Source organism: Saccopteryx bilineata, chromosome X, assembly GCF_036850765.1.
Source record: "Saccopteryx bilineata isolate mSacBil1 chromosome X, mSacBil1_pri_phased_curated, whole genome shotgun sequence".
Taxonomy (NCBI): domain Eukaryota; kingdom Metazoa; phylum Chordata; class Mammalia; order Chiroptera; family Emballonuridae; genus Saccopteryx; species Saccopteryx bilineata.
This window is the reverse complement of record NC_089502.1, coordinates 24,146,927-24,219,015: the sequence shown is the minus strand read 5'-3', so window position 1 is coordinate 24,219,015 and position 72,089 is coordinate 24,146,927. Positions and strand designations below refer to the sequence as shown.

At 40.8% G+C, this 72,089-nt stretch overlaps 1 protein-coding gene across 5 annotated transcripts; it reads left to right on the top strand.

Annotated features, from left to right (window-relative positions):
• The first annotated feature begins 20,508 nt into the window (after positions 1–20,508).
• Positions 20,509–65,616, top strand: XIAP (X-linked inhibitor of apoptosis). Of its 5 annotated transcripts, XM_066248653.1 has the most exons (9): positions 20,509–20,650; positions 20,881–21,001; positions 32,919–32,948; positions 44,314–45,222; positions 46,878–46,977; positions 48,343–48,421; positions 49,432–49,474; positions 54,750–54,950; positions 61,793–65,616. In XM_066248653.1, the coding sequence occupies exons 4-9, from the start codon at positions 44,346–44,348 to the stop codon at positions 61,984–61,986; spliced, it is 1,494 nt and encodes a 497-aa protein (XP_066104750.1). In that variant the 5' UTR covers positions 20,509–20,650; positions 20,881–21,001; positions 32,919–32,948; positions 44,314–44,345; the 3' UTR covers positions 61,987–65,616. The 5 variants fall into 5 exon arrangements, with proteins under 5 accessions (XP_066104750.1, XP_066104749.1, XP_066104751.1 ...); XM_066248652.1 differs by lacking the exon at positions 32,919–32,948; XM_066248655.1 differs by lacking the exons at positions 20,509–20,650; positions 20,881–21,001 and adding an exon at positions 21,265–21,434.
• Positions 65,617–72,089: the final 6,473 nt, after the last annotated feature.

The window sequence follows — 72,089 nt, the reverse complement described above, 5'->3', positions numbered from 1 at the left end:
TTTTAGAGAAAGAGGAAGGGAGAGAGAGAGAGAGCAAGAGAGAATTCATGTATTCATTGGTCGATAACTGCATGTGCCCTAACTAGGAATTGAACCCACAACCTTGGAGCATTGGAACAATACTCCAACCAACTAGTACACCCAGACAGGGCAAGGAAGTTTCACTTCTAATTTTTTCAGGTAACTTCATACTGCTTTTCATACTGACTACACCAATCTGCATTCCCAACAACAGTGCATAAGGGTTCCCTTTTCTCCACATCCTAACCAGTGATATCTCATTGTGGTTTTAATTTGCATTTTTTTTCCTTTTTTTAAGAGAGAGAGAAAGGTAAGGAGATAGGTGGGGAGGAGAGAGATGAGAAGCATCAACTAGTAGCTGCTTCACTTTAGTTGTTGATTGATTGTTTCATGTATTGATTAGCATTTCTCTAATGATTAGTGATGTTGAATATTTTTTCATCTATTGGCCATCTGTATGCATTCCTTGGAGAAGTGTCTATTCAGGTCCTTTGCTCATTTTTTAATTGGATTTGTTTGTTTGTTTTGTTTAAGATTTTATTTATTGATTTTAGAGAGAGGAAAGAAAGAGAGAAAGGTAGGAGAGGATAGGGCAGCATCAACTCATAGTAGTTATTTCTCGTATGGGCCTTGACCGGGCAAGCCCAGGCTTTCAAACTGGCAATATCAGCATTCCAAGTCAATGCTTTATTTACTACACCACCACAGGTGAGGTGGATTGGTTGTTTTTTGGTTTGAGTGTTTGTTTGTTGTTTTTTGTGTTGAGTTTTATAAGTTCTTTTTTCTTTCTTCTTTCCCAAGTGAGAAGAGGTGAGATAGAAACTTCCACATGTACTCTGCTGGGGATCCACTTGGCAACCCTTGTCTGGGGCCAATGCTCACAACTGAGCTATTTTCAGCAACTGAGGTGAAGGCTCAGTGCCAAGGCCAATGCACTCAAACCGACTAAGCCATGGCTGTAGGACAGAAAGAGAGAGAAAAAGAGTGGAGGAGGGGTGGAGAAGCAGATGGTCACGTCTCCTGTGTGCTCTGACCGGGAACTGAACCTGAGACATCCACACACCAAGCCAATGTTCTACCACTGAGTCAGCCAGCCTGGGCCTATACCGTATTTCTCCATGTACAGTGTGTCCGTAAAGTCATGGTGCACTTTTGACCAGTCACAGGAAAGCAACAAAAGACTATAGAAATGTGAAATCTGGGCCCTGGCCGGTTGGCTCAGTGGTAGAGCGTCGGCCTGGCGTGCAGGAGTCCTGGGTTTGATTCCCAGCCAGGGCACACAAGAGAAGCACCCATCTGCTTCTCCACCCCTCCCCTTCTCCTTCCTCTCTGTCTCTCTTCCCCTCCCGCAGTCAAGGCTCCATTGGAGCAAAGTTGGCTGAGGATGACTCTGTGGCCTCTGCCTCAGGCACTAGAATGGCTCTGGTTGCAACAGAGCAATGCCCCAGATGGGCAGAGCATCACCCCCTGGTGGGCATGCTGGGTGGATTCCGGTCAGGCGCATGCAGGAGTCTGACTGCCTCCCCGTTTCCAACTTCAGAAAAATACAAAAAATACAAAAAAAAAAAAAAAAAGAAATGTGAAATCTGCACCAAATAAAAGGAAAACCCTCCCAGTTTCTGTAGGATGATGTGGCAGCATGTGCGCATGCACAGATGATGATGTAACACCATGTATACAGTGGAGCAGCCCACGGCCATGCCAGTCGAGATGTGGACAGTACAGAGGAAAGTTCAATGTGTTCTGTGGCTCACTAAATTCGAATCCGTGACCAAAGTGCAACGTGAATATTGGCATATTTATAACGAAGTGCCACCACATAGAAATAACATTACTCGGTGGGATAAGCAGTTGAAGGAAACCGGCAGTTTGGTGGAAACCCCGTTCTGGTAGGCCATCAGTCAGTGACGAGTCTGTAGAGGCTATACGGGATAGCTACCTAAGGAACCCTAAAATATCTGTGCATGAGCCCACATCAAACTGCACTGAATCGGTATGAAACTGGGAGAGTTTTCCTTTTATTTGGTGCAGATTTCACATTTCTATCATCTTTTGTTGCTTTCCTATAACCGGTCAAAAGTGCACCATGACTTTACGGACACACTGTATAAGACCCTCTTTCAAAAAATTTAGGTTCTGCCTGACCTGTGGTGGCGCAGTGGATAAAGCGTCGACCTGGAAATGCTGAGGTCGCCGGTTCGAAACCCTGGGCTTGCCTGGTCAAGGCACATATGGGAGTTGATGCTTCCAGCTCCTCCCCCCTTCTCTCTCTGTCTCTCTCTCCTCTGTCTCTCTCCTCTCTAAAAAATGAATAAAGTAAATAAAAAAAAATTAAAAAAAAATTGGATTGTCTTTAAAAAAAAAAAAAATTTAGGTTCTAAAAACTGGGTGCATCTTATACAGTGGTTGTAGATTTCTTTTACTTGCATTTCCCGCTTTTTCATGCTTGTTGTCTTTGCGCTCATTATTTCGCACTTGTTACTGGTATATTATGGTAGGTTACGTTTTGCCACGTTCTGCCCAGAAATGGCTCAGAAAAGATTTTCGTACGGTGCTGAATTCAAGTTATAAGTGATCCAGTTTGCAAAAGTGAATGGAAATTGTGCTGCTGAACGTAATCCGAGACTGGCTACGGGAAGAAGAAACCCTACTGAAAATGCCACCGCAGAAGAAGGCCATGAGGTGCAAGTCAGTAAAATGGCCTGATTTAGAGAGGGAACTGAAGATATGGATTGAAGATCAAAGGGCAATTGGAATTCCTGTGTCCACAAAAATGGTTTAGCATGAGGCAAGAAGAATTGCTGATGAAAAAGAAGTTACTGATTTCAAAGGAGGACACAATTGGTGCTTCAGGTTCATGAAATGAAATGGACTAAGCATGCGTACACACACCAGACTTGCCCAAAAGATGCCTGAAAGCTATGAGCAGAATGTCCTTGAAGTTCATTGTTTTGTCATTCGATGTCGGAAGACAGATCAGTTTGAGTTGGGACACATTGCAAATATGTACGAAGTCCCCCTTCCATTTGATGTCCCAAGTAACAGAACTGTTGATACGAAGGAGGTGAAATCTGTAACTGTGAAGATAAGTGGACATGAAAAAAACCATTACACAGTTGTTCTAGCTTGTTGTGCCCATGGAACCAAGCTGCCTCTTATGCTGATTTTCAAGTGCAGAACAATGCTAAAAGAAAACATTCTTTGAGGAGTGATTGTCCATGTTCTTGACAAGGGTTGGATGGATCAGGATGAGATAAAGATCTGGTTTGAGAAAGTTTGGAGAAGGAGACCAGGTGGGCTCTTATGCAAACTGGCCCTATTGGTGCTTGATCAGTTCAGGGCACACATAACAAAAAACACAAAGAAGATTGCTGCAGAGCAAAAAACAAACTTGCCGTCATACCTGGAGGCTTGACATCCAGCTCCAACCACATTATGTCAGCATTAACAAACCCTTTGAAGCTGCCATGAGAGACAAATGGAACCAATGGATGAAGTCTTCTGGGGACAGTTTGACACCAGCAGGAAGAGTGAAGAAACCAATTATAGGAGAAGTTTGTACCTGGGTGAAAAGATTCTGGGATAATATCAAGATTGAAATCATTGTCAAGTCATTTAAGAAGTGTGGCATTTCAGCTCTGGCCGGTTGGTTCAGGAGTAGAGCGTGGGCCCGGCTTGTGGAAGTCCCGGGTTTGATTCCCGGCCAGAGCACACATAAGAAGCACCTATCTGCTTCTCCATTCCTCCCCCTCTCCTTCCTCTCTGTCTCTCTCTTCCCCTCCTGCAGCCAAGATTCCACTGGAGCAAGTTGGCCTGGGTGCTGAGGATGACACCGCGGCTTCCACCTCAGGCACTAGAATGGCTCTAGTTGCAACGGAGAATGACCCAGATGGGCAGAGCATCACCCCCTAGTGGGTATGCCAGGTGGATCCCAGTCGGGTGCATGCAGGAGTCTGTCTCTCTGCCTCTGCTCTTCTCACTTCAGAAAAATACAAAGAAAAAAAGATGGCATTTTAAATGCTATAGATGGAACTGAGGATGAGGTAATATATGAAGACAGTGATTTGTCATCAGACACAGATGAGGACAAGCTAATGGATAAGAGTTTTGACAGTGATGAGGAGTTGTATGAATTTTATGATGAATAAAAATTGAATTCAAATATTTTATGTAATAAAGTTTTTTTCAAATTTCGGACCCCAAAATTAAGGAGTGTCTTATACATGGGGAAGTATGGTAAGTTCTGTATAAATTTTGGATATTAAGCCCTTAACTGAGGTATCATGAGCAAATATGTTCTTCCTTTCAGTGGGTTGTCTTTTTATTTTCTTGATGGTTTTTCCTTTGCCATGCAAAAACTTTAGTTTTATGTAGACTCATTTATTTATTTTTTATTTTGTTTCCCTTGTCCAAGGAGATATGTCAGAAAAAATATTGCTATGAGAAATGTCCAAGACTTTACTCCCTATGATTTCTTCTAGGATTTTTATGTTTTTAAGTCCTACATTTAAGTATTTAATTCACTTTGAGTTTATTTTTGTGGATGGTGTAAGAAGATGGTCTAGTTTCATCTTTTTTTTTTTGATATTTATTTATCCAATTTTCCCAACACAATTTATTCAATAGACTGTCTTTACCCCATTGTATGTTCTTGTTTACTTTGTGAAATATTAATTGACCATAAAGACATGGATTTATTACTCAGCTCTCTATTCTGCTTCTTTAATCTATGTCTGTTTTTATGCCAGTACCATGCTGTTTTTTTTGGGTTTTTTTTTTTTAATTTTTATTTATTTATTTATTTACTTATTTACTTATTTATTTTATAGAGACAGAGAGAGAATCAGAGAGAGGGATAGACAGGGACAGACAGACAGGAACGGAGAGATGAGAAGCATCAATCATTAGTTTTTCGTTGTACATTGTGACACCTTAGTTGTTCATTGATTGCTTTCTCATATGCGCCTTTACCACGGGCCTTCAGCAGACCGAGTAACTCCTTGCTGGAGTCAGCGACCTTGGGTCCAAGCTGGTGAGCTTTTGCTCAAACCAGATGAACCCACGCTCAAGCTGGCAACCTCGGGGTCTCGAACCTGGGGTCTCGAACCTGGGTCCTCGGCATCCCAGTCCGACACTCTATCCACTGCGCCACCGCCTGGTCAGGCAGTACCATGCTGTTTTGATTACAATGGCCTTATAGTATATTTTCTTCTCCAAATTTGTTCTTCTTTCATAAGATTGCTGTGGCTAATCAGGGTCTTTTGTGCTTCCATATAAATTTTTGGAATATTTGTTCCAGTTCTGTGAAATACACTATTGCTTTCTTGGTAGGAATTGTGTTGAAACTATAAATTGCTTTGGGTAGCATGGACATTGTAATGATGTTCATTTTTCCTGTATGCAAACACAATATGTGTCTCCACTTATTTATATCTTCTTTGATTTTTTTTTCTTCAGTGTCTTATAAATTTTCCAGTACAGCTCTTTTACATCCTTGTTTAAATTTATTCCTAGGTATTTTTAATGTTTATTTTATTGATTATAGTGATAAGAAGGGAGAGAGAAGAAGAGACAGAAACATCAATCTGTTCCTATATATACCCTGACCTGGTATCAAACTGGCACCCTCTGTGCCTCAGGTCAATGCCCTAACCAACAGAGCTATCCAGCCAGGGCTCCCAGGTACCTTTTATGCAATTGTGAATGGTATTGTTTTCTTCGTTTCCCTTTCTGATAGTTCATTATTGGTGTATGAAAATGCAACTGATTTCTGGATAATTAGTCTATATCCTGCTACTTTACTGAATTCATTTATCAGTTTTAGTAGCTTTTGGGTGAAGTCTATAAGATTCTCTATATACAGTATCATGTCATCTGTACATAATAACAGCTTTACTTCTTTCTTTCTAATTTAGATTCTCTTTATTTATCTTCTTGTCTGTTTGCTGTGGCTAGGACTTCCAGTACTCTGTTGAAAAGGTGTGGTGAAAGGGGCACCCTGTCTTGTTCCTTATCTTACATGAAACACTTTTAATTTTACACATTGAGTACGACATTGGCTGTGAGTTTGTCATATACGGCCTTTAGTACACTGAGTTATGTTCACTCTATTCTCACTTTGCTGAGAGTTTTTATCATAAATGTGTGCCACATTTTACCAAATGCTTTTTCTTCATCTATTAATATGATTATGTGACTTTTATCCTTCATTTATTGTGTGTGGTGAATCACACTTATTGATTTATGGATATTGTACCAACCTACATCCCTGGAATAAATTCTACTTGATCATGTTTGATGTAATTAACGTATTGCTGGATATGCTTTGATAATATTGTATTGAAGATTTTAGCATTTATGTCTTAGCATTTATGTTCATCAAGGATATTGGCTTATAATTTTCTTTATTTTAATTTTTCTTTATTGATTTTTAGAAAGAGACAGAGAGAAACATCAATCTGTTCCTGTATGTTCCCTGACTAGGGATGGAACCCACAACTTTTTGCAAATCAGGATGATGTTCTAATAAACTGAGCTATCTGGCCAAGGCTGACTTAAAACTTTATTTCTTCATAGTGTCTTTATCTGTTTTGGGGGCTTTTCTTCAATAAGAGAAAGATTATTTAGAAAGTTACAGAGCTAGTAGAAGTGAACCAGTTTGGTGTATAGGCTCAGGAAACAAGTTACAGAGTCAGAAGAAGGGAAGGAGAAAGGCAAAAGAAATGTGCCTGGGGGGAAAAGAACAAAGAAAAGGCTCAGGCATGCTCCCAAAAAGGAGAGCTCCCTTCATCTGGTTTTGAAATTAGGATAATGCTGGCCTCCTAATATGCACTTATGAGTCTTTCCTCCTGTTGAATTTTTTTGAAAAAGTTTGAGAAGGATAGGTGTTAGTTCTTTAAATGTATGATAAAATTGACCTATGAAGCTATCTGATCCAGGACTTTTGTTTGTTGGTTTTTTGGAGGGTTTTTTTTTTGGTTTTTTTTTTCTGAAGCTGGAAATGGGGAAAGAGAGTCAGACAGACTCCCGCATGCGCCGGGCCGGGATCCACCGGCACGCCCACTAGGGGCGACGCTCTGCCCACCAGGGGGCGATGCTCTGCCCCTCCAAGGGGTCTCTTTGCCGCGACCAGAGCCACTCTAGCGCCTGGGGCAGAGGCCAAGGAGCCATCCCCAGCGCCTGGGCCATCTTTGCTCCAATGGAGCCTTGGCTGCAGGAGGGGAAGAGAGAGACAGAGAGGAAGGAGGGGGGGTGGAGAAGCAAATGGGCGCTTCTCCTATGTGCCCTGGCCGGGAATCGAACCCGGGTCCCCCGCATACCAGGCCGACACTCTACCGCTGTTGTTGGGGGTTTTTGATAATTGCTTCAATTTCTTTTTTCTTTTTTTCCATTTTCCTCTCCTTTCCTTTTCTTTTTTAAGGTGAGAAGAGGGAAGATAGTGAGACAGATTCCCTCATGTGCCCCAACCAAGATCTACTAGGCAACCCAGTAATTAGGCTGATGCTTGAGTACTGAGCTATTTTTAGTGCCTGAAGCTGGCACGCTTGGACTGAGCTATCCTCAGGGCCTGGGGCCAGGCTTGAACAAATAAAGTCACTGGCTATAAGAGGGGAAGAAGGAAAGAATGGGAGAGGGAAGAGGAGAGAAGCAGATGGTCGCTTCTCCTGTGTGCCCTGAACTGCTGGTCAGGACCTCAAGCCTGGGACATCCATATGACAAGCTGACATTCTATCCACTGAGCCACTGGCCAGGGCCTCAAATTCATTAGATGTAATTGGTCTATTTGGACTTTTTTATTCTTCCTGATTGTTTATTTCTAGAATTTTATTGATTTCAACCAGGTTGTCCAATTTGTTGGCATATAGTGGTTCATAATATTTTCTTATAATCTTTTGTATTTCTCTGGTGTCATTCATTACTCTCCTCTTTCATTTCTGATTTTTTTTATTTGGGTCCGCTCTCTTTTTTTCTTTTTCTTTTTTACAGAGACAGAGAGAGAGTCAGAGAGAGGGATAGACAGGGACAGACAGACAGGAACAGAGAGATGAGAAGCATCAATCATTAGTTTTTCATTGCATGTTGCAACACCTTAATTGTTCATTGATTGCTTTCTCATATGTGCCTTGACCGCGGGCCTTCAGCAGACCGAGTAACCCCTTGCTCGAGCCAGTGACCTTGGGCTCAAGCTGGTGAGCTTTTGCTCAAACCAGATGAGCCCTCGCTCAACCTGGCGACCTTGGGGTCTCGAACCTGGGTCTTCCTCATCCCAGTCCAACGCTCTATCCACTGCGCAACTGCCTGGTCAGGCTCTTTTTTTTCTTGATGAGTCTTTAGTTTGTCAAACTTCTTTATCTTTTCAAAGAATCAGCTCTTGGTTTTATTGATATTTTGTATTATTTTTTAGACTATTTTGTTTATTTATGCTCTCATCTTTATTACTTCCTTTCTTCTACTCACTTTGGACCTCGTTTGTTGTTCTTTTTTGAGTTCCTTTTAGTGCAAAGTTAGATTGTTTGAGATCTTTCTTGTTTCTTGAGGTAGGCCTTTTGCTGTGTCCCATAGATTTGGGGTTGTTGTGTTCTCGTTTTCATTTGTTTTAAAGTATCTTTTGATTTGTTCCTTGATCTCATTGTTGACCTATTGATTGTTTAGTAACATGTTACTTGCCCTTCATATCTTCGTGTATTTTTCTGTTTTCTTTTTTTCTTGATTGATTTCTACTTTCATACCATTATGGTCATAAGATGATTTATATGATTTCAATATTCTTAAACTTTTTGAGGCATAAAAAAAGAAGGAAATCTTACCTTTTGTGACAGCATGCATGGACCTGAGATTATTATTATGCTGAGTGAAATAAGCCAATTAGAGAAAGAAAAATACCGTATGATCTCACTTTTATGTGGAATACAAGTAAAAACAAAGGCATGGATACATGGCACAGACTGACAGCTATCAGAGGGGAGGGGTGTTGTGGGACTGGATGAAAGAAAGTGAAGAGATTAACCAAATATAGACACATAGACACAGACAACAGTGTGGTGGTAGCCAGAGAAGAAGAGGAGGTGGGCAGTAGATGGAGATGGACAAGAGGAAGAAAGTGGGGATGAAAGGAGACTTTCCTTGGTATATTAGGCTCATGATGCAGTATGAAGATGATGTTTTATGGAGTTGTACATTTGAAATATATATGGTTTGTGAACCAATGTCACCTTAATAAATTCAGTAAAAAAAATAGAATAAGCCCTGAGCAGATGGCTTGGTTGGCTAGAGGATCATCCCAAAGTGCAGAGTTTGATCCCCGGTCAGGGCACATACAGGAACAGATTGATGTTTCTTTCTCTTTCCCTCTCTCTCTCCTTTTCTCTTCCTAAAATTAATAAATAAAAATTAAAAATAAAATAGAATAGAAAATAAAAATAATAGTGGAAAGAAGAGCTTCTGCTTATCATTTTGCAAATATGTTTGTGTAATTCCTTTCCTTTAACTAAAAAAGGAAGAAAGCCTGACCTGTGGTGGCACAGTGATAAGGTGTTGACCTGGAATGCTGAGGTCACCAGTTCAAAACCCTGGGCTGGCCCAGTCAAGGCATATATGACAAGCAACAAGCAAGTAATAAACAATTAAATTGAAGCAACTATGAGTTGAAACTTCTTGCTTCCCCTCCTTGCCTCTGTCCTCCCTCTGTAAAAATCAATTTTAAAAAAGAAAATAAAAACAATCTACTTATAAAAAGATAAGACCCTTTAACATTTCTTTTTTTCCCTAAAGAGACAGAGAGAGAGAGAGGAACAGGCAGGAAGGGACAGAGATGAGAACCATCAATTTTTCATTGAGGCACCTTAGTTGTTCGTTGATTGCTCTCTCATATTTGCCTTGACTGAGGGGCGACAGCAGAGGAAGTGACCCCTTGTTTAAGCCAGTGACCTTGGACTCAAACCAGTGACCATGGGGTCATGTCTGCGATCCCATGCTGAAGCCAGCTGCCTTGACCCCACACTCAAGCTGGTGAGCCTGTGCTCATTCCGCTGACCTCGGGTTTCAAACCTGGGTTCTATGCATCCCAGTCCGACACTCTATCCACTGTGCTACCACCTGGTCAGTTCCTTTAACATTTCTTATAATGCTGGTTTGGTGATAGTGAACTCCTTTAGTTGTTTTTTTTTTTTTTTTTTTTTTCAGTCTAAGAAGTTCCTTATTTCTCCTTTAGTTTTAAATGATTCCCTTGCTGGATAGAGTAGACTTAGTTGTAGATTCTTGCTTTTCATCACTTAGTATATATTATGCCAATCCCTTCTGGACTAAATATTTCTGCTGAGAAATTAGCTGAAAATCTTATGGGAGCTCCCTTGTAGTTAGCTGTCTTTCTCTTGCTGCTTCAAAGATTCTCTCTTTGCCCATAACATGTGGTACATTAATTATGATGTATTTTGGTGCGGGCCTCTTTGGGTTCATCTTATTTGGAACTCTGTGCACTTCCTAGACTTGTCTTTCTCCTTCACCAGGTTAGAAAAGTTTTCTGTCATTATTTCTTTTTCCTTTTATTGTGACAGAGACAAAGAGAGAAGAAGGCAGGGAGAAAGAAAGAGAGAAAGGGAGAGAGAGAGAGAGAGAGAGAGAGAGAGAGAGAGAGAGAGAAAGAAACATCTATTTGTTGTTCCATTTATTTATGCATTCATTAGCTGCATCTTGTATGTACCCTGACAGGGATCAAATCTGCTACATGGCCAGGGCACCATCATCATTTCTTCAAATAGGTTCTCAATCCCTTGCTCTCTCTCTCTTCTTCTGGCACTCCTGTGATACAGATGTTGTTATGTTTGTGCTGTCCCAAAGGTCCCTTAAACTATCATCATTTTTTTTTTACAGAGACAAAGTCAGAGAGAGGGATAGATAGGGACAGACCGACAGGAACGGAGAGAGATGAGAAGCATCAATCATCAGTTTTTCATTGCAATACCTTAATTGTTCATTGGTTGCTTTCTCATATGTGCCTTGACTGTGGGCCTTCAGCAGACCGAGTGACCCTTTGCTCAAGCCAGCGACCTTGGGCTTCAAGCCAGCAACTTTTGGGCTCAAGCCAGCAAACATGGGGTCATGTCTATGATCCCACACTCAAGCCAGTGAGCCCACACTCAAGCTGGTGACCTCAGGCTTTCGAACCTGGGTCCTCTGCATCCCAGTCCGACACTTTATCCATTGAGTCACCACCTGGTCAGGCTCATTATTTCTTTTCTTTTCTTTTTTTAATTGATTTTCTTTATTTATTTTCTTATTCATTTTAGAGAGGAGAGCGAGAAAGAGAGAGAGAGAGAGAGAGAAAGATGGGGGAGAGGAGTGGGAAGCATCAATCATAGTTGCTTCATGCATATGACTTGACTGGGAAGGCCTGGAGTTTCAAACCAGTGACCTCAGCATTCCAGGTCAAGGCTTTATTCACTGCACTACCATAGGTCAGGCTCTTTTTTAATTGATTTGAGAGACAGAGAGAGAGAGAAGGAAGAAGAAGAAGAAGAAGAAGAATAAGAAGAAGAAGAAGAAGAAGAAGAGAAAAAGAAAGAAAGAAAGAAAGAAAGAAAGAAAGAAAGAAAGAAAGAAAGAAGAGAAACATCTATTGGTATCTTCATTTATTTATGCATTCATTAGCTAGGTGTTGTATGTGCCATGACTAGGGATCAAATTTGCAACCTTAGCATATTGGGACAACACTCTAACCAACTGAGTCACCTGTCCGGGGCCTACTCTTCACTTCTGACTTGTACTTTTGCATGGTTTCTATGCCCTTTTTTATGGTGGTGAAGTTCTCACTAAGTTCCCTGTAGTTCTCAACATTTTCTTTGATCATCCTTATAACCATTTTCTTTTTTTTTTTATTGATTTTTAGAGAGAGGGGAGAGAGAGAGAAGGGGGAGGAGCAGGAAGCATCAACTCCCATATGTGCCTTGACCAGGCAAGCCCAGGGTTTCGAACCGGCAACCTCAGTGTTCCAGGTCGACGCTTTATCCCACTGCGCCACCACAGGTCAGGCCCTATAACCATTTTCTTAAAACTCAATATCTAGTAAACTCTTTGCCTCCATTTCATTTACTGTAGTGTTTTGTTTGTTTGTCTTTTAGATTTCTCCTATTCTTTCCTTTGGGTTGTGTTTCTTTGTCTCCCAATTTTGGCTATCTCTTTGTGTTTGTTTCTATATGTTAGGTAGGATAGCAATGACTTCCAGTCTTGGTAGTGTGGTCTTATGTAGCAGATGTTCTGTTCACCCTGTGGCACAGTTTCCTTGATCACATGAGCTGGGTGCCTCAGGAATATCCCTTGTGTGGATTTATGTGGGTTCTCTTGTTTTAGTTGAGTCTTGATTGCTCTTGCCCTGTTCATGCTTGGGCCAGTTCAGGCTGGCTGATTGTGAGCATCAACCCCAACCATGGTGTGTGAGCTGCTATGCAAGTGCTGACCACATGAAGCAGAATTCACCTCAGTAGGCTCTGATGTTTGCTGAGATATTTCCTTTAAATATGCCACTTGTGAAGCTAATTGGATCTTACTCCAATGTTGTTTGAAGTGGCCACTGGTGTGTTAGTCCTGGGTCCTCTTGGGAGGGACTCTGGTATAGGTCAGTATCAGACAGTGCCTGTGACTAGCCCTCGGCAATCTGTTTGGAGCTACAAAGTAGTCCACAGTTTGTGGCTGCCTTTGCTGGACCTAGGTGTGCATGGGAAAGACCAAGCTATGTACCAAGGCTGGCTTCCACCAGCACCGAGCCCAGGGGCAGGTCAGCAAAAGACCTAAGGCACTCCAAGATATACCTCTGCCTGCCTCCACCTGCTGGCTGCCTGTTAAGCTCAGTGAAAGAGCCTCTGATGGTACTTGAGTTGCATGAGGTAAGGTCTCAGTGAATCACCAGGTAGGGGCAGGTGACATTCACCAAATTGATACAGGTTTAAACTCAATGCCAGTGCTGGGTGTTAGGCTACTCAGCAAAAGCTCTAGTATACACTAAGTCAAGCTGTCCCTTGCCAGGTGCCTGCAGATCTTTGTGTTAGGGTAGGGTCTCAGGAAGTCATAGGGTAAGGATAGTAGTTTGTCAGGACCAAAGAGACCAACATGTATTCATGTGAAGGAAAGGTTCTGCACTGGCCATGTGAGGGAAAAATGGTCCCCTCTCTAGAGTCATACAGCTTGATCTGGTCCATATTCTGTATGGAACCCAGGCTCAGCAGAGTGAGCCACAGGGAGTGGGAAGGATGGGGTTAGTTGGTCCTTCCTGAGAGGAATGTTCCATTCAGACTATGGGGAAGGTGGGAGGAGTGGCTCCATCCAAGAGCCATACAACTCAATCTATCTCAGATTCTCCCCAGACCTCATAGGAGCCTGTGCTTTGCAGGGTAAGGCCACGAGAAGTCAGAAGCATGGGGTGGCTGGGAGACAGCTCAGTGCAGCTAGTGTATCACCATGAGGGGAGGCAGCAGTCAGGTTCATGGGAAAGTGGGGAGAATGGTTCCCAATCCAAAGCCACACAACTCAATCACTGACACCCCTCTGAGTCTGCTGAGACCCAGGCAGCTGACTCCTCAGCAGGATATGAGCCCTGCAGGGTGGAGCAACAGGAAGTTTAGAGGGTGAGACTATTGCATTCCCCCGGGCTGATGCCACCCAGAATGGACTGCTCCACCCAAAAAAGATGGCATCTGTGGTGTGCAAGAGGGACTCAGCACAGGTATCCTGGTGGCTGTCCCTTCAGCTCTCTACCCAGAGCCACAAACTCCAGTATCTATTCATACAACTCTAATCTGTTTCTCCATGCCTTTGCCAGAACCCAGGGTGAATGGCTGTGAATGAGAATTTGTGTGTTAGCCTTTCAAGAGGACTCCTGTGTTTCTAGCAGTCTTGTTTCTCCCTGGTGGACAGAATCCCCATTGATTTTCACAGCCAGATGTTATGTAGGTTCCTCTTCCAGTTCTGGTGCTTTGGGATGGGTTGCCCTGTATGAGGTTAAGATCCCTCACTCTTTAGAGGGAACCTTTGCAGCTGTGATGTCCCTCCAGAATCTCACCTGCTGCCTGGGCTGAGAAGCCAACCCTTTTAACATTTCTACCCTTCCTTCCAGTCTTGATGTGGCTCTTTCTGAAAATCCTTAGTTGTAAGACTTCTGTTTAGCTAATCTTCAGTAAGTTATTCAGGATGGTTGTTCTATCTTTTAATTGCACTTCTAGTTTGGTCCTGGGAGGAGGTGCCATCTTTGATTCTCCTGTAGTCTCCATTTCTGACTGGTTGTTATCTATGGTTTCTATGTCCTTTTTTAATGCTGTTGAAGTTCTCACTAAGTTCCTTGAGCATCCTTAAAACCCCATTGTTTTGAACTTCCACCTACTCCACCACCATCTTGAATCCTCCCATCTCCAGTTTTCTTATCCCTGGGGTTGCATGATGATTAAATGTGATAATATATGAAATGCATACTGTTCAGAAAAATTAGGGGATATTGAAAAATGAAGATAAAGTGATTAAAAGAAGCATTTGATTTTTTTTATTATACAAGAACATCAGAAAAGTAAATGACAGGTCAAAGAAAGATGTTTGATTATGCAAATGAGATGCAAAACTAACTTTTATTTCATTGGTGAAAATGCACTACACAAAAGGCTGAAAGTACTGCAGTATCTGCATGTTCCCAGATCTCCTAATTTTTGTGAGCAGTATATTTGATACAGTATGAACATAAAAACAACAAATGTTAGTGCTACACTTCAGCCATAACGCAGTAACTTCCATTCCCTAAAGGCGTGCTGTTTTCTTTCACTTCCATGAGTTAGCACATGATGACAGGTCTACTTAGAATGCCTTGCTCCCATTGCTCCACCTAGCTAACTCTTGGTTGTCCTGCAAGACTGAAGACTTGCTCTAATCCACCCTTCTCTCACTCTGGAACCCTCCTCTGGGCTCTCATAGCACCCAGTGATTGCCTCCACAAAGTGAGAAGCCATTGTAGGGTTAGATCTGGCTTGAGTACTTACTATATGCTAGTCACCATTCTAGATTCTGAGTCAAGACAAGAATAAAAAGAACACTTAGTGCATAGGGATACTGAGAGGATTATGAGAGATCAAGTACGCCAAGCACTTAAGACAGTGTCTGGCATAGGGTAAACAGTCAGTAAATGCTTACTACTATCTGTCTATATTCAGGAAACTCCCTCACACCCATTGACATCTGTGCTTTTTGGTTCAGTCTTTATCTCTAAACACAAATCCCACTGACATCTTTGGCAATGATCCCTTCAACATGTTAGCCTCTCTCCTGGACCTCAACTCCAGTACCTTTCATTTCCACTCTACTCCAGACACACCATGGCAACACCCTGACCTTAACATGGTTGTTGAAGTGTCGGAGTTTTGCAGACTAAATAGATTGAGTACAACCATAGGAATAGATGAGCTACAGAAAGCCCAAGTGAAATTTTCCATTAGCTTGAGACAAGAGTAAGATCTTCTGTCTCCATCCCAACCAAGCAACAAGTCTCTTTTGTAAGACTGGGTCCTTGGAAGATAAAAGCAGAGATGCAAAACCAAGGTCTAGCTGAAGATTCTAGTTTTGCCAGCACAAAATAAGGGCAGGCATGTTTATGACTGCTTAAAGAGAGGAAATTATAGCTGCAGTCTTTCTGGCAACAAGGAGGGAATGAGGGGTTAGCAATCAAGACACCTAAGTAAAAGTCAGGAGACTGAGGGGCGTGTGCTGCAAATACACACTGTTCAACATGAATGATCTTCACAAAGGCTGAGCTCTGATGATGAGTCAAGAGTAGTCCTGTGCAGGTGTGCACCCCTTCCTGCCAGAAGGTACATAAAACTGATGGCTCCAAGAGCAAGACCTGGAAGTCAGGGCATACCTCACCTTCCCTTACTCAAATCAACTCTGCTGTTTATCTATTTTATTTTTTTAGGCTTTCATTTAAACTTGCTTTTGCAAAAAGTATTCTAGTGTTAAACCTTTGCTGTCCCCCCCCCCAGCAGATAACTACACATTTTACTTTCCAAAGAATCTCATTGCCATTAAGGTGTGGTGACCACCCTCAAATTTTCAACTTAGCTATATTGCATGCCCTTTGACCTCTGAGGATGTGTCCTTTTTCTTGTTCAAGGCTAATGCCACTACTCAGGCTTGATCTCGTTTCTTTCTCATTTCCTCTGAGTCATTATGCCATCAATTTTCCTTTCTCCTGTTCAGTCGACCCACATGAAATTGGTGCTTGGGACATTTGGCAATGATGGAACATTGGCAATTTCATATGGTTCAAGCTAATATAATTCTGTTTTTTCCCTCTCTAGATATTCCTTCTCCTCAACCAAAAACAGTTACCAAAACAAAAAACAAAACAAAAACAAAACCCATTGTACTGGTAAGAGTTACCTCTCCATAGAATATGTTCTTCTCACTTTATACCTCTATGTGGTATTACATATAAAACCTAGATACCATATCTCAGATATACCTGTGTTTACTGTCCACATCTTCAAAATGACAATATCCCCAACAAGTAGTTACTGAGGGTCAGGTATGTCTATGTAATTTTTTGTTTATGCAATTTTTATTCACTCATTCAGTAAACACCTTTAGAGCATCTACTCTCTGCCAAACACTGTTTTAAGCACTTGGAATAGATCACTGAACAAAACAAAGACCTCTGTCCTCTTGGAGATTATATTTTAGCAGGGGTGAGAAGAAGGAGATATACAATAGGTAAACATAATAAATAAGAGCAGCATGCAGTATGTTAGAAATGACAAATACCAATGAAAAATGAAAAAATACAGCAGGGAAAGATGACTGTGAGTAATAGGAGAAGAAGTTGTAATTTCAAATATTGTGATCATGGTGGGCTTTATTGAGAAAGTGACAATTAAGCAAAGATTTGAAGGAGGTGAAGGAGATCTCTTGGGAAGTGTTCTGGGTAAAGAGCAAGTGCAAAGGTCCTGGGGCAGGGAAGCTAAAGGAACAAGAAGGGAGAATAGTAGGAGATGAGGATATAAAAGTAAGAAGGATGCCTATTACTGTAGTTCCTCATGTATAAGGCACTCCCATGTATAAGACACACCTTAATTTGGGGGCCTGAAATTTGAAAAGAAATGTATTACATAAAGTTATTAAACTCAAGTTTTATTCATCATAAAATTCATGCAACTCCTCATCACTGTCAAAACTCCCATCCATTAACTTATCCACATCTGTGTCTGATGAGGAATCACTGTCTTCAACAATGAGCACAAAAACAAGCGTGAAAAAGCGGTAAATACAAGTAAAAAAATCTACAACTACTATATAAAATGTTTTAGACCTCAAATTTTAATTTTTAGACCCCAAATTTTTCAGGAAAGTGTCTTATCCATGGGGAAATATGGCATAAGATCTCTGTATGGGTTATCTGCTGCTAGGTAACAAATTGCCCTAAAATTTAAAATAACAATACATAGGAATTAAAGAGTGTCTTGGCTGGTTTGTTCTGGCTTTGAATCTCAAGAGGTTGTAGTTATCTGAAGTCTGGGCCTGAGGAATTCTCTTCCAAGGTAGCTCATTCACATGGTTGGCAAGTTGGTGTTGGTGGTGGGCGGGGGAAATGGAGATGTGAGGAAGGGGAGGACACAGTTTTTCCCTGTGTGGGCCTCTTCACATGGTGTTTGAGTATCCTCATGACATGACATCTGGCTTCCCCCAGAGCAACCAGTCTAAGAGAGAGCAAGGCAAAAACACAATGCCTTTTATGAGCTAGCATTTTAAGTCACACACCATCACTTCCACTGTGTTCTATTGTTTACACAGGTCAGCTCTGGTTTATTATAGAAGAGAACTGCCCAAGAGTATGAAAAGCAAGAGATAAAGATCACTGGAGATCATCTTGCTGGCTGGCTACAACAGCTTACAACAGCTCTCATAGGCTGCTATAAATATGTGGGAATTGAGGAGTGAAATGGGGAGTCACTGAAGGGATCTGAACAGGTAATTACCTTTGACAATGATCTGAGTTATTAGGATAACTCTGGCTCCTGTGTAAATAGACAATAGAGGGGCAAGGATGTAAGCTGGGAAACTGGTGAAGAAGCTTTTACATTCCAAGAGAGAGTAAACAAGGGGCGTAGTGGTATTGATGCGAATTGGTGATATTCTGGCTATATTTTGAAAACTGAAATGACATGATTTGCTCATAGATTGTATGTGGAATAGGAAAAAGTGCAATTAAAGATGATTCCAAGGGTTTTGAGGGGATTACAAAAATGGGTTAGATTTGGATCTTGCCACAAATGAACTGAAATGTAGGTAGGATAAGGCATGTACACAGTTGCTACACTGGAAGGTAGAAAGCACTGTGTTCCATAACAAACGTGCAAATGCAAGTGCCAAGGAACATCAAAAAGTTCTGGAGACGGATGGGGCATGTATACAGTGCCATTGAACTCTACACTTAAAAATGGTTAAAATGGCCTGACCAGGCAGTGGCACAGTGGATAGAGCATTGGACTGGGATGCGGAGGACCCAGGATAGAGACCCTGAGGTCGCCAGCTTGAGCGCGGACTCATCTGGTTTGAGCAAAGCTCACCAGCTTGAACCCAAGGTTGCTGGCTCGAGCAAGGGGTTACTCGGTCTGCTGTAGCCCTCCCCTCCCCCCCCCGTTCAAGGTACATATGAGAAAACAATCAATGAACAACTAAAGTGCTACAACAACAAAAAATAAGGTTAAAATGGCAAATCTTATGTTATATACATTTAACTACAATTTTAAAAAGATGCTAACAAAATGAAAAACAAAAATTCAACTGCCAAGAGAGTTCAGAAGAGGAAGTTATGGCCTTCCGCTATGGATTCAGAGAAGGCTTTGTTTAGGGGCAGACTTTTCACATTGCAGAAGTAACAATTTGTGAGCAAGTTAATAGAAGAGGTAAGAAAACCGGTGATGGGCATTTGCACAGTGAGTAGTTCCATTTTGTTAGAAGATAGGTAGGATGCCTTAAGGAGAGCATGAACATGAAGCTAAGTAATTTTACCATTATCCCAGAAGCCATACTGGATGGTTTAACACAGACGGTCTTGCGCAAGTCATATTGCTGGGGACCAGTCTAGGGATAGAGAAGCCAGTTAGGAAACAGAGTAATGATCAGAACACCAGTAATCAGATAGATCTAGGTTTGAATCACTGTTTCATCTTCCATACTAGCAGGATGACTTTGGGCAAGCTACCTAACCTCTGCATTCCTAAGTATCTTAATCTGCAAAATGGGAATAATGATAGTAACATCTTTTATAAGGTTGTTGTGAGAAATAAATAAGATAAAACCTTCTTTGCAATTACTATTATTACAATAAGTCAGACGTGAGATTTTCCTGAGCTGTGACAGTGGGAGAGCATCAGAGGAGATATTATCTTAGCAAATGCCTAAGAACCAAAAAGAAGTCTTTTTTTTTTTTTTACTTTTTTTTTTCTTTACAGAGACAGCGAGAGGGATAGACAGGGACAGAGAGATGAGAAGCTGCGCGTTGCAACAACTTAGTTGTTCATTGATTGCTTTCTCATATGTGCCTTGACCGCGGGCCTTCAGCACACTGAGTAACCTCTTGCTTGAGCCAACGACCTTGAGCTCTAGCTGGTGAGCTTTTGTTCAGACCAGATGAGCCCCGCACTCAAGCTGGCGACCTCAGGGTCTCGAACCTGGGTCTTCAGCATCCCAGTCCGACGCTCTATCCACTGCGCCACCTCCTGGTCAGGCCAAAAAGAAGTCTTTACTCCCTTCAAGTTCCCTTTTCATGAAGGGCAGGATCATTTGAGGACGCAGGTGATAATTTTGATCTTCCCCTTGAAATGAAACCTTCTTATTCAAAACCTCTCATCTCACTATACTAGCCTGTAAAGAAGCCCGTTTCTGAAACAAAATTCATCTTTGGTCTACAATCACACAGCATATTTGAAATAAACCTAGGAAATAGCCAGTATTTTGTGTACACAGATTTCCTGTGTTTTCCTTCATTCTGATTTCTGTACTCCCTATTTATTTTTTCCTTCATCTCCCAATCCCCTTCCTGCCCCCACTAATTGTCTTCCGTTCTCTTTCCTTTCATCCTTCTCCTTGGATTCAGACCATATTGCAATCTCAGGTCCCTCATTTATTAGCTGTGTGCTACTGGGGTAGTTATCCTCTTCTGGGCCTCAATTTCATCTGTAAAATAGGTTTAGTAAGGCTGTGCCTACTATGTAGGGTTGTCAAAATTATAGCAAAGAACACGTTGTTGCTACCAGTATACCTGGTCTATAGTATGAATTCAACATGTTCGGTCTCTTCTCGTTTTATCCTTTAACCTCTACTTCTCTACTCCTCAACCCCAGAATCCAGCAGGTAAAATCCGTGGGAAAAAAAGCTCCTCGAGGCTAAAAGGAGGAAATGCTTGAGCTGGGGGGCGGGGACTGTGCAGCGCACACAGCGCATGCGCGCCCACTCCTTCAGGTTCTGGTTTCCAACTTGGGGGGTGGGGGGGGGAAGGGCTTCGCGTGTCCTGGTTGCCCCCTTCCCTCATGGGCAAGTGGGGGCACCTCGGCGGTGCCCCGGCTGGGCCCAGCGCTCCGGGAGGGACACCTGGGCCCTAGGGGTAAGTTCAAAAATGGCGGAGGGCGAAGAAGGAGGGGCTTTTCAGGGCGGGAGGCTGGCCTCCGGCGGGGGTGGCGGGGAGGAGGCCGCGGGGGGCCCTGCGCGGGGCCGCGGCGGGGAGACGGGCGGACTTTGTCCGATGCCTCTTTGAGGCCCTCGGGGTTCCTCTGGGGGCCGGACGGCCTGGTGGGTGCGAGGGAGGGAGACAGAGAGACTTCCGTTTCCTTTCAGGCCCGCCGCCGCGAGCGGAGCTGGCGTTTCCAGATTGGGGCCTTGCCGCCCCTCCCCCCGGACCCTCCCCTCGGGACCGCACGGGGCGCCGCGGGTGATCCGGGCAGGCTCTCCTGGCGCGGTGGGTACTGCCCGCACGGGCTTCCTCCTCCTCCTCCTCCTCCTCCTCCCCTTTTCTTCTCTCCGCTCCCCTCCCCCCGCCGGGCCCGCGCGGAGCGGGAAGGCGGGAAGGCCGCCCCTGTCTGGCGGCGGCGGCCTGCCCGGGGCTCCTGGGCCAGGTTTCCAGACCCGGCAGTAAAGCGTGGGCGGGTGGGTGCCAGCCTGAACCTCATGACCTTTAAGGTAAATAGAGTCAAAGAACTTTTTTTTTTTGGTGATGAAAGGGACCCCCCCCCAACTCCCAGCTGATGACTGGCAAGTATGGAGCTGGGTGGAGTGTGTGGGGCGAGGGCGTGTGAAGCAGAGAGAATGGGAGCCAAAAGCTTCCGGAAGAGGAAATTAGCTAGTAATTCTTTCCAACCTTTGCTGCCCTAGTCACCTCCCCAGCATATTCTGTAAGTAAAACAAAATTTAGTCTAATTTTCAGTTTCATTACTTTAACTCTGAAATATTTAATTTTTTTTTTCGGGCAGAAGGACTAATTGTTACTGAAACTAAGCCAGGGCCCCTCCCCCCCAAAAAAAGAGGAAGCCGTCAATCAAAGCTTTGTAAAAACCTATATGATTTTAATAATCTGCTACTTTGCTTTCCAATATAGTTATATTACTAGTTCTGTCACAACTATACCCTGATTGTTAACAACACGTCGACATTTACTTTGGTAAGACGAGGTCGCTATAGTATCCTCTTACTACTTTAACATTTGTTGCAACCAGTTCAAGAGAACACTGTTGCAGACGGCCATCTTAGAATTATTACATTTTAGAGTTTGAAGGGATCTTGACCCAACCGTTTACAAAAGCAGTAACTAAGCCACAGGAAGATTTCATGGCTCGCCTGAGTCTACTCAACTACTTAAATTAGAACCCAGGTTGTCTGGCTTCCTGCTAACCGTTCTTTCTGCGCAACTGCACGTAGCCTCCAAGCAAGAAGATGTATTCAATTCAGTGCACATTTCTGAAGCACACACCACTTTTGTGACATACAACTCTGCTTCTGCTTAGTGTTTTAACATGCTCATGAAGCCAGTGCTTAAGACATTTTCTCATACAAGAAGTGGTAAAAAATTAGGTTTAAAAGATTTATACATGCACACAGGCACATATGTATACTTGAATATGCTCAGGTAACTTCTTGAAAAATACACAAAAATGTTAGTTATAGAGGAGGGGGAGGCTTTTTACTTTGTACTTCGCTTGTGGTCTAATATACAGTTTGAATTTCTACAATAATATTGATTTTATAATTTAAAAACAAGTTTTAAAGTTTACACACATATATGTATATAAATATAAATAAGTATATATCAATGGTATATATAGATATTTATATACATACATGTATTTATGTATCAGTGGTTCGGGTTTTTTGTTTCTTATGTGTCAGTGGTTGTATTGTAAAACCCAGTGTGGTTCGTGTCAGCCCAGCTGGCAAAGCATGCTCACGTTTCTTCCTTGGTTCTCCTATTGTTCCTAATGCGAGATGCTAAAAATTATATATGTTATACTAAGTGTTTGATTATCAAATAATGTAACAAATTAACATTCAGTATATCAAATTTGATAACAATGAAAAAAATATGGGTGTAGAATCCGTGGATAAGAATCATTTAAAAATTAAGACTGGAAAGTTCCCTGGTGATTAGTAGTTCAGCTCTTTTGTTTTTATGAATAGGTTAGTAAAGACTCAAGAAAATTTGAATTGCCCAAGGTTATATATCTGATTATTAGCAGATTGTGGACTATGATCTAAGTGCCAGTCCAGTGCCCCTTGTAATGTGCCTGCAATTTTATTGCTTTTTAGTGCATTTGATGACTCCAACTAGGCAAAGTAATGGTGACTAAAGGTTAGTCAGACCCTTTTCAGTAGATAAGAATTACTGAAATTAACGCACCATTAATTTGTGTAGTGCTTGAAATATTTTAGTTAACAGAAATATTCCCCTTACATTTGTTGTAAACATTAATTTGTTTAGTGAGTCCTTTGTTGATATTATAAATGCTTAGAGACCCCCAAATATGAAATGATACATTTCACTATTTTTGTTTGGTCTCATATTCAAGTTTGGCAGCTAGTGCTAACAGGAAAAAACTGCTTTCATGTAAAGAAAACATTTGTTGAGCACCTACTCTATGCCAGTCATTGTACTTACTGTATGCAGGGTTCCTTGTTATTTTGAGGTTGGAAGATTATTCATAAGCTGTCAATTTTCAAACTTAATCTGTGGTCTAATCTAGTAATAGTATTAAGAATGTTATCTGTAACGCTGTTTAAGGTCATTGTGTGAGTAGACGAGGAGACAAAAACAGTGGTAAAATAAAGAGTTGCTAGTGAATTGAACAAATGCACGTTTTGTATCCTAGAGGCCATGTGGTAGGTGGAAAGAAACCTGACTTGGGTGCCTGGGTTCTTGGATTTGTTTCCATCTATCTGTGCAATTGTGAGCAAATCGCTGAACCTTAGTACTCAGTAATTCTTTTTTCATATGTTTATTCCAACTAATTACAACTATAAGAAGTATTTGGAATATTATCTATTATAAAAGAAATATGTTTATTATAGAAAATTTATGAGATTCAGGATAATATATAGAGAATAATTAAGTATAACATTCTTTTATATTTACATGCTCTTTTTTATTTAGGATTATATTGTATATAGATTGTTTTTTTTTTTTTATTACTTTGTTTTTTGTTTTTTTTTTCCATTTTTCTGAAGCTGGAAACAGGGAGAGACAGTCAGACTCCCGCATGCGCCCGACCGGGATCCACCCGGCATGCCCACCAGGGGCGACGCTCTGCCCACCAGGGGGCGATGCTCTGCCCATCCTGGGCGTCGCCATATTGCGACCAGAGCCACTCTAGCGCCTGAGGCAGAGGCCACAGAGCCATCCCCAGCGCCCGGGCCATCTTTGCTCCAATGGAGCCTTGGCTGCGGGAGGGGAAGAGAGAGACAGAGAGGAAAGCGCGGCGGAGGGGTGGAGAAGCAAATGGGCGCTTCTCCTGTGTGCCCTGGCCGGGAATCGAACCCGGGTCCTCCGCACGCTAGTATAGATTGTTTTAATTCTTTTTCTCTCAACATTCTATTGAATATTTTCTCTGTCATGAAGTCTTTCAAAACATAATTTTTATTCAATCAGCGTATTCTATGCCCCATTTCCTTCATCTGTAGAGTTACAGGTTTGAACTAGTTGATTCAAAGATTCAAAACCCATTATGAGAGTTTTTTAAAAAAACTGATTATGTCAGATTTTATCAAGGAGAAAAACCCATTAACAATCCCAAAACTATTTGAAATAAATATCTCAAATAAAGAACAAGGTGGAGATGCAGTTCTTAATAATTTATGGTTTGCATTTTCATATATTTTAAAATTTCTCATGCTAAATAATTTGTTGGAAGTGTACATAATAAACGTATCATTACGGTGTTAAATGCTGACCTATTGGCCCTGGCCGGTTGGATCAGCGGTAGAGCGTAGGCCTGGCGTGTGGGGGACCCGGGTTCGATTCCTGGCCAGGGCACATAGGAGAAGCGCCCATTTGCTTCTCCACCCCCACCCCCTCCTTCCTCTCTGTCTCTCTCTTCCCCTCCCGCAGCCAAGGCTCCATTGGAGCAAAGATGGCCCGGGTGCTGGGGATGGCTCCTTGGCCTCTGCCCCAGGCGTTAGAGTGGCTCTGGTCGCGGCAAAGCGACCCTCCAGAGGGGCAGAGCATCGGCCCCTGGTGGGCAGAGCGTCACCCCTGGTGGGCTTGCCGGGTGGATCCTGGTCGGGCGCATGCGGGAGTCTGTCTGACTGTCTCTCCCCGTTTCCAGCTTCAGAAAAATACAAAAAAAACACAAAAACTAAAAAAAAAAAAAAATGCTGACCTATTTAGTTTCATTTCGTAGGCTGGGTGTATAATAGGTTGTAGAGGGAGAAGCTGGGCTTCTGAGTTTGATACTCTGGGATTATCATAGTATAAAGGAGAAAAGATCTGTGGAAACTTGGAAATGTTCAATAACTTGCCCAAAGTCCAAATAGCTATAAAGTTGCAAAGGTGGGGTTTGAATCCAGATTTCTCTGATTGCATTGCTCATGCTTTCCTTCCATTGCATGCTGTATTTCAACGATGAAGATCTCATAAACATACTTCTGGATGGTATTGCTTTGATCAAGATTAACCAAGTTGGTATTTTTGAGTAAATTTAGGAGCGAAAGTGAAAAAGTTGAGATAGCACTTTAGGAAAATAGTTTTCAGGCTGAGAGAACCCAACTAACACACCTGAAGCACCTTCTGTTTGGAGCTGAACTTTAATATCACTGTACTGACAGATTGACAGGTAGTAAGTAGGTGCCTGTTTAAGAAAAAAATTGTTGACTGAGTACTCCTGCTTATTACAAAGAAATGTATTTGATGAAAGAGGAAAAATTCAACTTCCCAGACCCTCCAGATAATTGAAAAGAAAGGCCTTTCTACGTTCTGAGAAATTAAGCAAAACAGTTGTTGATTATTTATTGTATCTATCATAAGAATATGAGGCCAGACTTCCATGTTTGCCTGGCCTGTGGTGGCGCAGTGGATAAATCCTGGACCTGAAACACTGAGGTCGCTGGATCAAAACCCCTGGCTTGCCCTGTCAAGGCACATGTGAGAAGCAACTACTACAGGTTGATGCTTCCCGCTCCTGCCCCCCACCTTTCTCTCTCTCTCTTTCTCTCTCTCTCCCCCCTTTCTCTAAAACCAATAAATAAAAATTTTGAAAAGTTACATGTTTTATCTGCTCTGTGTATAACTTAGTAGCAGGTTGTCCTTTGTGTGATAAAAGCCTATTTATGTCCATTTTGTAGGACTTGGCATGGACTTTTATTATTTTTAATAGCGTTATAGTTGTAGCTCTGCTGTTTGATACATTCTGGAATTTCATTTTTGTATGATTGGTACCCAGCCTTTGTTAAGGATTATATGTGATTCACTTAACCTGATCTGCTTTTATAATGTGTTTTCAAGGATCTGGATCATGGTGAAAGTGAGATTTACCTGTGTAGGGGGAAAAATAATTTCCTCCTATGCTTCTAAGTTCTTCTGGCTGGTTTAATAATCAAACTTACATGCGACATTAACAAGAGAAAATAACCAGCTTTATTACATACAGGGCTGGAAAAAGTAGGTTTACAGTTGTTCACATGGAAAGTAATACAATAATTAATAACATAAGAGTAAGTATTGTGTGTGCTCATAACTGTAACCCTACTTTTGCCCCACACTGTGTGTACATTTGGAGACTCTGTAAGAATATGGGACCCCAGGATTAATCAGGTAGTTGAGGGTTATATGCCATTTTGGACTAAGGAGAGGAAGGGGCTGCCCTGTGGTGACGCAATCCATAAAGCACTGACCTGGAACACTGAGGTCGCCGGTTCGAAACCCTGGGCTTGCCTGGTCAAGGCACATATGGGAAGCAACTGCTCTAAGTTTATAAGGTAATGCTTCCTGCTTCCCCCCCCTTTCTCCCTCTCCCTCCCCTCCCTCTCCCCCCCTTAAAGATTCAGTCAATGAGGAGAGGGAGGCAAAGGGGTCTGGGACTTCAAAGGGAAAGTACGCAATTCACAGGTAAATAAGAAAGCAAATATGGAATAAAGAAATTCTTGCCTACCTGACCTGTGGTGGCGCAGTGGATAAAGCGTCGACCTGGAAATGCTGAGGTCGCTGGTTCGAAACCCTGGGCTTGCCTGGTCAAGGCACATATGGGAGTTGATGCTTCCAGCTCCACCCCCCTCCTCTCTCCCTCTCTCTCTCCTCTCTAAAAATGAATAAATAAAATAAAATTTAAAAGAAATTCTTGCCATGCCACCCAGAACTAATGGGGAGTCCCCAGACTTGGCAGGCTCCTCTTTGCCACACTTGGATTGTACGGTACTGAGGTGATAGCTCCTATCTGAATTCCTTTAGGCTGCAGGGGGAGGGCCAAAGATTCTTTCTAAGTCTTTCATTTTTTTTAAATAACCAGGTTAAAATAATATTTCAAAAGGCATCTTTTGGAGTTCTTCCCCTCACCTGTATAGACTGGGAATGGCTCGAACTCAGCTGGTCAGACAGGTTAAACTGAGTGAGTTAAGGCTGAATTCCTAATCTGGGAGCAAAGCTGGTGCCACTGTGCATTCCCTAGTATATCTATAAATACTTATATATTGTTTGAACTTTTATACTTCTGTAATAATTTTGTTGACCTCAAAATCACAAGCCTCTCAGCATATATTGCTATGCAGCCTACCTTTCTATGGCTCCAGCTAATTTTTCAACCCTTGAAAGGGCAAGGAGTCTAACATTTTCTGTTAGGTCTCCGGACTACTCCTTCAGCTAATAATTCTTATAGTAATTTCCTTAGACCAATATTGGTCATAATCACAGGGTTTGATTTTTCACTGTTAATTACTGGTCATGCGATCTTTGATGAGTAACAACCAGTCAGAAAACCACAGTTTCCCTATATTTCATATGGGGGTTAGGATATATTGTATAGGTTAAATTAGATACCACTCATGAAAATATTATAAATTTTAAAACACTTTGCATATTTTAGTTATTTTCAAAGTACTAGTGAAAAGAAAAGAGATGGGCTGTGGAGGAATCACAAGTTTATGCTTAAATTTTGACCATGTGTTAAAACAAATAGGATTAGGAGTTTTTAGTTTCAATTCAGCATATTTCAATAGATTCGAGACTTTGTTTTCTTGTAGCAAAAATGTTGGGAAGAAGGGAAATGAAAATGTGTAGATCAGTGTTTAGAACACATAGGCACTTGTATATTGTATGCATTTGACTTGTAGTCACTGTGGCAAAGTTTACTTTGTGCCTTCCTTTTTTATTCAAACCAAGAATGAAGACAAAACTATTAAATGTTTACATATGGGCAGCAGAGTGGCTGTCAGATAGAAATAAATATTTTTACTGAGGAAAAAGTACTTGTTTCAGGCCCTGGCTGGTTAGCTTGGTTCGTTAGAACATTGTCCAGATATGCCAGGATTTCAGGTTCAATCCCCAATCAGGGTACAAACAAGAATCAATCAATGAATGCATAAATAAATGGAATAAGTGGAACAGATCTGTGTTTCTTTCCCTCCCTCTCTCCTTCCTCTCCCTCCTCTCTCTCTCTCTCTCCCTCCCTCCCTCCTTCCCTCCCTCCTTCCTCTCCTTCCCTCTCTCCCCCTCCCTCTCTCCTTCCTCTCCCTCCTCTCTCCTCTCTCCTCTCTCTCTCCCCTTCCCTCCTTCCCCCTCCTTCCCTCTCTTTTCTATCCCTCCTCTCCCTTCTCTCTCTCCTCTCTCTCCTTCCTTTTTCCCTCTCTCCCCCTCCCTCTCTTTCCTTCTCTCCCCTTCCCTCCCTCTCTCTTTCCTCTCCCTCCTCTCTCTCCTCTCTCTCTTCTTTCTCTCCTTCCCTCTCTCCCTCCTTTCTCTCCTCTCTCTCCTTTCTCTCCTCTCTCTCCTTTCTCTCCTCTATCTCTGCTTCTTCTTCCCTCTCTCCCCCTCCCTCTCCCTCTCCCCTTCCTCTCCCTCTCTCCTTCCTCTCCCTCTCTCTCCTTTCTCTCCTCTCTCTGCTTCTTCTCCTTCCCTCTCTCCCCCTCCCTCCCTCTCTCCTTCCTCTCCCTCCTCTCCCTCCTCTCTCTCCTCTCTCTCCTCTCTCTCCTCTCTTTCTCTCTCCCCCTCCTTCCCTCTCTCCCTCTCCTTCCCTCTCTCCTTATCTTCTCCCTCCCCCTCTCCCTATTTATAAAGTAAAAATAACTTGTTTTAATACTTGTCTGATATCCCAGCATGATCATGGAAGAGAATACTTAATTCTGAGAAATATCTGGTATCCCTACTGTGGGTCAAATAAGTTTGCAAATATGACGTATATGTTTGCTAGCTTATAGTTTGCATTGGGTGTGGGGGACAGGCTGTAAGCAGGCAGGGTCCTCTTAGCCTAAGGCTCAGTTTTAAGACTAAGCCTTTCCTACCCTTTTAATACTAAGATCTCAACACTTAACTTTTCCCCATACCCTTGACTGTTGCATGATGTGGGATGGTGCACTCTCATGAGGAATTCCATTTATGCCTCAGAGAAGTGGCTTTGTATCAGAGACTTCCTTATTTGTATACTAGCTTAAAGGCTTTAATTTCTACACTATAAAATAAGGGAGACCAGGAACTCTCACTCTCTGTTCCTGAAATTAACATTGCAGAGAAGCCAGTATGCAGAGTTTGTGCAGAGAGAAAATGAGGAACAGAGGTGAATAAGGCTGGTGAGGTACAAACCTTTGATTCTAGGGAAACTCGGATGAGTCAGTGGCTTTGGGAGCCCTGAATGGAAAGGGAAGTGCTTTCCCACTTGTGTATATTTTTTGCCCGCCGGGTGCAAACTAGGATTAAAGGTTGGCCCACCAGTTCTTGGCTCCCTTGTTTCATTACTGTCTGTCCGAATCTAATGTGAACCTGCACAGACCAGGTGGCTGTGATGGTGGCCGTGGCTACTGGCTTTACACCTACTTCCCATTAAAAGAACCTCATCATGACACTTGAACCATCTGATTTTTCAGTACTACCTCCTAATCATTCTGTCAGGATAAGTTACCTTGACGAATACCAAGTAGATTAAGCTCCATTTCTGTGCCACTCACTGATCAACTGTATGGCCTTGGTCAAATCATTTAACTTCTTTATAATTTAGTTTCCTTAAGAGTGATTTCTTTAAGATGTTGAGCACAAACATAGTTATGGTGAACAAGTTTTGTTTCTGAGGATCTATAAAATATAATGATTTTCCTTTTCATTGTATTAATTTGAGCTGCCCTTAGTAAAAATTACTTTAGAAAAAATTTTGACTAAAGATCGGGGAGGCTCTTTTCTTCTTACTAGGCCCCAAGTTATTTTTACAAATCAGTGAGTGAACAGTTCAGAACTCCAACAGTAGACATCACTCAGAAACATTTTTCAACAAAGTTCTTTTATTTTCAACTCAAGTTATTATTACAGTAAGTCTTAATCAGGTATTACCTGTGTTTCTCAGCCCTCTCTGCTGGTGAGACAGCCACCCAAGCAACGGACCAGAAGACATTTGTTCTGGCCAACCACTGTGGACATGACCTTAGTACTGCTTTCTTTCTAAGACTTGACTGTATCCCTCTGGTTTGGTTTTGTTTTGTTTTTATAATCTGATGATTGGCAATGTTGGCAACAGTTTACGATTTCTCTTTTTCTCATCAGGGTTCCTCAGAGGCAGTTATCTAACAGTGATATTATAGAGTAGCAGACTGGCAAAAATTCTCACAGTAGGTAAAAACAAAGACCAAGAACATATCCTTCCCTCTTCCTGTTGTGATTTTTAAAATTATCTTACAAAGCCAAAACTTTGTAATACTAGGCCCTCTGTTGATAATTACTGGGACAGTGTTTTCACAGATGAAGAACTGTTACATGGAAAATAGCCAGCTGACACCCCCAGTCTTCTGGACAGGATTGCATAAGGACCTGCTCATCAAGAGCCCACCTGCTTGTTTCTTTTGATTAGAACCTAGTGTAATTGCTGGATAACTTTTAGAAAATTAAGCAGCAGGAAGAAAATAAAAATCAATAATCTCACTGCCACAGTAGAATTTTAATATATAATTCAGCCTAAATCTTTATATATATAATCTGTATTTTTATTATTGGGATTATACTATGCAATATTATTTTGTAACCAACGTTTTTCACTTAATAGAATCTCACGAACATATGTCCATGTCCTTTAGTACTCTTCTGCAACCTGACTTTTAATGGCTGCCTTGTATCCACATAACAGGTGTTGTCCTCTTCTCTTTTCTTCTTTTTTTTTTTTTGTATTTTTTTTTCTGAAGCTGGAAACGGGGAGGCAGACAGACTCCCGCATGCGCCCGACCAGGATCCACCGGGCACGCCCACCAGGGGGCGATGCTCCGCCCATCCGGGGTGTGGCTCCGTGGAGACCAGAGCCACTCTAGTGCCTGGGGCAGAGGCCGACGAGCCATCCCCAGCGCCCGGGCCATCTTTGCTCCAATGGAGCCTTGACTGCAGGAGGGGAAGAGAGAGACAGAGAGGAAGGAGAGGGGGAGGGAGTGGAGAAGCAGATGGGTGCCTCTCCTGTGTGCCCTGGCCGGGAATCGAACCTGGGACTTCCGCACGCCAGGCCAACGCTCCACCACGGAGCCAACCGGCAGGGCCTGTCCTCTTTTCTTGAACATTGATTTTTTTTGTTTTTAAAGTAGAACTAGATTGAACATCCTTATATATACCACTTTTTTACATCGTTCCTGATCATTTCCTTAGAGTTAAATGCTTAAAACTAGATTTGCTTGTTCAAAAAGCAATTGTATATTTAGGACTTTTAGAATATATTACCAGACTACCCTCTAGAAAAGATGTACAATTTTTTTAAAGATATTATTTTTTGATTTTAGAGGAGAGATAGAAAGGTGGAGGAGGAGGAACAGGAAGTACCAATTCGCAGTTGCTTCTCGTATGTGCCTTGACTGGGTAAGCTCAGGGTTTCGAACCAGCAAACTGAGCATTCCAGGTCAATGCCTAACCCACTGTGCCACCACCAGTCAAGTGGAAGTGGCGTACAGATTTTTAGTTTCTCCAAGAGTGCCTGTTGTCCCATACCTTCCCCACTGCTGAATTTTTATTGTTGGTCATAATGGTGATCTCTGCCAAACTAGACAAAAATATTATCTTTTAGGTTTTTTATTACTAATGAGATTTTAAATTTTTCTACGTTTGTTGGCCGTTAGTATTTGCATTTGTAAATTTGCCTGTTTCCTATTGAGGTGTTCATTTTTTTCTTACAGATTTGTGTTTTCAAGCTTCTTGATAGATTAAAAGAAGGTGGTGATAGGACACACTCCTGTTGAGACTATTTTATATTAGTGTTAAAAGCAAATAATGCCTGACCAGGCGGTGGCACAGTGGATAGAGCGTCAGACTGGGATGCGGAAGGACCCAGGTTCGAGACCCCAGGATAGCCAGCTTGAGCGTGGGCTCATCTGGCTTGAGCAAAAAAGCACACTAGCATGGACCCAAGGTCACTGGCTCGAGTGGGGGGTTACTCTGTCTGCTGAAGGCCCGCGGTCATGGCACATATGAGAAAGCAATCAATGAACAACTACGGTGTCACAACGAAAAACTGATGATTGATGCTTCTCATCTCTCTCCATTCTTGTCTGTCTGACCCTATCTATCCCTCTCTCTGACTCTCTCTCTGTCCCCGTAAAAAAATAAAAATTAAAAAAAAAAATTTAAAAAGCAAATAATAACATAAACAGATTTAGCTAGAATATTCATGCCAACATTTTTTAAAATATTTTTTTATAATAAAAAATTACATAGTTTTTTTGCCCTGGCCAGATAGCTCGGTTGGTTATAGCATCATCCTGAGGAACAGAGGTTGCCAGTTTGATCCCTGGTCAGGGCACATACAGGAGCAGAGTGATACTCCTGTGTCTCTCTCTCCCTCTCTCTTTCTCCCTCCTTCCCTCTCTCTCTCTTTCTCTCCCTCTCCTTCCTCTCTCTCCCTTCCTCTCTCTCCCCCTCTCTCCCTCTCCCTCCTCCTCCCTCTTTCCTTTTATTCCTCTTTCTGCCTCCTTCCTCCCTCCCTCCCTCCCTCCCTCCCTTTCTTCCTCCTCTCTTTCTCATCTTCTCTCCCTTCCTCTCTTTAAAATCAATAAAGATAAACATTAAAATTTTTAAATTGTTTAAAATTAGTTTTTATACAATAATATACGAAAGTATAATAGTAAAATATTGCTAGCTTTCTAAATGTTCATCAGTGAAGGTTCACATCTGTATATAGAATATGTTAACATTTGTTTTTAAGAGTGCTCATACATGCTTTTATTTATATTCATAGACCGTCTCTGGAGGAATACACAGAAAACTGGTAAGAGTGATTGCTTCTAGGAAGGGAACCAGAGGTTTAAGGTACAGGGGTGGAATGGATGCAACTTTTGTACTTGAATTGTTTGTAATGGGGGTATTTTCTCTTTTAATATACAATATACATCTAAAATTAATGTTCATCAATATGGCTTTGCTGAGGTTATGATATATTTATACAGCCAGGTAGTTGTCATCTATTTAAAATAATGTTTCTAATTCATATAAAAATTGATGTGGGAAGATGTTTATTATATATTATTAAATGAAAAAGCAAGTTATAAAATACCATGTAAAATAAATCCCCTTCAGAAATATTTATAATGTGCACATGCACCTGCACACAGAAAATTTTCTTAAAGTGTTCACAGCCTAGGTAGTAGGATTTTTCTTTTTCTTTTTCGAGAAAGAGACAGGGAAGGAGAAAGATGAAAAGCTTCAAGTCACAGTTGCATCACTTTAGTTATTCATTGATTGCTTCTCATATGTGCCTTGATGGGGGCAGGGGGGGCTGCAGCTGAGCCAGTGACCACTTGCTCAAGCCAGCAACCATGGGATCATGTTGATGATCCCATGTTCAAGCCAGTGACCGCACACTCAAGCTGGCAGCCTCAGGGTTTTGACCCTGGGACCTTAGCATCCCAGGTTGATGCTCTGTTTACTGCACCAGCACCAGTCAGGCTTAAGTGAATTCTTGACCCCAAAACCTGTGTATTCTTCATGTAAAACATTCTTTTAAGAGAACACAGTTTCATAATCTGTTGAATAGATGAGGAAGTGCCTTACTGTGTGTTTATTCTGACTGAACTGAACCTGTGGAGTGAATTGTTAGGAGTAGTTTGTCAAAGATTGGAGATCTATCCTCAAATTCAAATATTACTATGACTTTCTAAATTAAGTGTAGAACCTGTAATTGGCGTTCCTTTTGTTGGTTCTCAGTGTGCCCTTTCGGGTATTAACTGAAGTAGCTTTCATGAGCAAACATACATTGTATACAACAGTATTAGTAAGCTTATGTTCTTGACTGAGTTTATGGGCTAAATGCTCATTAATGCCATTCAGTTATTTGAATGGCTCTAGTGCTTAAATTTAGGGAAAGAACTTTTAATTTGGTTGAATGTAATTAACCTCAAAAATATTTTATTGCCTGACCAGGCGATGGCACAGTGGATAGAGCATCGGACTGGGATGCAGGAGGACCCAGGTTTGAGACCCCGAGGTCGCCAGGTTGAGCGCGGGCTCATCTGGTTTGAGCAAAAGCTCACCAGCTTGGACTCAAGGTCCCTGGCTTGAGCAAGAGGTTACTCGGGCCTGACCTGTGGTGGCGCAGTGGATAAAGCGTCGACCTGGAAATGCTGAGGTCACCGGTTCGAAACCCTGGGCTTGCCTGGTCAAGGCACATACGGGAGTTGATGCTTCCAGCTCCTCCCCCCGTCTCTGTCTCTCTCTCCCTCTCTCTCTCCTCTCTAAAATGAATAAATAAAATAAATAAATAAAAAAAAAAAAAAAAAAAAAAAGGTTACTCGGTACCATGGTCAAGGCACATATGAGAAAACAATCAATGAACAACTAAGGTGTCGCAACGAAAAATTGATGATTGATGCTTCTCATCTCTCTCCGTTCCTGCCTGTCTGTCCCTATCTATCCCTCTCTCTGACACTCTCTGTCCCTGTAAAAAAAATAATAATAAAAATCAGAGATTTTAAAAAAAATTATTAACCATTTAACTTAAAGTTAAAAGAAAACCTGCTTCATTATTTAAAGAATTTCAGTATAGTATAAATGAACAATTTGACTAAACTGATTTCTTACGTAAATGTATCGTAGTATAAAAGCTGAATTTAAAAAATGATATTCCATTTTTGTTTTAAAAATTCAGCTTTTTATACTATGATACATTTGCCAGCACTGTAAACAAAATGCTATTTCTAAACAGGGAGCTAACTGTCTAATACTGTAAAATAACTGAAAGAGGGATTGACCTACATTGGGTCAGGGAGAATGCTGCTTATCTGACAAGATCTCTGTGCTGGATCTTCTATAGAGGAAAAAGCTATTGATGAGAAAATCTTGTAGTATTTGAGCAGAGAGAGAATCTTAAGATAAATTTTAAAATCAAAGAGTGTTTTTTGGTTCATACATATAAAATTTTTATGGTGTTACTATGAAAAAAATGTATGAGCCTGACCTGTGGTGGCGCAGTGGATAAAGCGTCAACCTGGAAATGCTGAGGTCGCCGATTCGAAACCCTGGGACTGCCTGGTCAAGGCACATATGGGAGTTGATGCTTCCAGCTGCTCCCCTCTTCTCTCTCTCTGTCTCTCTCCTTTCTCTCCCTTTTTGTCTCTCTCCCTCTCTCTCTCCTCTCTAAAAATGAATAAATAAAATGTAAAAAAAATGTATGAATCCTGTAATATTTTGGAATATGATTTTAGTATGGGTTTTTATCATTGAAGAATTAGACTGTTTACATGGTATGCGTGTATTTCCTATTTTGGTTCCATTTCCTGGGCACTATGGCATATTAACAATTATTAGTACTTCCAGTGATTTCAGGAGTCCAGGAGAGGTGGTGGTTGGGATGCGGAATAATAACAGCAGTAGCCTGACAAAGGTGGTTCAACAGTTGTTCTTTTGCTCGATATTTATTAAGCGCTACTGTGTGTCATGCATTGCTTTAGGCATTGGAAATACAATGTGATCAAACACAGCGCTGTCCTGAAGGATCTTCATTCTAACCACATATGTATATAGAGGTGCGCACACATACACACTTGCAGAAATTATTAAGTCATCCTCTACTGTACTTGAGTCAGCAGAAAATTTTGTAGAGGATACATGAGGACACAAAGAGTAGTCATTCTCCTGGGGTTTTGAGTTGAAGAATCAGCAAAAATGTCATAGATGAGATTGTAAAACAACCGTTTCTGTGTTTTGAACTGATGCCTTTATTTGATTACATAATTACATAATGTTTCAGTCAGCATGATAGTAGTACTGCACTCAGAGCTCATAGGGTTATATTGCTTGCATAATTCTTTTCATATTTTTAACATTGTATTAGTTTCTTCAGGCTGCCATATCAAAGTACCATAAACTGTATGGTTTTAAAACAACAGAAATTTTTTTTTCTAATAGTGCTGGAGACAGAAATTTTGAAATTTAAGATGTTGACAGGGCCATGCTATCTCTGAAGGCTCTGGGGAGAACCTATTTCATTCCTCAGACCCTCTTTTATTTAATTTTTAACTCTTAAAATTATTTATTGATTTTAGATAGAGAGAAAGGGGCAGAGAGGGGGAGACCAGAACATCAAGCTGTTCCTGTATGTGCCCTGACCGGTGATTAAACCACCAACCTCTGTTCTTTGGGGTCAGTGCTCTCTAACCATCGGAGATACCCAGCCAGAGCAAAAGACCCTCTTTTTCTTTCATTCATTCATTCATTCATTCATTCCCTTCTTTTCCAGTGAGAGGGGGAGACACAGAGACAGTCTCCCACATGTTCCCTGACCAGGATTTAACCCAGCAACCTCTATCTAGGACCATGCTCACAACTGAGCTATTTTTAGCACCTGAGGTAGAGGCTACTGAGGCATCCTCAGTACCCTTGGCCAGTGCTCTCGAACCAATTGAACCATGATTACAGGAGTAGAAAGAGAGACAGAGAGAGAGAGGAGAGGGAGGGAGGGGTGGAGAAGCAGGTGGTTGCTTCTCCTTTGTGCCCTGAACAGAAATCAAACCAGGGACATCCACATGCCAGGCCAACACTCTACCACTGAGCCAACTGGCCAGGGCCAGACCCTCTTTTCAATTAAGGTCATATTCCCAACTGCTGATTAGGACTTCAACAAATCTTTTTGAGGGGGACACAGTTCATCTCATAACAATCATTTAATTCCCTTTGTACTGTGCCACATTGATATAGTTACTTAGAAATGTTTTTTCGCCTGACCAAGCGGTGGTACAGTGGATAAAGCATCAGACTGGGATGCAGAGGACCCAGGTTCAAAACCCTGAGATCACTGGCTTGAGCACTGGCTCACCAGCTTGCATGCTGAGTTGCTGGCTTGAGTGTGGGATCATAGACATGACCCCTTGGTCGCTGGCTTGAGCCCAAAGGTCTCTGGTTCGAAGCCCAAGGTCGCTGCTTGCGCATGGGGTCACTCGCTCTGCTGTAGCCTGCCCCAAGCCCCCCATCAAGGCACATACGAGAAAGCAATCAGTGAATAACTAAGGAGCCACAACAAAGAATTGATGCTTCACATCTCTCTCGTTTTCTTTCTGTCTGTCCCTCTCTCTAGCTTAAATTTTTTTTCTGTTAACTTTTATTTCAAGTAATGCAGATTTTTATTAGAAAATTTAATATTAAAATACATTTCTGACTAATACAGTGTTGTTATATCAAAAATATTTCTCTGCATGGGTGTTTTTCTATTGCTTTAACATTAAAGGGTTGTTGTTTTTTCTACTAAGACTATTCATTTTTTTTTACCATTTAGAAAAGTTATCCCTTAAAATAGAATCGTTTGATTTTTCATTTTTTGTTGTTGTTTTGACAGTGACAGCGTCAGGGGCAGACAGACAGGAAGGGAGAGAGATGAGACGCATAAGTTCTTCATTACGACACCTTAGTTGTTCATTGATTGCTTTCTTATATATGTCTTGACGGGGGGGGGGGGCTACAGCAGAACGAGTGACCCCTTGCTCAAGCCAGTGACCTTGGGCTCAAGCTAGCGAGCCCGTGTTCAAACCGGATGAGCCTGCGCTCAAGCTACAACCTCGGGATTTCGAATCTGGGTCCTCTGCATCCCAGTCTGACATTCTAGCCGCTGCACCACCACCTGGTTAAGTGATGTTTCATTGTTTTTAATAGCATACAACTGTTCTTAAGGCAACCATACTAGCCCTACCATAAAATTAATGAATACTTTTGAAGAGAATTACCCATAAACCATAAGGAATTAATATAATTTATAATATTCTTAGCTTCTATATACACACATACTGTAGTGCTCACGTACATTGTGAAATGATAAATATGAAGGAATAGGCAAAGAATAAATGCCTGCAGCCTTATACTTCCTTGTTCTAAGTGGATGTGTGGAAAATAGCCTAATGAAAACATTAGGGATAAATGCTACCTGTCAAATGGTCGGTACGTCTTTTTCCTAAAGTGTAGGTGGTGTTTCTAAAATAATCTCACTGAAGAAAATCCAAAACCTTTGTATAAAAAAAATGCACAGATTTGTCTTGTGTGTGAAAATCTTTTAATGTAAGTTCATTTTGTATCCAAAACAGTCCGTTTCTGCTTGAATACATTAGCTCAAAAGCACACCAACATATAGACACACCCAGACATACCCACCCAAAACAAAAGGGGTGCTTTCCAAGGAGATTGGGGATGAGGTTAAGAATTAAAGGAGAGGGTCTCATATTACCAGGGTCAATGAAATTAACTGCACTTTAAAATAAATGATGCATACTTGGAATTAGTTTATAAATACATAAGCTATAGGATGGACAGACAATAATGTGAAAAGCTGCCACAGAATTTCATAATTTGTGAACATCTAGCTTCAGTGCTCCATAATATGGAAAGGAACTTTTAAAAACAGCCAACTGGTTTGATTTCTTAAAAGTTATATGCATTTTGGCCCTGGCCGGTTGGCTCAGTGGTAGAGCGTCAGCCTGGCGTGTGGGGGACCTGGGTTTGATTCCTGGCCAGGGCGCATGGGAGAGGCGCCCATTTGCTTCTCCACCCCTCCCCTCCTTCCTCTCTGTCTCTCTCTTCCCCTCCCGCAGCCGAGGCTCCATTGGAGCAAGGATGGCCCGGGTGCTGGGGATGGCTCCTTGGCCTCTGCCCCAGGCCCTGGGGTGGGTCTGGTTGCGGCAGAGCGACGCCTGGAGGGGCAGAGCATCGCCTCCTGGTGGGCAGAGCGTTGCCCCTGGTGGGCGTGCCGGGTGGATCCTGGTCGGGCACATGCGGGAGTCTGTCTGACTGTCTCTCCCCATTTCCAACTTCAGAAAGAAAAAAAAAATACCAAAAAAAAATTCGAAAAAAAAAGTTATATGCATTTTGGAAAATACTATAATTTGCAACAATTACCAACAGAAAAACGACATTAAGAGATTAAATACTGGGAACAGAGAACTGAGGTCCTCAGAGTCCCACAAGAGATAGAATCAGACTTCACATTAGAATGTAAAGAATGTAGTTAAAGGAAAACTTAACTGGGATCTTTGCAACAGGTTAAATATTTAACTACTTCAAACAAATGATTTGGGACTCTCACATAGTTCTGAAAATGTAACATCTATTTTTCCATATCAAAAGCAGATAACTTCATTAGCAAAGGCCCGTTTATGTTAGACTTAAAATGACCTCTGATTCATCAGAGTGTATACTAACAATTACCAAACTATTATTTTAATAACATTTAGACAGCTTTATCGAGATACATTTCATATACCATAAAATTATTTTGAAAGTGTACAGTTCAGTGGTTTTTACTGTATTCACAGAGTTGTGCAAGCATCACAACAACCTAATTTAGAATACTTTCATTACTCCAAAAAGAAATTCAATAACCATTTGTAGTTGCTCCCCATTTTCCCTCTTCCCCCAGCCTTAGGCAACCACTAATCTACTTTCTGTTTCTGTTTATTTTTATGTAACATTTTAACTTAACTTGCAACATTATTGTTCTCATGCCTATTGCAGGTTATTGGATCAGCATTTAAATGCTCTTAAACTAGCCAAATTTACAAGTCCTGTGACATCCTGGGTCAGAAAACATTCAAACAGTGGTTTCCTGATGTTATAATTGTTCCTTATTCTAAGAGTTTTGATCTGGAACATGTGTTTCAGATTCTCTGTTTGTGCACTTGCTGGGGGTGGTAAACTCGGTTAATTAAAAGGAATAAAAAAAGCTGTTCTGTCCAGACTCAAAACTGAGTTTGTTCTACTTGCATCAACCATTCCAAGGCCTTTGGTAATAGGGACAGCTTTAGGAGTCTTCTGTGGCACAGCGTTATCCTCAGTAAGAATGTTATCTTCATCACTGTCTTATTCTTTGGCTTAATGTTTGGTTCAATCTGCTGTAAACAGCCTAGAAGGCTGTTATCAGGAAGTTGGCTGGAGCTGCCAGAGTCCTACTGTTCCAAACGTTATTCTCTTGGCTTGGCTTGCTGTTATGGTTAGGTTGCAGCTTTTTGCAATAATTATGTCTTTTACTTGATCAAAACTCTTCCCTGAGTTTTTATGTAGCATAAACTTCTTTTAAACTTCTGTGTATTGATTGATTTTAGAGAGGAAGGGATAGAGAGAGAGAAACATCGATTTGTTGTTCTATTTATTTATGTATTCGTTGGTTGATTCTTCTGTGTTCTGACCAGGGACTGAACCCCGCAAGCTTCGTGTGTCGGAACCGGACTAACCAACTGACCTACCTGGCCAGGGCTATATCATTAACTCTAAAACTTCATCATTAAGAGCCAATAGACTTCTACTGCGAGCAGACCTCCTGGAACAAGTCAGAATATCAAGAGATCCCTGGGACCTTCTCTAAGCCATGTGATATCTTCCTTAACTCTATGATGAGTTTCTGGGTGAATATCCACATCTGTAATTGAAGACAGGTGTAAAGTCTTGGGGCATACCAGTGACTGGATGTGCCTTTTTTCTTTGATTGACAGAACATAGTGCGTTGCTTAAAACAATTTACTTCTTCATGAGCGTGTTTGTACCAAAGGCACAATTGTCTGTTTCTTCCTTCTTTTGTATAAAAATCCTAAGCAGTGGATTGGCTGTAATTATCATTATTTATAGGTATTAAGGTTCCCTGGAGGTCTGCATAGCCTACTAAAATGTCAAGATTATTTTATGACCATGTTGCAGTAATCCATAAAACTCCTCAAAATGTCTTAAGTTTTGTTCTTTCTAGCAAAACCCGACAAAATTCAGTGCCAAACGTGCTCTTTCCCCCCAGAGGCCCCTGCAGCCACTGTCATGCTGCATGTGGGGCTGTCCCTCAGGAGCACTAGGTGGACACAGCCCAGGAGCCCGCAACTCACCAGATGCACCTGCATTGGTGACGTGGGTGCCAATGCTGAGCTCCACTGAGCTCCTCGGGGCTCATTGGTGGCAGGTGGAGACAACTCCTTTCTACCCTCCCTCTCTCTGCAGTGCTGGCCACAGGGCCACTGTGGAGGGCTGTGAGGCACCTAGCCCACACACTTCCTTGCTCTTGGCTTCCTCTCACATAACTGGGTTCCTGGCCCAGGTCAGAGGTGCCATCCTGAGAGACAGGAAGTGAAAATATTATTAAAGACATTCTGGAGAAAATCACCTGTAATCTCTGCCACCTTAGCATATTTTATCCACTTATTAAAAATTACCTTCCAGGTCTTGGCTGTGAGTGTATATTTTCATGCAATTGGCAGTCTAATGTACATTCTATTTTATATCCTTTTCCGTGTTAAAATAGCTTGTATTTTGTGTATTTGATAATAAAAACCCAGAGAAATAGAAACTTTTGTATCATATGCAGATACCAGGTAGATGGCTCTTCTGTATGTGTTTTCTCTGTTCTCCAGCTGCCCACATTCCCACATTTTCTCTAGATTAGCAGTCAACCTCCCCTCCTTGGCGTCTGCCCTTGGCTGTCTTTACCTCGTTGACTAGGCTATACATATACTGCATGTATATGTATGTGCATATTTTAAACACATCTCACATCTTGCAATCTTCCATACCCCTCATACAAATGTGTACCACTGCTTGCTGGTCCTTTTTTTTTGTCAGGGTTTGCTTCCATAGTGCCTTTCTCCTCAAACACTGTTGCCCTCAAGATTTCAGACTGCCTCGCCCCTGTGTATCAAAGCTTTGTTTGACTCTTTTCTCTGTACCTTATCTTTCTGCTTGCCCAGTACAAACCCTGCTATGCTTTCACAAAGAAGCCTTCAATTGTCTCAGCATGCTTTATTGCATTCAGATCTTTTCACATCCAAAAGCCTTTTTATCGCCTTTCTGCAATATTCATACCTCATTTTCTTCTGTATTCACAATCCTGTACTCTAGGCAGACTTATTTTCTAAATATCTTCTGTACCTTCATTCCACTTAATTTTATTTTTTGAAGTCCTCTCTCCCTTTCTTTTGGCGCCTTTCTCCAGACCCAAGGTTTCTGTCTTGTCAGTCACCTTTCTCCCTTTCACTCTGAACCTCTCTGGCATTTTTGTTTTCTCACCCTTCTCCAAAAGCTCTCACTCTGTTTATGTGTATGTGGTGTTCAGTTGAGTGCTTCTGAATAAACATCTGCTTTTCAAAACAGTGTAATCTAAACTATAGTGATATTTCTTGACCTTAATTCTGCCCTCAAGCTTCAACCTTTTCTAAATGACAGCATTTTAGATATCTAAAGGTAGATCATTACCCTATTCTCCATTCCCCTCTTATAGTTATTTTCCCTTTGAGATAAATACTCTCAGCTCTTCCAACTACTCCTCATAAGACACCATTTTCATCATCCTTGGTTGCTCTTTAGGGACTTGACACTTTGTTAATGTCCTTTCTAAAGTTTGTGCAGAATGTAAAATACATGCAGGGTGTAGCTGAATTGTCCTGAATGTTGCACATCTGGACATTAATGCAGCCTGATGTTGCTTTAAGTTTTTTAAAGTCAGAATGTAAGACTTTGTACATATCCCTGTTAGAATTTATCTCAGTAGCCCATCACCCAGCCTTGGTTTCTTTGAATCTTAACTTTTGGCATCTAGTTTATGTTGATTCAACAAAGGGCCTTGAAGCTAGTGTCAGAATGTTTTCAGGTTTCTGAGAAACAATAATCAAAAGTCATGGAAACTGTCCTCCAAAAATTGTTTTGTGCAGTTGTAACTTAGCTCTTGAGGTATATGTGAATTAATACCATGGTAAGTTGACAAGGCCAAGAAAAATTGATGCCCATTGCCAGCCTGCAAGACAGGAGCCTTGTGTTGAACACTACCTAAGAGGGGTGATGTTCCAAGACATAATGCCAAAAGAGCTGGTTACTCCTCCTAAGAAATCAATTAGTGTACATATGAAGTACAGACTGTCATTGTGACCGTTCTTTATTTTGCATGTGACAAGCATATGCAGAGTACCATGTTAGGAACTATGTGAGATTCTGTAGAATCAGCATTGCCTGAGGCCAGGCAAGCTTGATTTATGCCTATTGTCCCAAAGGTAATTAATAGTAACGTCAATTTTTACTTTCAAACATGTCCACGTTGGGATAATAAATAACTGCCCATCCTTCTCATAACCCAACTAGTTTCTTTTAGTTTTTTCATTTGGGTTAACTATTATACAGCTATAGTTTGGCAGCTCTAATGAGGCTTCAGTATTACTTTTTGTTTTGGGGTGTTTTTGTTTTGTTTTGTTTTTTGAAAGAGAGAGGAGGGAGGGAGATGGGAGAGAGACAGGAAGGGAGATGAGAAGCATCAACTCATAGCCGCATCACTTTGGTTGTTCATTGATTGCTTCTCATAACATGCCTTGTCTGCAGAGCTCTAGCTTGTGACCTCTGGGTTTCAAAACTGGGCCATTAACATCCCAGGGTGACGCTCTATCCACTGCCACCACTGGTTGGGCTGCAGTATTACTTCTTACATTTGAATAGATTGTTTCTTGGCCACAGAAAGGTGATTTCAAAAGTAACTCTGCATACTAAGTATTCCTCCTGAGCCACTCTCTAGAGGGCAGTATTATATATATCTGAAATGATCCAGTTCCAAACCAAAACTGGCCTCCTTGTTTATGCATGAAAATTGGAAACTTTTGATGTTCTTAAAGAACCTGTTGGAACCAATATTGTGAATAACTTGTCTTTTGTTAAGCAAAAAAGTAAAGAAATATTAAAAATTAATTCATTAGCATTCTGAACATTTTTTTTAAATTGTAGAAACTGAACTTTGATGCCTTGACTACATAATGACCCATTATAACAATTATGCATAGACTTCAAGATTCTGCATATTTTATGCTCTCATGTTTTTCCTAATTAACGGTTTTACATGGTTAATTTTAATATATTCTGCATCACAGTTTCTATATTTATGTCGAATAAGTACTTAAAATGAATAGTTCTGTTCTACTTGCTTAAATACTACTTTCCTTTAAAAGAGAATGCAAAAATGCTAGTTTTTACTTTATGGTTTGAATCATGTGGTGCTGTAGAACTTTATTTAGTATTTAGAATTAGAAGCTTTCTTAGAGATTATGTAATTACTTTTATGTCATCACTAAGTAATTTGTTAGTTCCTAATATCAAAAGTGATTGCCTGTGTTTCAAATTTTGGATTTCCTAATGTAATATTCTCTTTTTAGAAAAGTTGGACAAGTCCTATTTTCAAGAGAAGATGACCTTTAACTGTTTTGGAGGATCTAAAACTTGTGTACCTGCAGACATCGATAAGGAAGAAGAATTTGTAGAAGAGTTTAATAGATTAAAAACTTTTGCTCATTTTCCCAGTAGTAGTCCTGTTTCAGCATCGACGCTTGCACGAGCCGGTTTCCTCTATACTGGGGAAGGGGACACCGTGCGGTGCTTTAGCTGTCATGCAGCAGTAGATAGGTGGCAATATGGAGACTCAGCAGTTGGAAGACACAGGAAAGTATCCCCAAATTGCAGATTTATCAATGCCTTTCATTTTGAAAATAATGCTGCACAACCTACAAATTCTGGTCTCCAAAATGGTCAGTACAAAGCTGAAAACTTGTTGGAAAACAGAAATCATTTTGTTTTAGACAGGCCATCTGAGAGTCATGCAGACTACCTTTTGAGAACGGGACAGGTTGTAGATTTATCTGACACCATATACCCGAGAAACCCTGCCATGTACAGTGAAGAAGCTAGGTTAAAGTCATTTCAGAACTGGCCAGACTATGCGCACTTAACCCCAAGAGAGTTAGCGAGTGCTGGGCTCTACTATACAGGTATCGATGATCAAGTGCAGTGCTTTTGTTGTGGTGGAAAACTGAAAAATTGGGAACCTTGTGATCGTGCATGGTCAGAACACAGGCGACACTTTCCTAATTGCTTCTTTGTTTTGGGACGGAATGTTAATATTCGAAGTGAATCTGATACCCTGAGTTCTGATAGGAATTTCCCAAATTCATCAAATGCTCCAAGAAACCCAGCCATGGCAGATTATGAAGCACGGATTGTTACTTTTGGGACGTGGATGTACTCTGTTAACAAGGAGCAGCTTGCAAGAGCTGGATTTTATGCTTTAGGTAAACTTTATTATAAAAGCAGGCTAATAAATAACTTTCCGACCACCCCATGGCTCCTAAAAAGTAGATTCCTTTAGCCCATGAACTGGTAAATATTTAGGTGTAGGCTGGCATGATTATATCACTATTATTCTGTTAACTCTTATGTTGAATAGGTAATGTAGCCACTGAAGTTATATAAAAAAGACTGCTATGTTGTGAGTCATGTTTATTTTCATGTAATTGGGTTGAGTGTTTTTTTGAGAAAGGTGACATGCAAAAGCTGATAGGTATCCCTGCTAAAAGAATGGATCTGATAGTAATACTGACTCTTAATTTATTGAGTGCCTACTCTGTGTGCTCAATATATATATTACATGCATTGTTTCTACACTTCTTAAGAGTTAATAAAGAGTTTAGTGTGGCTGATACTAAAATTGGTATCTGCTTCTTGTGCAGAGATTATATATTTGAAAGCTACCCATGTGATGCTTTATTGCTTCAAATGGGACTACAGTAGCAATGTTAGGAAGAGCCATTATGGCTTCCAGAGATACTCAGAAAAATTATACCATTATATCTATATATCTGATCCATTTACTTTAGGATTGAGTAGTGCCAGATACAAAATATCAATTATTTTAATATTTTATTTACATACTATCATATATTAACAATCTAGAAGGTTTTAGTGTCATATAGCTATAACCTTAGAGAAAATCATATAATTTCATTATGCATTAAACTTTAGTAAAGTTTCACAGTTTGAAAAAATCATTGGTGGCCCCAATGACATATGTTAAAAAAGAACATAACAATTATAGGCCCTGGCCTGTTGGCTCAGTGGTAGAGCATCGACCTGGTGTGCAGGAGTCCTGGGTTCTATTCCCGGCCAGGGCACACAGGAGAAGTGCCCATCTGCTTCTCCACCCCTCCCCCTCTCCTTCCTTTCTGTCTCTCTCTTCCCCTCCCACAGCCAAGACTCCACTGGAGCAGAGTTTGCTCAGGCGCTGAGGATGGCTCTGTGGCCTCTGCTTCAGGTGCTAGAATGGCTCTGGTTGCAGCAGAGCGACGCCCCAAGATGGGCAGAGCATCGCCTCCTGGTGGGCATGCTGGGTGGATCCCAGTCGGGCGCATGCGGGAGTCTGACTGCCTCCCCGTTTCCAGCTTTGGAAAAATACAAAAAAAAAAAAAAAAAAGAACATAACAATTGTAATTTTCTGCATGGAAATTGGGTAATTTTATTTTTGCCTTCTGTAAATACCTCAGGTTGTGAATCAGTGAATTTAATGTGTATTTTCTCATCAAATGATCAAGTCTGTTGGCCTGACCTGTGGTGGCACAGTGGATCAAGCGTCGACCTGGAATGCCGAGGTCGCCGGTTCAAAACCCTGGGTGTGCCCTATCAAGGCACATATGGGAGTTGCTGCTTCCTACTCCTCCCCCCTTCTCTCTCTCTCTCTCTCTCTCTCTCCCCCCCCCTCTAAAATAAATAAATAAAAATAATTTTTAAAAAAAAGGTCAAATCTGTTACTTAGGTGTGAATTTGAATGTCTTAAGCTTGAGATTTTTATATAAATTTAAAAATGCTTAATTTTATGGTGTTAAAAAAGGTGTTTTTGTGTAAGCTTGTAATTACACAAAATACATGTATTTTTACTTGTGTGTTTTCTTAGGTGAAGGTGATAAAGTAAAATGCTTCCACTGTGGAGGAGGGCTAACGGATTGGAAGCCCAGTGAGGAGCCTTGGGAGCAGCATGCCAAGTGGTACCCAGGGTAAGGTATTTAACTGGCCATGCAGGAACAGCCGACCTGGACACTATGCGCTAGACAGACTTGAACAACTTTTCACCTCAACTATTTTTGCCTTTCCCTGGCTTGAAATTCACACCAGGTTTACAAAAATGGGGTCACCTACTTTATAGGAATAAAACTACCTAAGCCGTCTCTGGTGATGAAGGTGTTATTGCTTGTGTAATATATTTTGACATTCAGATGATTCCTCTTCTAAACACCTCATTCGGAATGTATACTTTAGTTGTTGGAAGTAGGCTCTTTCAGGATGGGCACAAGAGAGTTCACATTGCCAAGGAGATGCCTTAGAACCCAGCACAACCCCTAGCAAATATTACTGTATCTCCCTGATTCTGAGACACACAATTGTTTATTTTCAGATCTCTGAAATCAGCACACGTCTGGTGGTGGGTCATAATTTAATTGGCATCAATGGTACATAAAATAATCATGTTTTGTATAGTCATTGGCATCTTAGAATGATGATGACATACTTTAAATGTCTTTTTGCCATTTTGCCTCTTTAAAATAGAGTAACAGATACAGGACTGATACGCATTTTTGATCTACAAAATAGTCCAACTTAAAAAACGTCAGAATGATCATTTGCAAATAAATCTCAATCTTTTTTTTTTCTGTATTTTTCCGAAGTTGGAAACGGGGAGGCAGTCAGACAGACTCCTGCATGCGCCTGACCGGGATCCACCCGGCACGCCCACCAGGGGGCGATGCTCTGCCCATCTTGGGGCGTCACTCTGCCACAGTCAGAGCCACTCGAGCGCCTGAGGCAGAGGCCACAGAGCCATCCTCAGCGCCCAGGCAAACTTTGCTCCAGTGGAGCCTCGGCTGCGGGAGGGGAAGAGAGAGAAAGAGAGGAAGGACAGGGGGAGGGGTGGAGAAGCAGATGGGTGCTTCTCCTGTGTGCCCTGGCCGGGAATCGAACCCAGGACTCCTGCACGCCAGGCCGATGCTCTGAGCCAACCGGCCAGGGCCATAAATCTCAACTTAAACAGCCTTAAAAGGAAATATTGAAAGCCTAAAGAATTCCTTTTAAATGCACAACTGGTTAATCCTCTAAACCTTGTTAAGATTATTTAAAACTTTTCTTAATGTTAAGGTGCTAATTTAATGAGTTGCTTAAAAGTTTAAAGTTCTAAAGTTGATAGTTTCTGCTGTATCATCAGCATAAGTAGCATAACAAAAGATAAAGTGACAGTTGGATTGGGAATTGAGTAAGGCTTTATTTTCCGGCTCCTTAGAAATACTGAAAAGCAAGTTAATGGAATTAAGATGATGGAGGTTACATCATACACTTTCCAGATACTAAAATTTAACCTTCTTGTTCAGGTGTAAATATCTGTTAGAAGAGAAGGGACAAGAATATATAAACAATATTCATTTAACGCATTCACTTGAGGAGTCTGTGGTAAGTCAAATACTGTAACATTTGTATTTTCAGATATGATGTAATTTGTTTTGTATTGATTTCTTGGTGTAAAATTCACAGTATAGTATTTTAAATTAAATGAATGGTGAGTTTTAAAGGGATCTTGAAAAGGGCTTGTTATTTTTTTCATATTTTTATCTGTTGATATTAGTTAGAGAAGGAGGGTGAGAGAGAGAGACAGAAATATCAGTCTGTCCCTGTATGTGTCCTGACTAGGGATCAGACTGCAACCTTTGTGCTTCTGGAAGATGTGCTAACCAACCTAACCACCCGGCCACTGTGTGCTTGTTATTCTTAACCTGAAACAAATTTGTGAAAAGGGGATTAGGATGACCTGATTTAATTTCACTATAGGCAAAGCGGTCTTGAAGAACTGAAACACTTGAATCTCTCAGCCTTCTGAAATGTGACTTCTGTACAGTGTGTTTTGTACAAATAGTTTTAAACTTTGCACAGACAATATTTTAAATCTTAAAAACGTATCTAAATTGATAGTCACCTGGGGTGACCAAGGCATCAGTAGCATGTGGAAAGAGCCCTGCAATAACGGGGAGTCTAGAGCTGAGTTGCCCTTATGGTCCTGTCGTGAACTACCTACCATATTTCCCCATGTATAAGATGCACCTTTTCTGAAAACATTTGGGGTCTAAAAACTGGGTGCATCTTATACTGTTGTTGTAGTTTCAAATTTCAGGCCCCAAAATTAAAGTGTATCTTATACATGGGAGCGTCTTATACATGCGGAAATACGGTATGTTGCCTTGATCAAGTTGTTTACTTTCCGCAAGCATCAGCTTATTGTCTGTAAAGTGAATGGATTGGGTTAGATGATCTTTTAACTTCTTCTAGCTTCATCAACCTATGAATATTCATATGTTGATTTGGAATGAAGCCAATTTTTAAATTCCTGATTAATGTAACTTTCCAAATTGAAGTAATTGCCTTCTAGCAAAAAGAATTTTAACTTATAATTCATATTTCTATTTTAGGGAAGAACTGCTGAAAAAACACCATCACTAACTAAAACAATTGGTAAATATGCTTATTCTAATAAATTTTCATTTCATTGCCAACTTATGTTTGTTGTTTATAGGGTAGAAAGGTAAACATATTCTTTCATGTTCACCAAGTTGTATTTATTTCAGATGAGACTGCTACAAATTTAAGAAGTAATGAAGTCCCTTTCCATTTCAGGAAGGGATTTATGCATTCAGAACGTTCCTACAGAGGTTGGACAGTTAGCTTTCCCAAGTTTTCAGGGAGCAGCTATGGGCTGTGCACCATTTCTATTACAGTCACCAAAGGAAGGGTTAGATGTACTTTGTCCCTGAGACTTCTTTAGATAGCCAGGACCATGAATTCAGTGCTCTACTAAGGCCCCATCAGCATCATTGGCCCTGGATTACTTGCTCAGCAGTTCCATGCCACCTGAGCGCCTTCCCCATCCTCACAGAGGGGCAGTTAGGTCTGTTTATTCCTGCTACCTCACAGAGAGGTAGTTTCTATCACAAAGATTATGTACTCATCATAGACAAATGGAAAAACTAGAACGTGGGCAGAGAAAGATGTGTGTTAAGCGAAGACGACGTTGTCATCCCCACTTGTCAGATGAAGAAACAGAGTCAGGGGAGGTAAGGGACCTGTGCACAGTTACATTACAAATCATTAGTGGGACAAGGACTTAAAACAAGGTGGTATTCTGACTCCTCCATCACACTACAGACCTCAGTTCAACTGAGGTAGCATGTTGCAAAACTAGTAGAAAGTTTAATTTTAGACATGGCGGTGATTCCCCGCTCCCTACACACAGCGTCATCTGTTCAAATCCTGAGAATTACAAGGCGAGAATGTTATATACATTCATAAAAATGCTTGAGAGCCACCTTGACAAGAGTTTTGTAATGGGAATAAGTAATACAATTTAAGAAATCATTTATTCCAGCCTATATTTTTGAAATTATCCAGAAACAAAGATTCTGTAACATTTCTTAATAATCATCCTCACACTGCATACTATTCTTTTGATGACTAATGAGACTCTTGTTTTGGTTTAGGATTAATGCTTTTAAATTGAGATATAATCTATTTAGCAAAATTTTCCCCATCATTAAGTATATACCCTTCGGTAGTTTTTAGTATATTCACTAGGTTGTGTAATCATCACTAATTTTTAATTATAAAACATTGTCATAACCCCAGCAAGAACCCCGTACCCGTTAGTAGTCACTGCCCCTTGCTGCCCTCCACACCCCCAACTCAGAACAGCCACTGGTCTGCTTCTATACAGGAAACGGTCTGTTCTGGACGTTTCATGTGAAGCGGAATCCTAATGGCCTCAAAGTTCATCATCATCCATGTTGTAGTCCTCACATATGAGCATTTCATTTTTATAGTGGAAAACCATTTCTTTGTAAGGCTAATACATCTTATTCATTTGTCATTTGGTAGATGTGGCTTATCCTGCTATGAACATTTATGTATAAGTCTTTGTGTGAACATATGTTTCTCACTCTCTTGGGTATATATTTAGGGATGAAGTTGCTGGGGCACATGGTAACTCCTGTGTTTAACCTTGCGGTAAACTGCCAGGCAGGTTGCCAGAATGGCTGCACCATTTTACACTCCCACCAGCGTAGGAGGCTTCTGGTTTGTTTCTCCACCGCCTTGTTAACATTTGTTGTTTTTTGTCTTTGTATTAAAGCCATCCTAGTGGGTGTGAAATGGTATCTCATCATGGTTTTGATTCAGATTTCCCTGATGGCAAATGATATTGGGCATTTTTCATGTGCTTATTGGCCATTTGTTTGTCTTCTTCGAAAAAAATGTCTGTTCCTCTCCTTTGCCCATTTTTTAGTTGGGTTATTTGTATTTTTATAATTGAATTGTAAGAGTTATTTATATATTCTAGTTCTTTTTATATATAAGTTCCTTATAAGATACATGATTTGCAAATATTCTGTTTTGTAGGTTATCTTTTCACTTTCCTGTTGGTGTCCTTTAAATCGTATTTCTAATTATGATGAAGTCCAATTTATCTGCTTTTTGTTACTTATGCTTTTGATATCACATCTAAGAAACCATTGCTTAGTCCAAGGTTACCTATGTTTTCTTCTAAGCATTGTATGGTTTTGCTCTTACATTCCGGTCTTTGATCCATTTGGAGTGAATGTTTACACATAGTGTGAGGCAGTGGTGCATTTGGTTGGTTTTTCTGTGGGTACCCTCTTGTCCTGCTTCTGGTTTTCAGCAAGATGAGCTTCAGTGCCTGCAGTATATCTGGGAACTTCCATAAATGAGGGTACGTTTGTGGTTGTAGGAATGGTGTTCAGAGCGGTTATAAAGAAAAGGGGGGGGTCACTGAGGGAGTAAAAGAGAACATGAATATCTAATCAGGTGGGCAGAAGGAGCCAGCAAATCAAACAGAAAAAAACAGTTAGTAGAACCAGGAAAGGGTGATGACCAGCTGACCTCTGGACATGACATCTCTGCCTACAATCTCAAAAGCAGCTCAATTCAGCATCTCTGAAAACCACTCAGATGAATTCAACCCTGCTGTACTCCCCACTATGTTAGTTAATAGTATCACAATTCCAAAAGTCATCCTATAATCTGAGTCATTTTTAAGCCCTTTGCTTTCCTTAATCTCTCCATTTAATCACCAGGTCTGAGCCTGACCAGGCGGTGACACAGTGGATAGGGCCTTGGACTGGAACACGGAGGACCCAGATTCAAAACCCTGAGCTGGCTTGAGTGCAGGCTCACCAGCTTGAGCGTGGGGTTCCCGGCTTGAGCATGGGATCATAGACATGACCCCATGGTCGCTGGCTTGAGCAAAGGGTCACTACCCATCCCCTGTCAAGGCACATCTGAGAAAGCAGTCAATGAACAACTAAGGAGCTGCAATGAAGAATTGATGCTTCTTATCTCTCTCCTTTCCTGTCTCTCTGTCCCTATCTATCCCTCTCTCTGTCTCTCTGTCTCTTGTCACAAAAAAAAAATCACCAGGTCTGATACATTCTACTTTTTTTAATATTGTCTAAAATTCACTGGTTTCTGCCCTTACTTCTCATCCAGGCTATTGTAGTAGTCTCCTAACTGGTCATTATTACCTTCTCAGAATTTTTATCAAACACAAATCTTAAGTTACTTTCCTCTTTAGAAAATATATTTTTCTTCTTCTTCTTTTCTTTTTCTTTTTTTAAGTAAGAGGATGGGGAATAGAGAGACAGACTCCCGCATGCACCCCAACCAGGATCCACCCGGCAAACCCCCCCCCCCCCCCCCGGGTCTGGGGCTGATGCTTGGACCAACTGAGCTATCCTCAGCGCCTGGGCCCGATGCTCAAACCAGTCAAGCCACTGACTGCAGGAGGGGAAGAGGGAGAGGAATGGGGAGAGAAGCAGATGGTCACTTCTCATGTGTCCCCTGACCTGGGATCAAACACTGCATGCTGGGCCAATGCTCTATCCACTGAGCCAACTGGCAAGGGCTGAAAATATCTTTTTTTACTTACCATATAATGTTTCTTAGAATCAAATCAATATCCACCCCCAAGTTATATTTTTATTTCTATTACCATAGATTAGAATTGAACTTTTTTTTTTTCATATTTTTCTAAAGTTGGAAACGGAGGCAGTCAGACAGACTCCCGCATGCGCCCGACCAGGATCCACCCGGCACGCCCACCAGGGGGCGATGCTCTGACCGTCTGGGGCATTGCTCTTTTGCAACCAGAGCCATTCTAGCGCCTGAGGCAGAGGCCATGGAGCCATCCCCAGCGCCTGGGCCATCTTTGCTCCAATGGAGCCTCGGCTGCGGGAGGGGAAGAGAGACAGAGAGGAAAGCGCGGTGGAGGGGTGGAGAAGCAAATGGGCACTTCTCCTGTGTGCCCTGGCCGGGAATCGAGCCCGGGACTCTTGCACGCCAGGCCGACGCTCTACCACTGAGCCAACCGGCCAGGGCCAGATTTGAACATTTTAATAAATATGATACAGTATGTACATTTTTGTCTCTGGTTTATCATTATGATGACATTTTATCTGAGATTCATCTATGTTGTCTGTAGCAGTAGTTCGTACTTTCTTGCTTTGTAGTAAGTATTTGAATATATCACAGTTTACTTAGCCATTCACCTGGTGATGGACATTTGAGTTGTTTTCAGTTTGGGACTGTTATAAATAATGCTGCTATGAATATTCTTGTGTATATCTTTGGTGGACACATGCATCATTTTTAATACCCAGGAGTTGACTTGATGAATCAGAGGGTATACATCTCTTACTTGCTTAGCATTTTCTTTTTTTTTTTTTTTTTTTTTTTTTTTTTCATTTTTCTGAAGCTGGAAACAGGGAGAGACAGTCAGACAGACTCCCGCATGCGCCCGACGGGGATCCACCCGGTACGCCCACCAGGGGCGACGCTCTGCCCACCAGGGGGCGATGCTCTGCCCATCCTGGGCGTCGCCATATTGCGACCAGAGCCACTCTAGCGCCTGGGGCAGAGGCCAAGGAGCCATCCCCAGCGCCCGGGCCATCTTTGCTCCAATGGAGCCTCGGCTGCGGGAGGGGAAGAGAGAGACAGAGAGGAAAGTGCGGCAGAGGGGTGGAGAAGCAAATGGGCGCTTCTCCTGTGTGCCCTGGCCGGGAATCGAACCCGGGTCCTCCGCACGCTAGGCCGACGCTCTACCACTGAGCCAACCGGCCAGGGCTAGCATTTTCTTATGTAACCTGAATTCCTACTTTAAATGTCATTAAAGTGAGTTTCTGTTTGCCCCTTTGCCTCATCTAGTTTACTCCCCCTTGGCTATAGAAACAGTCTGAGAAATAGGAAACTCTGAAACCTTCACTGTCACAGACTGAGACTTCCCCCTGTTTCCTGTTCTGTTTTCAAAATAATTGCTAGGGATCAGTAAAGACATCCACTCTTTAAGTACCAGGTTAGTTGTTGATGAGTGCTTCTGATTTGAAAAATGTTCTGATTATTTCAGCACTTAACCCTTTCTTCTCTCTTTTACTTTATCTTGCACTATTTTATCAAGTCTTTTTTTTTTTTTATCAAGTCTTTAAAACACCTAATCTCAATTCATAGTGCTGCACGGTGTTCACTGCATTTTCAGTTACTGTAAAATTGTGAAAGTGATCCTTCCATGCCTAAATATTTCAAAACAAAGCAGCTTTGGTTTGCTGGTTTGATTTTGGTTTTTATCTTGCTGCTTAAATTTTTCTTCTTAACTATACTTTGTGTTGAGTTGTGTTAATGAAAGTACTTGTTTAAACTATGTTCTTTTTCTCACCAATTTTCATTTCAGATGATAGCATCTTCCAAAATCCTATGGTACATGAAGCTATACGAATGGGATTCAGTTTCAAGGACATTAAGAAAATAATGGAGGAAAAAATTCAGACATCTGGAAGCAACTATAAATCACTCGAGGTTCTGGTTGCAGATCTAGTGAGTGCTCAAAAAGGCAGTACACAAGATGAATCGAGTCAGACTTCATTGCAGAAAGGTATGCCTGACTGGTTTTAAAAACCAAGAAACACCTGCCTGACGAGGCAGTAGTGCAGTGGATAGTGTCAGCCTGGGATGCAGATGACCCAGGTTCGAAACCCCGAGGTCGCCGGCTTGAGCATGGGCTCACCAGCTTGAATGCAGGGTTGCTGGCTTGAGCAAGGGGCCACTCACTCTGCTGAAGGCCCATGGTCAAGGCACATATGAGAAATTAAACAATGAACAACTAAGGTGCCGCAACAAAAAATTGATGCTTCTCATCTCTCTCCCTTCCTGTCTGTCTGTTCCTATCTGTCCCTCTCTCTGTCTCTCGCTAGAAAAAAAAAAAAAAGGCAAGAGACATCTAACTGTACTTCATTATGGGTAGTATTTTGTATGACTTTGTGACCCATTCATTTCCCTCCTCTCTCAGGATAAGCATTTTTAAACTTTTTATTATGAAAAGTGTCAAATATACTCAGAAGTGTAGAGAATAATATACTGAGCCCTGACATACCCATCAACCAGCTTCAGTAATTATCACTTTTCTAATCTTGTTTCATTTCTTCCCCAGTGTGTGTGTTTCTTTTTAAATCTATTCTACCTTGGTTTAAATTTTTTGTGTGTGTTTGGTTTATTTGTGGGTTTTTTTGGTTTATTTGGGTTTTTTACTGGCCAAACAGTTTAAATTTGTTTTTTAGTTTATTATGCTGACATGGTGTCAAGTGTAGAACTCAGTATAATGCCATCTACCCAGTGCACCGTGCCCCCCTGCAGAGCCTCCTTCCGCCTCCCCCTTTGCCTTTCGCTGTAGTATTTCAGAGTAAATTCCAGGCATCCTGTTTATCATTTACCTAGAAACACTTCACAAGTATCTAACAGATAAGGACTTAAGAAAAAGCAAACATTACCTTAATACTATGTTAATCTGCTTGGACTAATATAACAGAATAGCACAGGCAGGGTGGCTTAACAACAGGCATTTCTCACAGTTTTAGATGCTGGGAAGTTCAAGATCTAGGTACAGGCAGATATGGTTCCTGGTAAGGACTTCTTACCAGCTTGCAGATGGCTGGCTGCCTTCTCTGTGTCCTCACGTGGCCGAGAGAGACAGCACTCCCTTCCTCATTATTGTAAGGACATCACTCCCATTGTGGGGTTCCGCCCTCATCACTGCATCCAGACGTAGTTACTTCCCAAAGGTCCCATCTCCCAGTGCCACTGCATTGAGTGTTAGGGCTTCAAAATAGGAATTTTGGGGAGACAGACATTTAGTCCAAAACATTCTATTATCACACTTAAATGAACAGTAATTCCATAATATCATCTGAAACTCAGTTGAGTTTCATTTTTTCCTTTGTCTTAAAATGTTTTTACAATTGATGTGTTCTAATCAGCATCATGTAAGAGCCACTGATTTAGTAATTTTAAAACGAATTTATTCTCTACTTGAGATAAAGACCAACAAAGGCTAACTTTTATCATTGTATGTAGAATAACTTTATATAGTCTAAACTGGATTTAGAGTGTTCTGCAACTTTTCATATGATATGAACATATAAAAGGTCCATATTACTAAATAGAATTTGAATGAATGCCACCTTAAGACTGAATCATATTTAGAAACTGTACTAAATAATATAGAAGAGAGGCATATAAACTTCTTTCAGAAAAGAAAAGATTGAAAAATGAGGTTCCTCCTTGACTGATAGCAACTACTTTTGTTTGCCAGCAACATTGCAGGTTAAAGAAAAGGTGTCAAACTGAATATATTTATTATGATCATTGTTCTCTAAGCTCTTGCCCACTTCTCCTAGAAGACAGTTCTCGTAGTGCTAAATGAACCTAAAAGTTTACTTCTTTTTTTACATTAAAGACCCTTATAATCTTTGTTATTTCTGATGTTTTTGAAACATTCCGAGAATTATGTAAATCATAAAACAGTATAATATTAATGATTTTAAAAATCACATCAGTTAGTGTGAAAGATTCAGCGGAAAGTTTAAGACTCTTTTCCTAAAGATGAATTTATTTAAAACCTAAAATAGCCTGACCTGTGGTGGCACAGTGGATAGATCGTCTACCTGGAACGCTGAGGTCACCAGTTCGAAACCTTGGGCTTGCCCAGTCAAGGCATGTACAAGAAGCAATCTGAACAACTAAAGTGAAGCAACTATGTGTTGATACTTCTTGCTGCCCCCCATCTGTAAAATCAATAAATAAAAAAATCTTTTTAAAAAAACCCACCTAAAACAGCTCCATTTGTCTTGGCCATGATAAAATAAATAATTTACTTTGTCCTCTTTCTACTGCAATAGAAATATAAAGTGATTGTGTCATTTTCCCCCTGCTTAAGCACAGCTCAGGCTTAATTAAATTTGACAATAAGGTGTTAATTTTCATTCCTCAAGATATGTCTGCAACAGAAGGATTTAGTGGGTTGCAGTAGGAAAAGAGCACGGGATGGAGTATACTGCGGGTGTCTTGTTTTCTTGCCACCAGGAGTCAGTGGGGGTTCTTCCTACCGCTGAGACCACAGGCTAGGGTGGTGGGAGGAGCGTCTGGCTGTCTGCTCGTGCTGTGGCTGATGCCTGTTTCCCTTCCCAAGGCTGAGGAGGAAAGAATGGCACTAAGAATCTTTTAATTCTATACAAAGTAGCAGGTGGGCCAAATTGAAGTAAAGCAGGTAGAAGTTTTTTTAGAAAAAGTACAATGTTATTGTTGCTTACCGAGAAATCCTAGCTTCAATAAAGCTTTTATCCCCATGGATATGTGACAGAGAATGCCCCAGTAAAATCTTCTAAAAATAACACCAAATCAGTATTCTCTTTTCTTTCTTTTTAAAAATTACATTGTATGATATAATGCCCTTTACTTCGTTTGTGTTCTAAGGTACTTACTTTAATCCTTATGTGATGATCACTGTACATAATATACAAATCAAATAACCCATCTGCATTTCTCATCAGCCTGTGTTTCCACCGGATCTGTTCTGATAGTAAAATGAAAGACATCAATTGATTCTAGAAGTGGTTCATAATAATATAATAAAAATATTAGCAAATAACATCATCAGAAGTTATCTAGTTGGCCTGACCTGTGGTGGCGCAGTGGATAAAGCGTCGACCTGGAATGCTGAGGTCTCTGGTTCGAAACCCTGGGCTTGCCTGGTCAAGGCACATATGGGAGTTGATGCTTCCTGCTCCTCCCCCTGTTCTCTCTCTATCTCTCCCTCTCTTTCTTCCCCCTCTCTCTCTAATAAAAAAAATGAATAAATAATTAAAAAAAGAAGTTATCTAGCTATCGCTTTCATTGCTTCTATGCCAGGAACTGCCAGACCTTGAAGTGGGCCTTGTAGGAAGAACAGAAAGGTGCCGCAGGGAAGGAATTGAGTAGACTAGTCACTCTTAGGGCTAGAGTGGAATATTACCAGAGGTAAACTGTTAAGTCTGGGGGAAACAATCTTTGCTCAGAGCATCACCATCTCAAGCAGGCGTTTGTATGCAGTGCTGAAATAAGATAGGTAAAGGAGTTGATACCAGCGTTTGGTAGGCATGGCACTTCATTCCATCGTGTCTATAAAATGGATCTCAAACAGAACCAAGAGAAACCTTAAAGACCATATAAATTTTATTACTTCGGTGAAAAAGCTGAAGTGCAGATGTGCTGTTGCTCCAGCTCACTCAGATAGTATATCCAGAACTCTCTGTAGCTACAAAACTGAAACTCTACCCATGAAACAGCTCCGCATCCCCCTGCCTGCTGGCTCCTGGCAGCCACCATTCTGCTGTCTGTCTCATGAACTTGACTACTCTAGGTCGCTGGTCCATTGTTCTTTTTTACTTATTGCAGTATCACATGCAAAAGTAATGTATAAATTATTTTGTTTTCCTCTTTTTTTTTTAATTAAAAAGCAACTTCTAATACTTAGGGGTCAACCCCCTCACCTCCCAGGAGTCTCGGGGAAGAGAGACCATCTGTGGGGAGGGAAGCACAAGAGACCCCTGTAGACTCGGGCAAAGGGAATGCCATTAGCATGGGACCTGCGAGCTCTGCAGGAGGAAACGTGCATCATGAGACTGGTGCAGGCGCACAGGCAAAGGGCAAGGGAGTTGGACAGGAAGCTGCAAAGCTCCTTGGGTTCCTCCTCACTTGCCCTTTTGTGTTTCTGCTGCCTGATCTCAGAGCCCCTCTGCTGCCAAGTGGCAGCAGGAAGCCCATCCTCAGCTTTTTTCCTTAACCAAGTGGCTCTGCTTTTTCCTATTTGGTGGGTGAACTCATACTGGTTACCACTGGTTATGACAATGGCACGAATATGCATTTCGTTCTGACTCTTGGTCACATGATTTCATATAACATGTCAGTTTATAATGCTATCCATTTACCTAAGTTGTTTTCTTTGGCCTGAATGCTTTTTCCCTGTGTGTATACCTGACCTCATTCCCCACTCCACCCCAGATCCCTAAGTCCTTTCTGTGACCTCCTCCTCAGGGCTCAGCTCGGAGGTCCGTCTCTCGGGTTTCCCCCGGTTCCGGTACGGGGACAGAGTTGGATCCAGCTTCTTTACTCTTAGGGCAGTTGTAATGTTATTTTGGAACTGTTTCTTTCTGGCCCATTAGACAGGCTTCCTGAGGTTAGGGGCTGTATCTTCTTGTGTCTGATAAGTTTCATTTTTGAGCCTGTAGTTCTGATTATGCCCAGGAGTTTGCCTTTTAAGAAAAGGAAGTTAAATAATCCTTTCTTACACTAGCCAGGGAGACCTTTCTGAAGTACAAATCTGAAAACTCTCTCTTTTAGGTTGAAACCCTCACTGGCTTCCAGGGCCCTGAGGATCAACTTCAAACTCCTTTCCATGGGTTGCCAAATATTTCAGGTTCAGGCTCCTCCTAACCTTCTGTGTCCTCATTGCATGCTGTTTCCCCTTCCAGTTCTGTTCCCAAGCCTTCCCTGTGTGCTTCTGGGCCCTGTCTGTCTGTCCTTGGAGCCCACTGATGCCGTTTCCTCTACCTAGAACAGCCTTCCGCTGCTGCTGCCCCCCAAGGCCTTCTCCCTCCCTGGTGTATTCGTACTTGTATGTGTTCGGACATGCACCCACATGGCACGCATGCCCTTCCTCTGTTCCTCATGACACATTGGAACCACCTATGTCGTTACATTGTACTGTAACCTCCTGTCTACTTGTGTTCCTTATTCATCTGTGAATGATTGGGGGCCTGAGGTCTACATATATAATGTTGTTCGTCTAGTGCCTAGGACCTAGTTAACTGTTTGGTACTTGTTGAATAAAATTAAACCACTCTTTCCCAAACTTGTTTTCATAATAGTGTTCCCCAGGATGTTAAAGGGGATCCCATGAGACAGGAGCTCTCTAGTTAAGTAGGGAAATGCATTATGAATTTCTAGGAGGGTCCATACACTATATTGTACTGTCTTGAATTTGATAGCAGTGGTTTCCAAATGCCAGTGGGCTCAACCAACAAAATTTGAGATTCAGTGAGTGGGCCTAGGAGTCTACGGTTACAAACACCCCAAGTGATCCTCATGCGAGGCTGGGTTTGGAGACCACTAGTACACAATGATTACAAAGATTAGTAAAGTGTGTATTGCAATTGGAATAGTGCCTAGCACCTGGTAATAAGTGCTATATGACTGTTAACTGCTGCTGCTGTTTATGTTGTTATAGTTACATAAGACCACAAAACAGATTTTTCTGACATATGTGTTAACATTTCACAAAACCTAGTTTGGGAAAAGCTGAATTAATCAAGTACTTCAGTACCACCCGTATGCTGATGACACCCAAATCTCTATCTGTAATGCTAACTTCTGGCCTCAGGACTTGACTCTCTATTTGCCCACTGGACATTTTTATAAAAATGCCCTGCAAATACCTCAAAAACATCTTGAAAATACCAAACCTGTACCTCCTTTGTATTTCCTATTGGCATCACCATCCCCCAGCCACACTAGAAGTCTTTGTTTTTAGGATTTTGTTCATTGATTTTAGAAAGAGAAAGAGTGGGGGAGGAGTGAGAAATATCTGCTCGTAGTAGTTGCCTCTCGCTTGTGCCTTGACCAGGCAAGCCCGGGGTTTCGATCAGTGACCTCAGCGTTCCAGGTCAGTACTTTATCCACTGTGCCACCGCAGGTGGGGCCCCACTATAAATCTTGAAGTCAAACTATATTTCTTCTTCCTCATCCCTCACCTCCGAATCCTACTTGTCCCATTTCTGAATTGTCCCCTCGGCCTGACCTGTGTTGGCGCAGGGGATAAAGCATTGACCTAGAACACTGAGGTTGTTGGTTCAGAACCCTGGGCTTGCCTGGTCAAGGCACATATGGGAGTTGATGCTTCCTGCTCCTCCCCCCCCTTTCCCTCTCTCTCTCTAAAAATGAATAAATAATAAGCAAATAAGTAAATAAATAATGAAGTGTCCCCTCAGCTCCACCCCTGCATTCCCAGAGTAAGCCGTGCCCTTTCTATACACTACCTCCTTTCCCTAACTCTTGCTTCTCTGCCTGGCAACTTGCTGGCGTGTTTAAATGTCATTTCCCCACTTCCCAGCCCCCCTGCCCAGCAGCTGCCAACCCCTGAAGCTCTCCCCAGCTAGTCTGAACGGAAGAGCTTGTTCTGTCATCTTAGCCCGAGTACTTTGTCTGTAATTGCATTATAGCTCTTAGCACTTGTTTTTTCGGGCTTGCTGTCCTCTCCTGCGAGCGTTCGAGCTAGTTAGGAACAGATGCCATCTGTGAGTCCTAACACTTGATTAGTACCTGGCACATACAAGGGCTTCAAATTGTTTTGATGAATTTAAAACTAAGAAAGTCTACAATGAACTCATTTGTTTTCTCTTTGAACAGAGATTAGTACTGAAGAGCAGCTAAGGCTCCTGCAGGAGGAGAAGCTTTGCAAAATCTGCATGGATCGAAATATTGCTGTGGTGTTTATTCCTTGCGGACATCTGGTCACTTGTAAACAGTGTGCTGAAGCAGTTGATAAATGTCCCATGTGCTACACAGTCATTACTTTCCGGCAGAAAATTTTTATGTCTTAATCTAACTCTACAGTAGACTTGTTATGTTCTTATTACTCTGATTGAATGTGTGATATGAACCAAATTTAAGTAATCAACATTGAATTCCATTAGCATTTGCTACCAAGAAGAAAAAATTTAAAACTGCATGTTGTAGTTGATGATCTAAAATTTTAATTTCTGGAATTTTCAGGATATTAGCTGCATTATCTATCCTTTTTTAATTTTTTTTTACTATTAATTGAAACCCTAGACTAGGCCCTGGCCGGTTGGCTCAGCGGTAGAGCGTTGGCCTGGCGTGCGGGGGACCCGGGTTCGATTCCCGGCCAGGGCACATAGGAGAAGCGCCCATTTGCTTCTCCACCCCCCCTCCAAAAAAAAAAAAAAAGAAACCCTAGACTAAGAAGCATCGTGTTGTAACTGGTCACAATGTGCATTTGTAGTACACTGACTTGGCTTCTAAGTGTAAGCGAATTAATCAACTGAATTTTTCAATGTTTGCAGATAGACTTAACAAATGGAGCATTCTCTGTAAACGTGGAGATTAGAGTTAATCTCCCCAATCACATAATTTGTTTTGCGTGAAAAAGAAATGACCTGTTCCACACTGGTGGAAAGATAGAAATTATTTTTAGATATTAGTCTTTGTGTTTTAGATTTTGTCTAGTTTCTTTTAAAATTATACATACATACTTGGGTGGATGATTTTCCGAAACGATTTTGCCATTGTTAAAAGGGTATTTAATGATAGATAGAATGTAGTCTAGCCTACATGTATTGACAGGGAAAGACATCAAAGATACCAATGTAAAATGCAAGTGGCAAAACACTGTGTATCAAACGAGCCAAATGAAGGTTGTGTACGTTTTGTATATGTTAGAGCAAAAGATTTGGAAACATATGCACCAAACTGTTAAATGTGGTTTCTCTTTAAGGGAGTGGGGGGTGGTGTGGGGGGTGGGTCTCAGTGGGCTTTACAGGGACCTTTTGCTTTGTACTATTTTCAGTTTGTTCTTTTTGTATTTTTGTAAGTATGTGTTACTTTTGTAATCAAAAGTTTTAGAGAGTATTTTACTGATTTAAAGGCTTAGGCATGTTCAGACGCCTGCAAAACTATTTACTGCTCAGCTGTGGTTTTTCTAATCCAAGAAGGCAGGGCAGTTAACCTTTTTTGTACCAGTGTGAAATTTAAATGTCTTTATGTTTGTCCTGCTTAGTGGATGAAAAATACTTCTGAGTGGTAGTTTTCTGACAGGTAGATCATGTCTTCTTCTCTTGTTTCAAAATAAGTATTCCTGATTTTGTAAAATGAAATATAAAATATGTGTCAGATCTTCCAATTAATTAGTAAGGATTCATCCTTAATCCTTGCTAGTTGAAGCCTGCCTAAGTCACTTTACTAAAAGATCTTTGTTAACCCAGTATTTTAAACATCTGTCAGCTTATGTAGGTAAAAGTAGAGCATGTTTGTACACTGCTTGTAGTCGTAGTGAAGCTTTCCATGTGGAGATTGTCATATCATCTTGTAAAGTTCCCGTGAGTTTTACTGTTAGGATGATGAAGATGTATATAGAACAGAATGTCAAGTCTTTCCTCTACCTTTTGTTTTGTTTTGTCTTCTTGACTAGTAATAATAGTAGATAATTCTGAAATAAATATTCCCTCAAGATCCTTAAAAACCTCTTGGAAATTATAAAATATTGACAAGGAAAGAAGAATAATTGTTTAAATATTAAAGAAAATGAAACACATAAGAATCAGTATAGATTTTAACAAATGAAAGTTTAAAAATGCTTCGTTGAACACCCAGGCTTTATAAGATTCTCACAACAACCTGTTGTAGAGAGGTGAGTGGGGCATTTTACAGCAGAGAAAAGTTTGGAATTAGAACTGTTAAAAGTTATAATTATTGTTGTATTTTCTAAGAGAGAGTATTGTCATGTTTTCCTAACCCCTGTTGATTGCTACTTTAAGTGATACTCATTTAAAGCATTGCAATTTTAAATGAGACTTTTTAAAATAATGGCTGTCCTGTTTCTGTTTTACTATTTGTTATATATTCATTAAGTTAAATTTTAAATGTGTAGTTTAAGCTTTAAATTTAAATTACAAGGGGAGGAAAGTGTTAAAGTTTTTAAAATGTAATTTGCAGGACACACCAGTTCCAAGTCAGGTAGGTAGTTCAATCTAGTTGTTGGCCAAGCACTGAATTGTTTTAACAAAAGGCTTTTTCTGTTCTGGGAGCCTTGGTTCATTAAAACTCTTATTTTAAAACTTGGATGTTTAGAATTAAGCAAGACCTTTTTTCTCCCCATGAGTTGTGAAATTTAAATGTATGAAGCTGATGTGACTAACAAGTTTATTTTAAGAATTGTTTAGAAATGCTATTGCTTCAGGTTCTTAACTCGGCACTCCAGCTTCTATTAAGATCTTTTTAAAAGAGTTACCAGTGTTTGTCTGTGTTCACACTATAAAAAGCACTGGATCCTTCCCAACTAATTGGGCAAAAACTGATCACCTGCAAAGTCAGAAATATAACCAGATCCAAACCTCTGCCTCCCCCTTCTCAGAATAGTTCACAGTATCTAAATGTAGACATTCTTTTCTGTATGAAGTTCACTGTAAGATTTCAAAGTCACCACCTATTTTACTACATTTAGTTACATGAAGAATCAAATTGTTTTGTAATAAATAGCTATCTTTGTTCGTAATAATTTGGTGTGTTGATCAAAAGCTTTATATTAATTTTTCAGTAATGGGTTTAGTGTTTGTAAATTCCAGTTTATTAATGAATGGCTTTGTATTTGCTTTTCGTACTAGATTTGTGTGTGAATGTGTGTGAGTTTTTGCTTTTTTTCCCTTTGGTTAGGGTCTAAGATGGGGTAGGGTGGGTGTAATGAGTGTATATAATGTCATGTGGCCCTGTGTATTAAGATCTTTTTTTGTTATAATATTTAAATTTTGGCAGTTACTTTTTCTTATTTTCATTTTAGTGGATAAAATTGGTATTTTGAACTCTGAATCGGAGACTACCACCACAGTGTTAGTTGCATGTATTGTACCCTTTAGATCCAAATCATTGTTTTATTTCCTGATTACTCAGGTAATAAAAACGAATATGGGAGAAGGGAGTGGAGGTGTGGGAGAAGTGGGATTGGTTGTGTGTTGTTTCCATTAGAGATATAAGAAAACGGAAGGGAATATTGGACAGATACAGTTATTTTTTAGTGAAATGCTTTTTAACAAAGAGGTAGCCATTTCTTTATCTGTGAGATGAGAATAGTACCTAGCTTACATTTAGGAGAGTTCAAGGAGATCCGGTATGGAAAATACCTGCTATCAATGTTAATTCCCTTCCTAATACCCTGTTTCCCTCCTGCTTTGCCTTGACTCTGGAAATTTGTGCTAAAATCTAGCTCTTTCGGTGACTTTTATTTATTCTTTTTTGGTGTTTCTCATAGTTAAGATGCAAATTACAGTAACTAAATAGGTCAAGTCCTTAAAAATATTTAAATTTCTTCTTTAAAAATTTCTTAAATTTAGTTTAGCTTTCCTAATAGAAAATATAGGTATATTCCTACCTTCACAATCAGTTTCAATTTGACACATACTTAGCACAATGTGAATTTCATTTGCAACATAATTGAATTACAGGGCATCAAAACTAGAAGTGACCTTAGAGAATATCTAAGTCATCCCCCTCGTTTTATATAAGAGGTCACTGAGGCTCAAAGGTGAAGTAATGTTTTCAAAGCTATGTAGCTAATTAGTGGCAGCCCAGACTGGGACATAGTTTGAAGGTGAAAAACTTGAACCTACCTCTCCTGGAAGGTCTCAAAAGTTTATTTTTTTCAACTGTTCTTTTCTTCTATATCATAACTTTCACTACATCTTAAATGACACTTTATAACCAACACAATAGGACAATCTTAAATACATTTATCTTCAAATTGTACAATACTACATTAATGTTTGGGTGGTAAGATTCTATTTTTAAGTCTAAAGTTTGCAGAGATGTGTACAGATTTTTTTGGCATTTACTGCATTCTTATTGTGTATCACTAATGTAACTTTACTGTAGAAGTGTATTTTGTCTGTACTTAGTTACACATTTGCAGTTTTGATTTGCTGTAACAAAGGCTTTTATGTAATTTTTGTTAGAAAATTTTCATTTTTTTCATTACTGTTATACTTTAACCTGAGAGAGTGGCTGATTGTTATGTCATTGTCTTAGTGTTGTGAATAATTGTGTGAAATGTTTTGAGATAGAGTACTATATTTGTGAATATAATTTTATGGCCTTTTTTTCATTTAGTAGAAACCTTTCCATCAGTATGGAAAATTAAAATTACTTTCCGCTGCATAATCTGGCAGTCATAGATTAAAGCTTATTTTTCTGTGAATAAAACGTATTCAATAAAGTACTATTCTTTAAAATGCTATCACTTTGTATATATTGTACTTTTTCAGAAAAATATAAAATCAACCTTTTAAAAATACTAAAATGTAAGCACCTAACTACACCTTATACCACTGGGCCAGGCATTAAGGTACACATTAAGTCATCATTTTAAAAAATAACAAATCCTGGCCGGTGGCACAGTGGACTGAGTGTTGTCCCAGAGTGCTGAAGTCGCCGCTGAATCCCGGGGGCGCCTGTTTGAGCCCTGGTCAGGGCACATATGAGGAGTAATGGCACAACAAAATGGAACAACGAGTTGATGTTTCTCTCTCTCCCTCCCTCCCTCCCTCCCTCCCTCCCTCCCTCCCTCCCCTAAAAAAATACCTATTTTCAAATTAACTTATGGAATTCTATAAGTGCATGAAAAGTCCATTTTAAAAATGTTTTTTACATGAAATACTTCATTGCTTCATATTGGTTTGGCAATATCCCCTAATTTTTGTGAGCAGTATGGTAACACTCCCCTGCCCGCAAAGACTGGCCTGGTTGTCCCAAGATACAGTATTGTCACCATAACAGAGCTTGGACAAGCAAGGTTCCCAAAGCCACTGCCCCTTTGAGGCAGGCCCCAGAGAGGGGCTTTTAGTTAATCTGAGAGGCAGTGACCCCAGAGAGTTTCAGAAGCTGCAAGTAATTTGATGGGATACAAAAAGAATAAAGGATCCTTGAAGTCAAAGTTTGAAGTAGGCATTTAAAGTGGCTGTTTCTGCCTGACCTGTGGTGGCACAGTGGATGGGGCATCGACCTGGAAACACAGAGGTCGCCGGTTCGAATCCCTGGGCTTGCCTGGTCAGGGCACATGTGGGAGTTGATGCTTCCTACTCCTCCCCCCTCCTCTATCTCTCTCTCTAAAATGAATAAATAAAAAAATATTTTAAAAAATAATAAAGTGGCTGTTTCTCCTACCATTCTGCCCACAATGGAGATTCTTAAATTCGGAGTTGTATCACAGGCCTAGGCTAGTACGGTGATCATCGAATCCTTGATTATGTGATCACTGTTGAGATTACCATAAGAACCTTGTTTTAAATGCAGTCCATATGTCTTTGTACATGTCAGCTCTACTTTCAATGAATATTGATGATGAGGATGTGACTTTTCAAAGCCTTCTCTTACAGAAGTTTTCAAACTTAAGAGTAGAAAGGGAAGGATAATGAACTCCATGATACTCCTCATTCAGCTTCAACAAATATCAATATTTTGCCAGTCTTGTTTCATCTAAAAAGGGACTCCCCCTCCCTTTTTATTTTTGCTGGCATATTCTAGAGCAAATCCTAGACATGGCATTTCTCCTGAATAACTTTATTTTTACATAAATCTGAATTTTAACTCATTACTGAATTTTAATGGCATGTAAATAAATCAACTTTATTCTCTCCTTATTTAATGACTAAGGTAAATAAACCCGCTCAAAACTAATATTATCCTTTGAAATTACTTTAAAACTATGTTATCACTTTCATTTGTAGTTTGCTTATAGACTAGAGTAAATATACTTAATAAAAGTTAGTAGGCTAGCCTGACTAGGCGGTGGCAGAGTGCATAGAGTGTCGGACTGGGATGTGGAGGACTCAGGTTCGAGACCCCGAGGTCACCAGCTTGAGTACGGGCTCATCTGGTTTAAGCAAGACTCACCAACTTGAGCCCAAGGTCGATGGCTCGAGCAAGGAGCTCAGTCTGCTGTAGCTCCCTGGTCAAGGCACATATGAGAAATCAATCAATGAAAAACAGAGGAGCTGCAACTAAGAATTGATGTTTCTCATCTCTCCCTTCCTGTCTGTCCCTATCTGTCCCTCTCTCTGTCTCTGCCACACACACACACACACACACACACACACACACACACACACACACACAAAGTAGGCTACTACTGGTTGGTTTTTAGCATGCAATAGGGTCGGGGGTGGGGACCAGCCACATCTGCATTGCTTGGGAATTTGTTAGAAATGCAAATCATTGGGCCCCTCCAGAATCGGAAACTATGGGGTGACCCAACAATTTGTTTTTTACAAACTCTCTAGGTTGTTTTGATACAGGTTAAAGATTGAAAAACACTGGAATATGGTATGGGGTGAAGTCCGAATCCACAAAGAACTATATACATCTACATGGCTGAAACCTGTAAATCAAATCAGTCCCTGCAATGACTGTCTTTCTCGCCTTTCTTTCTTTATAACTCACACATTGCTGATCCAGTCCTGTATTTTCTCCTGCTACCAAAATGTGAGGGCATAAAATGCAACGTCCTGAAGTTCTCCTCTGATTCTACTTTGCAATAAACTTTTCTGCATACAGTATCCTTTGAATTTTGTAATGAGAATCTTCAGACCTTTCACGATTATATCGCAGAATAGCCCCACGTTGCTCATTGTCATTAAACTACACTCCAATCAAGCAATGAAAGAGTTAAATATTTAAGGACTCATAACTGCTAGTGAAACAACAATCAGTTGAAATTATACAGAACAGACCTGCACTTCTAGAAAAAGCCAAAGCTTCAGTGAAATGTGAGCAGTTAACCTACAATGATAGAATTTAAGAGTTAGAAGGAGTCAACCTATCTAATTCATAATAATTAACAGTTCTGAATACTTTTTTTGGTCTGAAAGTTTTAAGTAACTGGCACAAAAGACCCAAAGAAGTGAAGTGGTCTTAGATCTCTAAAATGTCGTTGGAACTGCATAAATCTATACTCATTGGTCAGTGTTAGTCTCTAAATATAGCCAAAATAAAACTCTTAAGATAGGTAAAGCTTAGATGAAAGTTAGTGGACTGAGTTTTCTTTTCCTGCCAACCACTAATTTGCTTCTAACAAATACTTCATAACTAGCCATATAGCTGTGTATAGAGCTGGTCTGCTTAGAGTTTGTGTGTTTCCAATCTTATTCTCTTTAGAGATTTCCAAGACGCTATAGGCACCATAATTGATAACAGCATAAGAAATATCTTCATAAGCCTATACTTGTTAACTTCAGGTTTATGAATATATGTTGGGAAAATACTGGTTCAAAACAAATAAGGAATAAGAACCTAAGACACCAAACTTCATTTTCACCTTTTAATTTCCCAAAAGAATTTAAATTTGCTAAAAGAAAGACTAGGCGATGATTAATTGAGGTAATAGTATTTCAACAATGATCATGCTACAAAATCTAGTTCCTGTTTCAATAAACTTTACTGTTCTGAAACTATTTTACATACAAAATTATAGATATTCATTTTTTACATATACTTATTTTGAGAGTTATTTTTCTTGAAGTCTTTGTGTTGTGTATTTTTAACTTCATTCTGTTAGTATGTACAGTACAAGGGATTTCTTCTTAATTTCATTAGCATATATAAGGGGCTTTGCATTTTTGGCTAAAGCATCAAAAACATATTTTCTCATTAAATATCTGAATTTTATTTGGCAGTGATTAGGTTCTGCTTCTGCCAGATTACTGACAATTGTACTGAGGGGGAAGAAACATATGTCCATGAACATTTGAAATTTTAGAGGAACTTAATATTAAAAATAAACGACCCCAGCCGTGGCCAATAGTTTGGTTTGTTAGTGTTGTCCCTAAACACAGAGGTTATGGGTTCAATCCCCTGTCAGAGCAAATAAGGATATTTCTCTCTCTCTCTTTCTCCCTCTCTCTTTTTCTAAAATCAATAATAAAATAAAAGACCTCAAATCTCCCCCATAAAATTAATATAAAATGGAGAAAAACTTTTAAAAACCATTATATTTTTCATTAAATAAACATTGTGCATGGATTTCCTAGTAGAAATTTAACAAAGGCCTGTGTTAATCATTAAGGGAATAATGACCTAACTCACCTGGAAAAACCTGTTTTTCTTTCAACATGATTTTTGTTTGTTTGTTTGTTATTTGATGACTAAAAAGAATGTGTTTTACTGTATTTACACCTTTCTTGGTTTTCTACTGTAAGCTTTTCAGATACATTATGTTCTTATGTGCTCTATCAGCATTAAGGAAAAAGACCTATACTAAGTACTGAGTTATAAATCAATATTTGATAAGTTATGTGAAATTAAATGTAACAAAAATATTAATACATAAGGATAATAATCCCTGCTCCACCTACCTCAAAGGATTGTTGCAGAGAAAATATGAGTAAATATACATGAAAGAGCTTCAAAAAAGTATAAACCCTCCATATAAGATCAAGAAATTGTTTCTCTAATTAGGGTTCACTACTAATTACAGGTTAGTTTCACACGAAATTAAACAGTCATGGACCAGTATCTGATTAATCAGGAATGTATGTGTTGGGCAAATAAGTTTATAAAATGTGATTTTAATGTTTCCTCACTTTGTTAAAAATGGCACTGCCCACGTGAAACTGCTAATTACCTTCTTGCTTGGGAAGGGGCTTTGTTATGCTAATGTTACCGGAGGAGGGGTCTTTGTGGGCCCAGGTAGTTTTTTAAAAGAGAAGAAGGAAGAGGAAGGAAACCATTTTTGCAGAGAAGGCAGCCAAGATGGCAGGGTGCTGAAGGAGAAGCCAGTTTGTGCAAGAGTTTGTGCAGAGAGAAGGGGATGGGGAACCAGAAAGGACTGAGACTGGTGGGCAGCCTTTGATTCTAGGAAAACCCGGAAAAGATTCTCCTGCTTGTGGAACCGGAGAATGTGTGAGTGGGTTTTGGAGCCCTCTGTGTGTTTGTGTTTACTCGCCAGCCGGTTGCAAGACTAGAATAAAGGAGTGGCCCACCAGTTTTTGGCTCCGCAGTTTCTTTACCTCTGATTGAATCTAATGTGAACTTGCATGTGCCTGGCAGCGGCTGTGATTGCTGTGGCACCTGGCCTTACAGTAGGCCTGACCAGGTGGTGGCTCAATAGATAGAGCATTGACCTGGGACACTAAGGACCCAGGTTAGAAACCCTGAGGTTGCTGGCTTGAGCGCAGGCTCACCAGCTTGAGTGTGGAGTGGCTTGAGTGTGGGATCATAGGCATAACACTGTGGTCACTGGCTTTGCTGGAGCCCTGGTCAATGCACATATAAAACTGGTTGGCTCATCAGGAGCATTGGCCCAGCATGTGGAAGTCCTGGGTTCAATTCCTGGTCAGGACACACAGGAGAAGCACCCATCTGCTTCTCCACCCTTCCCTCTCTTGCTTCTCTCTCTCTCTCTATTTGCCCAACACATACATTCCTGATTAATCAGATACTGGTCCATGACTGTTTAATTTTGTGTGAAACTAACCTGTAATTAGTAGCCATGGCCCGGGTGCTAAGGATGGCTCCATGGCCTCTGCCTCAGTTGCTAAAAAGGTGGCTCTGGTGCAACAGAGCAAGAGTCCCAGATAGAGCATTGCCCCCTAGTGAGCTTCCCAGGTGGATCCCGGTTGGGGTGGGATTCTGTCTCTGTTTCCCCTCCTCCCACTAAAAAAAACAACAACACAAAAGCAATCAATGAACAACTAAAGTGCCACAACTGCAAGTTGATGCATCTCATCTCTCTTCCTTCCTGTACATCTGTCTTTGTCTGTTCCTCTCTGTCTCTCTGTCTCTGTCTCTCTCAAAAAAATTCAGGGATGTATAATATAATGATGAAATTAATTTCTACAGTTTCTTGGCTATTTCCATGGTTCTCAAAAACCCTTACATACATTATATCTTTGCCTTCCAGTCTCCTTGTGTTTAAATGAGAAGT

Bases quoted from the DNA above. Each gene is read 5' to 3' on its own strand.
- XIAP (XM_066248652.1), top strand. From the start codon at position 44,346: ATGACCTTTAACTGTTTTGGAGGATCTAAAACTTGTGTACCTGCAGAC. The intron at 45,223-46,877 runs GTAAACTTTATT...GTGTTTTCTTAG, and splicing joins AGCTGGATTTTATGCTTTAG to GTGAAGGTGATAAAGTAAAA. The intron at 46,978-48,342 runs GTAAGGTATTTA...CTTCTTGTTCAG, and splicing joins CATGCCAAGTGGTACCCAGG to GTGTAAATATCTGTTAGAAG.